This window comes from Solanum dulcamara, chromosome 4 (assembly GCF_947179165.1).
Source record: "Solanum dulcamara chromosome 4, daSolDulc1.2, whole genome shotgun sequence".
NCBI classification, from domain to species: domain Eukaryota; kingdom Viridiplantae; phylum Streptophyta; class Magnoliopsida; order Solanales; family Solanaceae; genus Solanum; species Solanum dulcamara.
Genome location: NC_077240.1, coordinates 24360082 through 24421029, shown reverse-complemented (window position 1 = coordinate 24421029; position 60948 = coordinate 24360082). Strand labels below are relative to the sequence as shown.

Sequence of the window (60948 nt, the reverse complement as noted above, 5' to 3'; positions counted from 1 at the left end):
ATTTAAGCCATTATGGTGGTCCAACAAAGTTGATCTTTAACTAAAATTATTGCTCCTATAATTGTCATTTTTTTAAAAAAATATAATATTTCTATTGGGATCTTTACAAACAGAAAAAAATTACAATCAATTTGATAATAATCGAATGGCATTACTTCTTCACCTCAAATCTTTCAATCTTTTTTTCCTAAAATTCCCCTTTCCTTCACTTAATATTATACTTCGTCTCAATGAATATTTTTGGAACATGTTAAGGCTTTACGCTCTAACTCACCTTCACAACTCTAGGTGTCGTCGCGCCTAAGACTCTACAATCATTATGAGCTTTTGTACAAATTTTAAATTTTAAATATTTAATATAGATTGATAGAACTAACAAATCTCATACCAATACCAAGTTGTTTTACTAAAAAACTGTCATCTCTTGGTACATAAAGTTGAGATTAAATTTGTTAAGTATTCCATTATATATGATTATATATAAGCTAAATCAGATAAAATTCATATCCATAATCTTATGATTATCTGTCACATATAGAAGATGAAACTATAGCTCCAGAATAATAACAACAACAACAATATATCCGTTGTAATTTTATAAGTAGAGTCAAAAATGATAGAATATACGTAAATCTTATTCTTATCTACACAGAATCTTCGGCTCAAGAAAAATATTTTAAAAAATAGGTTAGACAAATAGAAAAGTAAAAACTATGATAAAAATACTGTGAAAATGGAATCATAATTAGGATAACTTTGTAATTGGACCAAATAATCCAACAGTTATTAAAATGAGACAGTGCCATATGTTGATTTGTCACATATATCACAATAATGCAAACCAAAATGAGCATAAAAGAATCCAAAAGAGCTACAGGGCCCTATGACCTCCCAATTAGTGCATCTAATTCTTATCTTAATCTTATCATTAAAAAATTTCTTTCTAATTGACATGTTTTGTCCACTATCGTATTCCCTCTTTTCATAAATACTTTAATTAATCAAGGTCTTTCAAAAACTGTTTTTCTATTCCTCGAAATATGAATAAATTCTGTGTATTCAGATTCTATTTATAAAATCATACTGAGTGTTATTATTATTGTTATAATATTAAAAATTTGCCACATGACAAATCAAACACCAGAAAGCAAGAAGACACCCCCCCACCCCCAACCCCCACCTACACACACACAGAAAAGAAAGCAAGACAAGAACATTAAAAAAAAGAAGGCTGCTGCAAACCAAAGGAAAAAAGCCTTTGGAATCTCTGGTAGTTGAGATTTCAAAAACTGCCTTTCTTCATGAAATGAAAACTTTCTTATCTCAAGAAGAAGAAACACCACCTGAAATCCAAAAATCCTTTGTGGTTTTCCTTTGTAAAGAATATAACTTTCTTTTCCCAAACCAATTAAGATGGTGCAAAAAAAAGTTATCAACAAGCTTGGTATCAAAGCTGATCATATTAAAGCCAACAAGCAAATAATGAACCACAAACCATCTTTGCCTATATCACAAAGCCATGATATCAAGAATAGAGGAGCTGAACTCAAGAAAAAAATGATGAAGAAATCAGGCAAAACCAAACACTCAGAATATGAAATCTGTCACTCACCCAATTTCAGAAAATATGTACCTCAACCAGGAAAGCCACCCCCCAATACTGATTCATCAACACCAAAGAAGCATCAGCATCAGCAACAGCAACAGCAACAGCAGTCAACATCCACTCCAAATTATATGAAGTCCACCAGCAGTTCTGTTGCAAGGAAAGAACAGTCTCAGGTTAGTTCAAGGAGCCTTCAAACTTATTCTCAAAGTTGTAGTAGAAAGAATTCAAATAACTCAAAGTTAGGCTCAGCTAGTTCTGTTAATAAACCAACAAGGAGTTTATTAGCTAGAACTCCTAGTTTTAAACCAACAAGAGTTTCATCATGTTCCCCTATTGTTCTGTATAATAACTTCCAAGTAGAGAGGAGGGCTACATGTTCATCAACTTTGAAAGAAGTTAAGTTTCCTTCATACCTTGAACTTAGTCCTGGAGGAACAGAATCAGATGGAACTTCTGTCTTCAAGGTTTGCCCTTACACATATTGCTCTCTTAATGGTCATCATCACCCTCCTTTGCCTCCATTGAAGTGTTTCTTGTCAGCAAGAAGGCGTACGTTAAAGAATCAGAAGAATTTTAAGTTGGGATGCCTCTCTCCCCGTGGATTAGGCTTGAATGATAATGTGCCAAAACAAATAGAGAGTACTACAGAGAAGGTAGCTCCTCTGACAAATGAAGATGAAGGAGAGTTCTTTGTTGAAATTTATAGCAGAAAAAACAATTCGGTAGATGATCATGATACCGATGATTCTTCTTCCGCTGATCTTGTACCTTTGGGTGAAAGCAGTGAAGTGGCAGCAGATGATACTGAGGACAATCTTGATCAAAAGAGAGAAGCTATTTTAGCAGAAATCAACACCCCTGGCTTCTGTCCTGCAGAGAATCCGAACGAAGGTGCTAGTGACATGGTTCAAGGAGAAGTGGATTATGAATCATTGAGTATGCATACTGAATTAGAGATGGAAGCAACAACAGAAGAGCTGGAATCTGAAGCTTCTGATATGGACTGGGATGTAGAGAAGTACGATGCATATAGCGAAGACGAAACTGGTTCAATCTCAAATGATATTGATCTCATCACATTGGTTGATGACTCTGTTATCAGCGAGGAGTTAACGGAAAAATCATCTAATCCTGAGCTGCTATTGGACAACAATTTGGAAGAGACCTTTGATAAAGAAAGTATCATCTCTGGAACAAGTTATGATTATGATGACTCCGAATCTCTCTGTTCGCATACAGAATTTGACATTGATGAGTGTGTTGAAGTGTCTGAGGACTCTTCATTTATCTCTCTAGGTGTCAATTTGATTGTGGATGGTACAGATAGTGAGACAGCAACAATGGATTATCAGGCTGCTGTTAAGGCAGAAGAAACCTTCTGTCTAGACGATGAAATTTCAATTTGTCACGAGGAATGCCTAACTCTTCAAGATGATGATGCAACTGCATCTACAGGCTATCAAGAGCTCAGTGAAGTGCAAGATGAAACATGTAAGGACAATGAAAAGTGTTCTGATGAAAACATTGTTGTCAAGATGGAAGACGCGGAAATAAAAACAGATTGCTGTGAACAAGGAAATGAAAATGGACATGGCAATAATGCTAAACAGGTGGTAGTAGAGGCAGATCTCAAGGACGAGAGTGATGAAGACGTTACAAGCCATCAAGCTGAAGATGGAAGTGAAAACACCTCTGGTGTTGAAGTGGATCAAACAGCTGAGGCATGTGTGGAAAATGAGAAACAAATCAAAGATAAGAAGACACATGCAAAATATGATTTGAGTGATGAAGTGTCTGAGAGGTACATAAACCTGAGAGGCATAGCCAGGCGCAATGACACTAAGGAGCCAGAGGAATCAAGAGAATTCAATCCACGACCACCAAATTTCCTGCCACTGGAGCCAGATCCAGATGCTGAGAAAGTTGATCTCAAGCATCAGATGATGGATGATAGGAAAAATGCAGAGGACTGGATGCTCGATTTTGCACTCCGACGAGCAGTGGACAAACTTGCACCAGCTCGTAAGAGAAAGGTTGCATTGCTCGTGGAGGCTTTTGAAACAGTATTGCCAACATCTAAATGGGAACCTCACCTCAGGCGCAGCGCATCAGGATTTGCACATCCTAGACCAATTCAGGCTTGTAACTGATGCCAGTTCAAGGTCAGTACAAAACTCATACCATTTAATACAATTCTTTCCTTGTATGTCGCAATAAAACTAATGTGATCAGAATGCTAGATGAAATCTTGAAATACACAGAATTGTTTTCATAGATGAGTTACGATGAACACATTCTTTCATTGTGGCACAGGTAGACATCAGCACGGAGCTAGTAAGACAGTCTTTCGTCCTGGAACATCTGGATTGTTGCTCACAATTCTCCACTCTCCAACATGTGCACAGGTTTCATCTTAATGGCATCAAAGGAATTGATTGGGATTAGATGGTGGAAAACACATCATCATGGAATCTCAAGTAATTTATAATAGAGCTTTCTAGTGTGCTTGTTTCCTGAGGATGATGCCCACACATACTTTAGTAGTGTTGTGAAAGGTTTTATGTACTTCAATTTATGGATTTATCTACCAGTTGGCTAATATTTCTTATATGTATCCCGACATGTTATGGTACCATGTTCTTCAACAATCATCTCTGCTACTATCTGAAATATGACAATAAAATGCTTTTTAACATGCATTTAACCAGTAATCACTACTGAGCAAATTGACTTTAACAGCTCGAATGTTGGTTAGAAGAGATTGTAGTGTTCATCAAAGAGTAGGAACAAATCATAAGTTTGTTTGCAGTGCAGAAACCCATTTGATTTCTCTAATAATCAGGCCAAAGTTTGTTAAGGACTTACAGCAACACTTTCATCTTCAACTTACGATTCCAAACAAGCTGGAATTAACAAAAATAAACTATTGAGAAAATGAAACCTTTGGAGTTTACCACTCTTAACAGCATAAAAATGGAAGTCAACCAAACTCTCACCTGAGAAGGCAAACAACAACGTAAAATACAAATTTAGACCTGTATTCCTACTAATAATAACCAAAAACTTACGATAAAAGAAAGGCAAAAGACAGTAGAAGGCGTTAAAAGTAATTTCTCTTCAGAATACAATACATGTTTAACTAAAACCACGCATACAATGTTGGAAAACAGAAATATTCTATGTACAAACTATGCATTCAAGTGTGCTATTTTTTTTTCTTCTTTTTGAATGCAATTTTCATGGATTGTGACAAAACTCTCACTTCTCAAGAAAGTGACAAGTGACTTCAATGAGTAAAGCAAGAAAAGATAAAGCTACTCCTTTGTATCTAACTGCAATTTGAGCCCTGATTCATCAATAAGTGATTGTAGCTCTTTCTGGTAATTCTCAAGAACACTGTCATTGGAGCTGAGGTCGTTGGAATCCGCCAAGCAGGTGCTAGAGTTGTCATTTTTAGCACTCTCTTCTGATTTCTTTGACAGATAATCATGGAACACCTTAAGCATATCCACTGTTGAATGAGATTGCACAGACTCATGTAAGTGCTGGAACTTATTCTGGATTTCCTTTGTATCAACCATTCTTTCTTTTAAGCCGTCAGGAAGAGAGGCCAAAGCACTTCAAAGAGGGGGAAAAAAGGAGAGAACATCAAATTTAAATCCAAAGCATCACGAAGAAAATTTCTAGTTGGCACACAAACTCCAATCTCTACAAATTCTATGTACGCAATGCATAAACTCACCTAGTGATACCTCTGACAAGACCCCAGTTGTATCCAACATATACAGAGTCCCTAAAACCAACATTAAACCCCTCTTGAGCTGAAGCTTCTTTCCCTGCCATAAGACCATCACGGTATCCGATCTAATAATTCATCAGGAATTCCAAATACAAATTGAAATTGCAACCAAAAGGGACACATCTAGTCTTGTTTTTGGATGCTATAAATCAGATTAAACTTGTGTAAGGATACAGTGTGGAATTCGTCATGCCGCCTCTGCCATTCCCTGTCCATTTCAGATGTTTTCTCCAATTTATCAGTAGAATCATGACCCAAATCTCCATCATCACTCCACAAGTCGCACCACTCGCTGTCTGGCATTAAATGTTAATTGCAGTCAGCACTATTAACAGAACTATGTGCAGGAGAGAGCTCAACCAAGAAAACTATACATAGATATGGGAACATCTCCACTTAGCAGCATTCAACTAACATATTTGTCCACAAATCACAATTAGAGGTTTAGAAATATTTGAAACGAGAAAATAGAGAAGGATAGGAGAGATAATATAGTTTCTTTAAGTTTTGATTAATCTTTAGCAAACAAAGGAAGGCAAAGGAGAGGGAAAAAAACATTAGTTAATCAACAAAAGCTCAAGTTTGCTTTCATCCAGATCTGCTGAGAGTAGTCAGTAAAGAAGACCTGTTAGAATAAAACTTTTAAACTGGCAATAAAGACCTTCAATCTTCCACTTCGATGGTCATTTCAACAAATGTGCAATCCAGGAATACGAGCACCACATCATAGCTTCTATTAATGGTAAGCAATTTGATATTCAAATCTTAATAAGAAAATGCATTTCTAACAAGCAATCAGCTGAAGTTCATACCATGTGAATCATTGTTTCCAGAATTGGTAGTCGGCCTAAGACTTGATTGAAGATTTGACATATCGAAAATGTCAGAGTAGAGTTCATCCTTTATACTGCTTTCCATCTTCAAGCCTAGGACAATCAACTGAAATAAATACAAATAACAAAAGTGACATTCTTTACAGAAAAGCTCAAGATATGTCTAAGAGAAAAGATGGTCGTATGTATTGAAGTTAGAGGAGTTCATAAATGGACCATACTACATAACCTTGAGATGTGAAAGTGCTTTCAGAAGCAAAATATGTTTTCATCTCTATACAAGCAAAGGTGATGTTATATTCATTTTGGTTTGCATTCTATGCAAAGAATGCACTGTAATTGCATATTAAGAGGACAAATATTAGATATACCAGAACCTAAGAGGAACCAAATTGGTTCCAACAACTCTCCTAGGATTCTTTTTCTATTCGATTTAACTATTACTTATCAAAATCCAATAAAGAGCTTCCTGTCAATGATAGATCTAGCTAGCTTAAGGTCTTGGGAGTGAATTTTTTCCCAGGCGGAGAGGACGAATAATGAGCAAGATCCCTAGAACAGAAGCCTCAATCAGCCTATGCATCCCAATTTTTATTTTTTTTGGCTTTGACAATCAGAATTCATTTGTCATCATTAAGACTCAACATTACTGTCAATACGAGCAAAAAGTAATGCAATAATCAATAACCAAAAGCTTAAATCTTAGACAGGACAGAGGGCAAGACATTGCAAAAAACACAAAGATATGAATTCCTTTTAAATTCTCCATTGCCTCGTAACTCTATGAAAAGCATAAATCCTTCTTCAAAGATCTTGCACGCTCAAACCTGGAGGAAGTGATTACTTCAACTTGTCAGCCTTCTCAAAGTCGGACACACACAGTGAGTTAAGATACTTGGAGCAGCGAACCTAGAACTTGACCATATCCTTGTTCTTCTTGATCTTGACAGTTCAGGCATCCTTCCTTCTGGCTGTCAGAAGGAAATCCTTGATCTCCTGGATTTACTTTGGCATTTCTAGTGAGGGAAAGTGGTGCTAACTGCTAAGGAGGAGAAGGCGGCAAGCTCAAAGAGAGGGAGTTTGTTGGGATACACTTTATTAATTAAATTAGCTGAAGATCAATATTTGTATCAGTAAAATCTTCACAAATCATGTTAACATAACATAATTTGTAGGTGTTTGCGTTATTATTGAGTCGTTATTATACTGTTCATATGTATTTGATGTTGATCATATCACGTAAATATAGTTAGTACTATACCAATGCTACCAAAAAAAGTGTCGTTGTAATCTGATGACCTGTTTCAAACTGAATCTTAGATGATGATGCATTGGGCGGACCAATCAAACCATATCATATCAAACTATAGCGGAAGCGAGGAGCACATATTCTTTATTACCGACTTTTCATATGTAACATATTAGCAACATATATCAACGCATTATAGAAATATAATTTTGATAAGAAAAAAATTACCTGCTAACTGAAATATTAAACCAGTACAGGAAAAGAACAAACTATCAGCAATAAACGTGTGTTTATTAGTTTAAAAAAATCTCGTAACAGTAAATTAATTTTGTGTTGTTTTCTTCTTTCGGTTAATAAGTTCAAATCTGCGAATCGAACCTAAAACAAAGAAATTTCTTATAGTCCTAAAGAAAACCCTAAAATTCTTGTAATCTCCTTCTACTCTAACATTTTAAAAGATTTCACAAATCATGGATGATTATAAAAACAAAGCAGAATTCCAGAAACGAAAAGATTATAATCAATTATTCTTTTTTCTGAAACATACCTGTTAGAAGAGGAGGCGAGACACAAGAGTTCCCTTATGCTTGCTCTGTCTTTTGCTTTTTGCAATTTTCTCCTAATATATTAGCCCATGCCATTTGGTGAGTATTTTAAATATCGAAAAAAGTTTTAAAAATCTTGATTTGTAGTTTGATTTAAAAATATTCTAGCTATCAACATTTTAATCTAAAAATGTCTTTATCATTGATAATATTACTAAATGGGCCAAAATATCCCTTTTCAAAAAATATATATTATTTCTTGTCTTTCAAAATATATTTTGTTTCGAAAAATATATATTATGTAATTTTCAAAGATACAAAAAACTAAAGAAAATAAGATAAATAAATTAAAATAAAAAAAAATTTAGAAATTACATAAATACCGTTAACAGAAGCAAGTATGTCGATGAAGAGGTGCCTGCTTCTAGAGTCTCCTATATAGTAGTAATTTCTCTTATCTTTCAAAGAAAATGGAGAGGAACTTATGGTGAATCAAAAAATTGATCAATTTGCTCTTTTGCTTCAATTTTCTCTTTATTTTTTTCATTTCAATTTATTTGTTTACTTTCCTTTTTTAGTATGTTATGTCTTTAAAAGTTACGAAAAAATAATATTTTTAATCACAATAATTAACAATTTAAAATATATAGAAGAGAATGTGAGCAGTTTAGGATCAGTTGATAAATTGATCGATTTCTCCTTTTGCTTCAATTTCTTTTATTTATATTTAATATTTTTCCATTTCAATTTATTTTCTTACTTTCCTTTTTAGTATGTTATGTATTTTAAAATAACGAAAAAGAAAGTACTATAAATCACAATAATTAACAATTTAAAATATTTAAAAAAATATCTTAAAAATTTGGTTGACTCTCAAAATTTTACATGCGCCACATAAATTGGGATAGAGAGTAACTTATATTATTTGAAAATTAAATCACAATAATTAACAACTTAATTTATGTTTTTTTGAAAATCATATAAAATTTTGGTTGATTCTCACCATTTCATCCATGCCACATAAATTGAGACCGATGGAGTAACATATATTGGGCATGTGCTTGCACAGGTTCTTGTATCTAGTTATTAATATATAGTAGCCACAAAGTAAGGAGCTTGGGGTCAACACATTTGCTTAAAGTCATTAATTTAGGGGTCGTTTGGTAGTTGGATAAAAAATAAGTTATTCATGTATTAATTTCTGTATAACTTATACGATGTTTAATAGGTAGATAGAAAATACGTTATTCATGTATAAAATCAATACGATGTTTCATTGATAATTTAGAAACACATATAATTAATAAATGCATGACCTATAAGAGAATCTATGTATTATTTTATGTGAGATAGAAGATGAAATAACTAAGGGGTATTCAAGGAAGAATATACAGTAAAACTTCGATAAAGTAATGATCTCGCTAAGTGAATATTTTTCTCCGCTCCCAACTTGGGCCAGTTATATTAAAGTAATATTCTCGCAAAATGCATTAGATAATAATTAAAAATAAAGTATTAAAGGCCCAAAAAAATATAAAGTAATAATTACCAGAATACATCGAGAATTTATATATATTTAATCAGTCAATAATACTAGACCAATAATGTAACATCCCTAAAAAATGCTCACAAATGTCTTAAGAATGCCTTGGGATTAGGCCACTCATGTAACGCCTTATTCTTAATCTTTTTGAAAAATCTGAGTTTGGAATATCGATTAGGGAAGCAAAACTTACAAGAAAATAGTTTCGATGGATTTTTAGGACCCATAGATCGAAAGATAGATTTCTCAAGAAACTGCACAAAACAGAAAGGTGCGCGACAAGTCCGCGTCGCGGACCTGGCAAGGGTTTTTTGGACGAGTTGTATTTTTAGTAAGAGAATTTTAGACTTTTACCAAATTATTAGCTAATGAACCTAGACGTTTTTAGGATCTAATTCAACTCTATAAATTAACCTATTCCTCAAATTCTATTCATTCTTCTACAATTCACCTATTCAAATATTTCTCTCTCTACAAAAGACTCTCAAGGACTCCATTAAAGACTTCAAGTAAATTTACTCAAACTATCCATCAAAACTCTCAAGTTCTTCCAAATTATTTGGCGTTCTCGCTTAAGGTATGTGGTATTGATTCATGGATCCTTTCATCCATGAAGATAAATCAATTTTTCAAGATTTTTAAAGTATGGTATTTTATGAGTTTTATGATCTCTATTCCTATTGCATGAATTATAATTCAAAGTATGACCATGAGTCTATTTTGATATAAATTAATGGTTATTACATTAAATTGAAGAGTTTTCCCATAAATTCTTCTATTTTGATCTCTAGGGTTCATGATGAAAATTATGAGTATTTTCAATTATACTTCCTAATGATATTATCTATATGAATTATGTATAGGATGATATAAAGTTTATGATCATGCATGTTTTCAAGTCAATTACATGATTTTCAAATCAATTGATCATGCATTCATGCCTTACCTAAATTTCAAGTATAAGTTATGATCATGAATTTCCAAATATGAATTATGATTATGTATTTCAATTATGATCATGGACTATAAGTATGTTTCGAAGGATGATTTTCATGCAAGTTATGAAGTAAGGTCACTTAGGGCCCTATGTGGTGACCTAAGGCCAAACGATATGAATTATGCAAATATGATTGTAATGATGAAAGGACAATTCTCACCTTACAAGTATGTTATGAAAATGAGCTACTCCATGATTTCAAATCTATGATAATGACTATGATATATGAAATTATGATTTCTATGCTATATATGTATTTCGTGGGATTTGACTTAACATCGAATGTGGACTTGAGGTGGGGACTCAAAATACGGGGTCCTTATATAAAGTCTCTTGTCTCATAACTACGTGCCACCGTAGGATTGCCTTCATGGCCTAGCTAGTGGATCCACATATAGCATATGCATGACCCACTTAGCGGGGTAGAGTTTACCTTGGCAAGTAGATTCCTCTTTTTCTTCGTTGTATGGGGAGACAACGGGATTGCATATTATAGCTCGCATGGTCTTATTATCGATTATGGTTCCTATCCCATATATGTATGATCTCTTAGGTATGCTATAATTTTAAATTTTGCTTTTTAAATGCTTTGGTCAATATGATTTTCTCATGTCTTTACTTACCTCAGCTTACCATGTGATTTGCTTGACCATTGCATTCCATGATTTATGTTACATGTCACGCCCACATACTTAGTACATTCCAACATACTAATGCATATTTTTTGCCTACATTGTCTCATAATGTAGGGGTTGAGATTGAAGATCATACTCATCTACGTGGCTAGTTAAGCTTTCCTATCCAGCGGTTGTGGTGAGTCCTTATTTATCGGGGACTACTTATCGAGTTAGTTATTATTTTTAAAGACTTTTGCTATGTTTCATATTGAGGATGATCTAGGGACATGTCTTAGCCCCCGCCCATATTCATGAGTAGAGGCATCTAGTTGGACAAATATTTTGAGTCTATGTTGTCATGTGACATTCTTCGTTTACTATTCATGATTTAGACTCTTTTATGATGTTTCTACTTTTGCTTTACCTTATGAATGCTTATGATATGTACAAGAGGCTTGGTTGGAGCCCTTCAGGGTTTCAATCGTTGTGTTACGACTAGGCCTTAGGTCGGATCATGACAAATAACTATTTCTTTTTAAAATATTATTTTATAATTGATTGTTTTTTCTTCCCACCAAAACCAAAATTAATAGCATCTTTAATTTTTTGAAGAGCGAACACAATTTTTGGAATATTTTGTTCGTATTGTACCAAATAATTTTACAAGCTTCTTGGTAGCAAGTGAATGATCAGCTTCCAATCGGTAAAATAGTCCAATTTCATTCATATTATAAATATCCTTCAATTCAAACTGATCTAGATTTGACCGTATGCTAGGCAATTCATTTTCAATGTTCTCCATGATAACTGAACCATTTTCACCAAAATGTTTATAAGATTTGATTCTGTATCTTGACTTGAAACGTTCTAACCAACCAGAAGAGAAGCTGAATTCTAGATTAGTTTCACCATACATTTTCAGAAAAAGATCATTTGCTTTTCCTTGGATAATTTTCCCTGACATGTTCACTTTCTTTTGCATTTGAAAAAACCACTTGTACAAAACTTTCTCTAAATCAAGGTATTTTACTGGTTTATGCCTCTTGGCATTGCTATTTTTCATCTCATTTGACAAATACTCTGCCGACCTTTTGAGAGTGTGCGATATTGTTGATTGACTAATAGTCAAATCAAACTTTTGTTTCACCCATGCTTGAGAAACTTTAAAACTTGCTTTTCTTGATCACTTTTTCTCTCTTGAGTTAAGTGAGGCTAAAGTATTGGAGTTCATAAATCTTTGATAAGGCTACATGGTGATGAGGGACTATGCCCTCAAGTTTACTAAGCTGTCCAAGTATGCTCCTTCAATGATTGTCAATCCATGTGCCCGAATGAGTAAATTCATATAGGGGGTATCCAACTTGGTTGCTAAGGAATGTCGCACCGCTATGCTTGTTAAGAAGATGGACATATCTCGGCTCATGACTTTTGCCGAACAAATTGAAGGAGAAAAACTCAAGGAAATGAGGATGAGGGATTCTAAGAGGGCCCGGTATGAATGTGGGTTCTCCAATGCTAGGAACGTTGATAGTAGTGGACGTTCTCACTAATGACAAAGATCAGGGAAGAAGTTTGCTAAGGATAGGGTACCATACCCTAAAGCTCAAGAAGAAGGAGGTGTAAATACTAGTAACCCTTCTTTTCCTAAGTATGCAAAGTGTGGAAAGCATCATAGAGGTAAGTGCTTGATGGGAACGGGTGCTTGCTATGGATGTGCAAGATGGGTCATAAGCTATCCGAGTTCCCTCTTGTTGTCAATAAGGATGGATAAGGTCGTCCTCTAGGAGGCCAAGTGCAACAAGGCGCCCAAGCTCAACCTAAGAGCGGTTAACGCAACAACCGATTCTATGCTCTTCATGCTAGACAAGAAGTTGATGAGGCTCTCGATGTGGTCACGGGTATATTACGAGTGTTTAACTTTGATGTTTATGCATTGCTTGATCCGAATATAAAATTATCTTTTGTTACTCCCTACATTGCTATGAGATTTGATGTGTGCCCCGAGGTGTTAATAGAACTCTTTTCGGTTTATACTCCCGTTGGTGATTCGGTATTAGCCAAGAGAGCTTGTTTTAATTATCCCGTATGGGTTTTGCACAAAGTTATTCCATGTGACCTTGTTGAGCTTGATATGACTGATTTTGACATTATATTTAGTATGGATTGGTTACCTGCCGCTTACACATCCATATGCTGTAAGACTCGTGTGGTTAAGTTTCATTTTCCTAATGAGCCTATTCTTGAATGGAAGAGTAATGATTCAGTTGTTAAGGGTCGATTCATCTCATGCATTAAGGCCCAAAAAATAATTTCCAAAGGGTGCATTTATCATATTGTGCGAGTTAGGGACATTGATTCCAAAACTCCTACTCTTGAGTCGGTCCCTATAGTTGATGAGTTCTTCGATTTGTTTCCCGATGATTTACCTGGTATTTTTCCCAAAAGGGAAATTGACTTTGGCATAGATCTTCTTTCTGATACCCAACCTATTTCTATTCCTTCTTACCTCATGGCTCCGGTGGAACTTAAGGAGTTGAAGGAACAATTGAAGAATTTGTTGGATAAGGGTTTTATAAGATCGAGTATTTCACTATGGGGTGCTCTCGTGTTATTTGTTAGGAAGAAGGATGAGTCACTCTGAATGTGTATACACTACCAGCAATTGAATAAGGTCACCATAAAGAACAAATATCCAATTTCAAGAATAGATGACTTGTTTGATAAATTACAAGGAGCAAGCTACTTTTCTAAGATTAACCTCCATTCCGATTATCATCAATTGAGGGTAAGGGAGTGTGATATTCCCAAAATGGCTTTTCGGATAAGGTATGATCATTAGAAATTTGTAGTAATGTCATTTGGTTTGACTAATGCTCCTGCTATATTCTTGGATTTGATGAATCATATTTTCAAGCCATATTTGGACATGTTTGTAGTGGTGTTCATTGATGATATCTTTATTTATTCTCGAAATGAGGAAGATCATATGGGTCACTTGAGGATTGTGTTGTAAACATTGAGAGGCAAGCAATTATTCGCTAAATGTAGTAAGTGCAAATTTTGGCTAAGGGAGGTTGCATTTCTTGGCCATGTGGTATCCAGTGTTGGGATTAAAGTAGATCCAAAGAAAATGGAGGCGATTAAGAATTAGCCTAGACCATTATCTTCTTCGGACATTAGAAGCTTTTTGGGCTTAGCCAAATACTATAAAAGGTTTGTTGAAAGGTTCTTAACTATTGCTTCGCCTTTAACTAAGTTGAAACAAAAGAAGGCAAAATTCTAATGATCGGAAGAATGGGAAAAAAGTTTCCAAATATTGAAGGATCGTCTTACGTCGGCTCCTGTTTTGACATTGCCTGAAGGTTCGAATGGGTTTGTTGTTTATTATGATGCTTTGTGAGTTGGTTTGGGTTGTGTCTTGATGCAACATGGTAAGGTTATAGCCTATGTGTCACGACCCAACCCCGTAGGCCGCGACTGGTGCCCGAGTTGGGCACCCAAACATACCCTAATCCCAAATTAACCTTTTTAATCGAATAAACATATGTAGTGATTAGAAGAAATTACTAAATATATCATAAAAGTAGATATAGGCACGAGGGTTGATAGACCGTCACAAAATACATAAAACCCAAACCATATATACAAAAACCACAACATAACTCTGTCTACAGACCTCTACAAATGATAGCATAGCCATATGACGGGACAGGACCCCGTCGTACCCCTGACCAACATATTCAAATATACAGAGATAAAGTCAGTACCAAAATACAAGCTCCGAACAAGGGAGCACTGTCAATAACACAACAGATGTCCTAAACCGGCGGATCAGCAAATCAAACTTTGGTACCTGCGGGCATGTAACGCAGCCCCCGAAGAAAGGGGGTCAGTACGAAAAATGTATCGAATATGTAAAACATGAACTGTAATAAGTAAAACCATAATCTGAATAGTAGGTGCAGAAAACGAAATAAATGTTCAAAATTTCAAAATGCTTATCATAATCACAAATCATATATGCAAAGACATACGCCATATCCGGCCCCATGTCATGGGACTCGGTGAACAAAACGTGGTCGCCCTCCTGTCATTGGCGCCACAGCACATCATAACACCAGAGTAAGGAATATCTCCGTAACAGATCATATCATATCAGATGGTCATATCAAATCATATCAAATCATATGTGTACATGGCACAGCATAACTCCGTGGCATAACATACACCACAACCCATGTACATGTCATACCTGCCCCCTCACGTCGGGGCAGGGCGAAAAATACAGAGAAGTACGCTTGATAACATATCCTGGCCCAGGCTCAGTGAAGGAATGGTTACAGTATGCACGAGTAGAGTAGTGAGAAACTAAATGCAATTTAAAATATAAAAACATTTATAGAGACTCAATAGCGTAATCCTGATGACAAGTCATATAAAAGAAACTAAGCTATAATCATAGTGTACTTCTTTCCTATGTCACGATGGTCTATGTCAAAATAGTTTTTCAGAAATCATTTTCCATATTTCGAAACATAATATGGGGATCAATTGAATAATTGAAATAACTATCATTTAAAAATCCAGATAATAGTTATTTCAAGTAACCTTCGATTGTCATTATGAATTATACTAAAGCATGAATTATTTCAAAAGATGAATTATACCAAAATAGGATGGCTGGAATCAAACTCATGTATCAAAATATAAAGATATAATTTTTAGGAATTTACGAACATTAGCCATCCTAGTGTTTCTAAGAATAGGAGTTTCTTTGGAATTTATACCTTCGTCCGTTTGTTTCATATAAATCATGCCAAAAGAAAGAAGGTTAGCTTTACATACCTTTAGTGTTTATCCACACACAACATGTATATGCTGCCTCATACCTATATTAATAGGTTAAGCGTTATGGTTAATATATGGAAAGGCATAAAACGTTTTTATCGTTAGTAGATTATTTCAAACAAAAACAAAAAAAACTGGACAGCACCTTCCCTTAACTTCATCACCCTTTTTCGAGTATATAAAAGTAAAACTGGGTTTTAGAGTCTAAATGAAAGTTTTAGCTCTATCAAATAGCTTTCCAAAACATCTTTAATCAACCAAAACGAAGCTTTACACAAGGAGTTATGCTAAATTTACTAACAGCAGTCCCATCCAAAAACGGGTTTGCAAAACACAAAATTCTGGGCAGCAACTCCCTTATATTGCTCACTTTTTTTCCACTTTCAAATTAGTCATAAAATCCCCAAGCAACATCAATAATCACACCTTCAAATTCCATGTCAAGACAAGCCAAGACGATATTCAAAAATACTCCAAATCTGTCCATTTTAATACCAACACTAATCATGGGATTTTCTTGCTTCCAAGTCCATTTAATACAAGTTAATATCTTCATTATAACCTTAATTATCATTAATATTCCAATCTCAACAAGAACAATAACAACCTATCAAAATAGCCCTTAACTAACAACATAAAGATGTTCAAAAACCTCATGAACACCTACCACAAGCCAAGCAAAACACCTATAATTTTTACACCTTATTTCATACTATTTTCCAACAATTTTTGTGACCTATTGCAGCAGCCCCTCAACATAAACATCACTCATTTAAATTCAAGAAAGCCATGTTAATATCACCACAAGTCCTACCATAGCCCACAAACGAATTTCAACCTCAACTTTAACCATTTAATCCCTTCATTCTCATCCCAAAATCCATAACAATAACAATCAAATACTAAGCAAAATTAATTCATTATTTTCCACACCAAAACAGCCCCAAACGTCTCCTACCATGCCTCAACATCAACACCCATAATTTCATACATTCATCAACTCACACAAGCTTCAATTACCTTCAAGATGAGGGAAAAACGAAAAAGGAGATGAAATCTTACCTTAGGCTTTTATGAAACAATTTGCTTGAAAATTTGAGGGCTTGGTCAAAAACGTTTTTTTGCTTCTCTAATGGATCCATGCTTGCTTCCATAACCTTGAATAATCACCACACTTAATCCCTCAATTTCTCCCTCACTCTCAAGCTTGTCCGCCTCTCTATCTCGTTACTTCTCTCTATTCTTTCTTTCTCAAAAGTTTAGGAAATTTGGAGAAGATGAGGAATTCTCTCTCTTTCTTGAACATTCTAGAGTTGGGACACGTTTTTGGCTGCTATTTTGGTCAAAATAAAGACCATGTGTGCTGCCTAAGGTGACTAGATGTCCCCTACTAAAGCATGGGCCAATTAGAATTGGCCATGTGGCAGTGGGGATCACTTTTCATCCCACTATTTAATTTAATTCATCTCAATTAATCTCAAATTTCCACTTAATAATTCAACCATGGTTAATTAATCCCTAATCTCAATTAATATTTCTATATCAGTAGAAATTTGAAAACCGGTCGAGCCATTTTTAAAATTCGGAATTAAAATTCGCAGCCAGCACCTTTGTTCAGTAAAACTGTCATATCTCTTGATACCGATATCGAATAAATTACCACAACCTATGGTTGGAAAGATAATCCAATTATCTACAACTTTTATTTTATAAGGTTTCCTAAATTCCTGAGCCATGATGGCGTTATGGTCTCCCCAAGTCAGATTGCCCAAAAACATAACTTAAAAACATCTTTTTGGAGGGCTCACACTTGGATTTGGCTCAAGGGTCCTCCTTGAGTTGTGTTTAACTTCACATACATTATCCATATAAATTATCATATGTCCTTTATATAAAAATCTATTAAGTGGGCTCCACCTCAGCTCACGGTTAAGCCATCTATAGCCATAGTAAAATAATATTTTTTTTGGGGTGTAACACTATGCCTCTAGACAACTTAAAGTGCACGAAAGGAACTATCCAACCCATGATCTTGAACTTGCGGCGGTTGTGTTTGCGTTGAAAATTTGGTGCCATTATCTTTATGGGGTACATGTTGATGTGTTTGCCGACCACAGAAGCTTGCAATATGTGTTTAGTCAAAGGAACTTGAACCTTAGGCAAATGAGGTGGCTTGAACTCCTAAAAGACTATGACATAAGCGTATTGTACCATTCGAGTAAGGCAAATATTGTAGCCGATGCCCTTAGTCTGTTGTCTATAGGTAGTGTTGTACATGTTGAGAAAGGTAAAAGGGAATTGGTTAAAGAGGTCCATAGATTGGCACGTTTAGGTGTGCATTTGGTTGATTCCAATGATGCCGATGTTCTTATATATAATGGTTTGGAATTATCTCTTGCGGCAGCCGTTAAGGCTAAATAAGATAATGATTTAATTTTGATCGAATTAAAAAAGTCGATTGCCGAAAAATCCATTGAGGCTTTCTCCCTAGAAGAATATAGGGTACTACGTTACCAAGGTCATTTATGTGTTCCAAATGTTGATGGATTAAGAGAGTTGATATTGAATAAGGCCCATAGTTTGCGGTATTCAATTCATTCGGGATCTACCAAAATGTATCGTGACTTGAGGGAAGTGTATTGGTTGAATGGCATGAAGAATGACATAGCGGAGTTTGTGGCTAACTTTCCAAATTGTTAACAAGTGAAAGTTGAACATCAATGGACAGGAGGTCTAGCTCAAGAAATTGAAATTCCTACATGGAAGTGGAAAGATGTGAATATGGACTTTGTCACGGGTTTGCCTCGTACTAGAAGACAACATGATTCTATTTGGGTCATTGTGGACCGAATGACCGAATTGGCATATTTTTTATCGATCAAGACTTCTTATGGTACCGAAGACTATGCTAAGTTGTATATTCATGAACTTGTGAAACTTCATGGTATTCCTTTGTCGATTATATCAGATAGAGGTACTAAAGTCAAGCTAAGTACCGCCTTCCATCCTCAAACCAATGGACAAGCCGAAAGAATAATTCAAACCTTGGAGGATATGTTAAGAGCATATGTGATTGATCTTAGAGGAAGTTGGGATGACCATTTACGCTTGATTGACTTTGCCTACAATAATAGTTATTACTCTAGCATCCAAATGGCTTCTTTTAAAGCCTTATATGGGAGAAGATGTAGGTCTACGATGGGGTGGTTTGAGGTAGGTGAGATGGCATTGATTGGTCTAGATTTGGTAATTGATACACTAGAGAAAGTAAGGCTCATAAGAGAAAGATTGAAAACAGCTCAAAGTCGTCAAAAGTCCTATTCGAACACTAGGAAGAGAGACCTTGAATTTGATGTGGATGATATGGTGTATTTGAAGATCTTACCTATGAAAGGGGTAATGGTGTTTGGTAAGAAAGTAAAGTTGAGCCCTATATTTATAGGACTCTATAGGATATTGAAGCGCATTGGCAAAGTAGCATATGAGTTAGACTTGCCACTAGAGTTGGCTTTAGTTCATCCGGTATTTCACGTGTCAATATTGAGAAAGTTTGTGGGTGATCCAAATTCTATTGTGCCAATGGAAAATGTAAGTATTGAAGAGAATTTGACTTATAAGGATGTCCCGATTGAGATTTTAGAACGACAAGTGAAGAGGTTAAGAAATAAAGACGTTGCATCCGTCAAAGTGTTATGGAGGAATCAACAAGTGGATAGTGCTACGTGGGAAGTTGAATCAGACATGATGAAGCGATATCCGTATCTATTTTCTTTCACTCGAGCTTAAAAGTACTAAGTTGTTCATGATCAAATCGATTAAACTCCTACATTTCAGTTCCATATGTCATTCATATGCATGCATGATTAATGAAAATAATTTTTTCTCAAGGACTATGTCTTATGTTAAGTATGAAGCTTACATGTTCTACGCATCTTTCAAAATGTCCTCATAATCATGTTGGGTTGTTAGTCCTTTTTCCATGTCCTTCCTATATTAGGTGAATCTCATTCGAGGAGAATGTTCCTAAGGGGGAGATGTTGTCCTATATTAGGTGAATCTCATTCGAGGAGAATGTTCCTAAGGGAGAGATATTGCAACATCCCTAAAAAATGCTCACAAGTGCCTTAAGAATATCTTGGGATTAGGCCTCTCATGTAACGCCTTATCCTTAATCTTTTTAGAAAATCTAAGTTCGAAATATTAATCACGGGGTCAAAACCTACAGGAAAATAGTTTTGGTGGATTTTTAGGACCCGTAGATCGAAAGATAGATTTCTCAATAAACTAACCAATGCACCTGCAATCTTCATGAGTTTGATGAATGGGATATTCAAGTTGTTCCTGGATTCATTCGTAATAGTATTTATAAATGATATATTGATATATTCAAAAAGTAAACAGGAACATGCAAATCATCTTTGCATCGTTTTAGGTGTGTTAGAAAGACAAAAGTTGTTTGCAAAATTGTCTAAGTGTGAATTTTAGCTGCTTTCCATTTTCTTTTTCGGCCATGTTGTTTTCAAAGAAGGAGTAATGGTGGACTACAAAAAATTGAGGCAGTTAAGAACTGAGCTAGGCCTAGTTCCGTGACCGAGGTTAGAAGATTTGTGGGACTGGCTAGTTATTATCGCCGATTCGTGAAAAACTTTGTTTTTAGATCTACTCACTTGACCAGACTGATTAAAAAGGAGGTTCCATTCGAGTGGACTGATGAATATGAAGAGAGATTTCAAAAGCTCAAGACTCTTCTGACCACAACATGAATTTTGATCCTGTCGGTCGAAGGTAAAGACTTCATTATTTATTGTGATGCTTCACATTTCAGTTTGGGTGCTGTGTTGATGCAGGATAAGAATATTGTACCATATGCTTTGCATCAATTGAAGATGCATGAGATGAACTACCCAACTCATGACTTAGAGTTGGTTGCGGTAGTATTTGCACTGGAAATATGGAGACATTATCTGTATGGCATCAAGTGTGAGGTATTTACTGATCACCGCAGCTTGAAACACGTGTTCACCCAGAAGGACTTAAATTTGAGACAGCGAAGGTGCATGGAGTTGCTTAAAGACTATGACGTCACTATCCATTACTATCCAGGTAAGGCTAATGTGGTAGTAGACGTATTAAGCCAGAAATCGGTAAGCATGGCCAGTTTAGTCTATTTGGAGACTCTTAAGCGGCCCCTGACTAAATAAATTCAAGCCTTGGAGGATATTTTATGAGGCTAGGCATCTTAGAGAAATGTGGGATAATGGCCGGAGTTGATCTAAGGTCCTCTTTCATAGAAGATATCAAGACCAAGCAGTTTGAGGATGTGAGCTTAAATGAAATTAAAGGAAAAGTGTTGTTGGGCAAGACCGAAGAATCAACACTTGATGTAGGTGGGGTGCTTCACTTTAGGGGAGGGATTTGTGTTCCCCGGGTAGATGGACTAATTCAGAAGATTCTATCTGAATCTCATGGTTCACGATACTCTATTCACCCGGGAGTGACTAAGATGTATCAAGACTTAAAATGGTTGTATTGGTGGTCGGGTATAAAGACATAGGTGAATATGTAGCCAAGTGTCAGAACTACAAACAGGTTAAATACGAGCACCAAAGACCTACAGGTTTGCTTCAAAAAATGCCCATTCCTGAATAGAAATAGGAGAGAATAACCATGAATTCGTGGTGGGACTTCCCAAGACCTTGGGAGAATATGACTCCATCTGGGTAGTGGTTGACAGGTTAACAAATTCAACGCACTTTATTCCGATTAGAGTAGACTACAATGCACAACAGATGGCCAGAATTTATGTAAAAGAGATAGTAAGGATGCATGGGGTGCCCCTTTCTATCATTTAAGACTGTGATACATATTTTACTTCCAAATTTTGGGGAAAGTTGCTTGAAGAGTTGGGTACTCAACTTACTTTTAGCACGGCTTTCCATATACAAATAGACAGGCAGTCAGAAAGGACTATCCAGGTGCTGGAAGATATGTTGAGGGCGTGTGTTATAGATTTTGGGGAGACATTGGGACAAGTTCTTTCCCTTGTGTGAGTCCTCCTACACTAGTAGATACCACTCCAGTATTGATATGGTACCATGTGAAGTCTTATATGTGAGAGGATGCAGGTCTCCCATATGATGGTTTGAAGGTGGGGAAGTGGAGCCATTGGGGGTTGACTTAGTGAGGGATACTTAGGATAAGGTAAGAAACATCCAAGCTAAGTTGCTAGCAGCTCAAAGTCGTCAGAAAGAGTACGTTGACCAAAAGGTAAGGAATATGACATTTGAGGCTGGTGAACAAGTACTTCTAAAAGTTTCACCTATTAAAGAGGTGATGAGATTTGGCAAGAAGGGCAAACTCAGCCCTCGCTATAGTGAACCTTTCAAAATTCTTGACTGTGTAGGGCCAATGGCGTACAGATTGGCCTTACCACCTAGCTTGTATAGGTTACAACCATTAATCCATGTATCTATGCTGAAAAAGTACCATGGATATGGGGACTACATCATTAAATGAGATTCGGTGTTATTAAACAAGGAACTCCAGTATGAGGAGGAGCAGTTGCAATTCTTGATCATGATGTCCGGAAGTTGAGGACTAAAGATATCAGCTACTTAGGAGACTGAGAAAGACATGCGAGACAAGTATCCCCGAATGTTCGACGAAACAGGTACTACTCTATCTCTTCTTTAGCCCTATTTTTCTTAGTTAGTCACTCGAGGACGAGTGATGGATAAATTGGTATCTATTGTAATGACTTATCTCCGTCATTAGGAATAGGCCAATGGAGAACAATTTCAGGCCAGAAAACTTCGGGTAGTAACTTCAATTTTTTTTAGCTTAGGCTAGACTTGGACGAATTCTGAGTCAGGTGAAGTCTAGGGTGAGCATGAGAATTATGGGAGGTTAAATCTCTAATTTGATTGGACAGACTAATAGCCAAGAAGATATGGAGCATTTACGGCTTCGTGGAATCATATTCAGGCGAGTAAACTCCCGGAATCAAAATTGGTGTGAAGGGTATATTTCAATACATTCTTGGAAGGGGGTGTGTTGTGAAATGGGGGCTTAGATAACAAACTCTGAGCTCACTATTTTTGCATATCCCGCTAGAGTGAGATTATTCCCACCAAAACAATGCTGCCAGAGCGGGATGGGTCTCGCCAGAACGGGGCAGTTGCGACTTAAGTCGTGACAAAGTCCAAAAATTGTTTTTTTCTGTAAAATCAATTTCTAAGACTTTAAGAGGTGACTAGGGTGAATTCTATCAAGTTCCGATGGATTTTCAGGCTTATGGTGAAGATTTTACTCCCTAAATTCATCATTTGATTTTTAGAACCTAGAATTTATGGTTGGTAATCATTGGGGAGGGTTTGAACTGAAAACTAATGGTGAGAAATAGCCCTTGGATGGGGTTAGGATTATGGGTTTGGCCTAGGGTATGAATTGTGTTATATTTCATGATAGTTAGGCCATGGTGTTGATCCTTTATATGTGTTTACTATTTCTAGACCAAGAACGAGAAGAAAGAATCCGAAAAGGAAAAACTCTTGCATTTTAAGGTTGTTGAAGCATGAATTTAAAGTAGGTGATGGTCTAGTTTGCCGTATATGTTTCATATACTTGTTAAATTGTTTCATGATATACATGTGTGTATATAGGTAAACCTTCTAGATTATGTGTGAAATAATCACTTGCTGGCCTATTTTGTGATGAACATGTTCTTGGCGATATAATATTGTAAATACTGAATGTATTTGTGATTGTGGTATGTTTGAATCGGATGTCAAGTTTCGACACATAATTGGATTGGGTATCACATTCTGATACATAATTAGATCGGATGTCATATTCCAATACATATTTGGACCAGGTGTCACATTCCGACACAAAGTTGATTATTTATCGGTCCCTTGAGATGATTCTTGTGTGAAGTTATAGCATGTGGAAAATATGGAGTTGTGATATTGCTGAATATGGTTGAGCTTGAGATTAGTTGACTTATTTTATATATGTATATGCCTATTGTGTATAATTTACTTTTCTATAATCCGTTTACTGGCTAATCGTGTGATCTTACTAGTATAATATTATTTTTGTGTACTGGTACTACTCTTACTCTGCCATTTTTTTGAGTACAGGTCATATTCACCCGGCTACGGAAAGATGTCGGTTAGAAGAATAAAGCTTGTTCGAGTTCAAGGGTGAACTGTTTGTTTCAAGCTATCGTGGACTCTTCTCTGTTCTAGTCCTTTTTTCAGGACTCAGTTTTTCAAACACTGTTTAGTTTTATGACTTCTTTTGGGAGTGTTCTCCTTTTTCTTTATATTGACATTTGGTTAGAGTTTTGGTACGAACGATTTTCAGTTCCTAGGATGTTTCCGCATTTCGTTGTTATTAAAATTGTTAGCTGAGTTTATGAGAACTCAGTATTATTTCTAGTTTTATTCCTACTTCCACAAGTCTTTAATTGTTATCTCTTAAGGTTGACAAGTTGAGCTATAAAAATAGTTCTCCCATTGGAGGGTTATTATGGGTGCCAGTCACGGCGGGTTGAGATCGTGACAGTTGGTTGATAAGGAGGATCATAGAAGCAAGAGCCTATGCAGAACAAGTGCAAGTATCTGAACAAGCTAAAGCTACTATAAGGAAGGTGTATTATCAATTACTTGGTGATCAACCGAAGGTAGCATGGAAAGGATTAATGTATTTGAACCAATTAGTAAGACCAAAGGCAAGATTTACTACATGACTGCAACTACAAGGGAAACTGATGACTGTTGAAAGGCTATTGAAATGGGAGGTGGTGGTATATGCGAAGTGCAGTTTATGTCAAATGCATGATGAGACTAGAGAACATCTATTTGTACAATGTTCTTTCTCTAAAGCTTTGTGGGATATAGTGCTAAAATGGATGCAAAGGCCACAGTATGACCTGATCAGTTGGGACCAACACTTGCAATAGGTAATTCAAATGACTAAGAGCAAGACAATTCAAGCTCAATTGTTTATCATGGTATACTCTGAAGTTACACATGTTGTGTGGAAGGAAAGGAATAACAGAATATTCGAGAAAAAGAGTCGCACAAGAGAGGCAATAGCAAAGGAGATTATGTATGTTATATGTGTTAAAGCTCCGATCCAAATGCAGAATGTAGTCCATAGCTAGGTTTTTAAAAAATCTTTTATATATAGGTAGCTCATGGTTTATGATTGAGATACAACTTGTTGAGTTGTAACAAGCTATTGCTATGTAAATCAATACTTTGGTGATTAATACAAGATACTTAGTCAACAAAAAAAAAGATGGAATAACTAATACATGAATAACTAATTTCTGCATAACTAATACCTGCATAAAATAAAACATAAATTCACTTATAACTAATCCCTACATTACTAATAACTGCATAACTCTAACTAGCTGCCAAATGACCCCTTAATTCTGATGGTTTTAATGGTTATTGCATGTAATATTTGAGCATTATTTGCTTGAACTGTATGACCAAAAGTTTCGTCTTCAGCTTTTATTGACAAAAGAATCAATCATATTTACTAAAATATCTATTAGAGATGGAATTACATGATGGAGTCCACTATGTAAATAACTAGACTTAAAGGATTAATGTGTATTTAACTAATGGAGTGAGTTAGTTAGTTTGTTAAAGATCTGGTAGATGGACAACTATGTTAGTAGTGGGACAGAAGTCACCTTCTAATCAATGAAAATGATTCTTCCAAATTCTCAACTGTTTCTTTCAATTCGTTCTCTCTCTCTTCGATCTTCATCACCATCAATGGTGAAATCGTAACACTAAGAAATCGTTTAGTGGAACTTCAAGAAGAGGTAAAATAAAATCGATGGATCTAGAGTTTAGAAACTTCATACTGAAATTGTTTTCCTATATCAAGGAACGAGTTCAATTTCCGTGTATTTCTTTAAACTTCAAACTCTGTGGGTATAATTTGACAGTATTACTCCTACACGTAGATGTAATTGTGAAAACTCTAAGAACTTTATCGAGTCCATGCATAGATTTAAGCTGTATTAATTTTTGATGGAATTAAATGATTCATATGATCATCTAGAGGCAAATTAAAATCCTTATGATGATATCATTACCATATGTGAACAAAACATATTATATGTAAGTTGAAAGAGAGAATGTTTTTGCTCATCATACTTCTACTAATGCATCTCAGATTTTTCTTTGGCACAAGAGACTTGGTCACACCTCTTTCAAGAGTCTTACTTACATAGTATCATCTTCTACTTCCACTTGTAATGTTGAAGTGCACGAATGTATTGTTTGTCCTCTAGCTAAACAAACTAGACCATCATTTTCTCATAGTGACTCTATCACTACTTCTTTATTTCAACTGTTAGGGGTTCGTTTGGTTTGAAAACAAGTTATGATGAGATAAGTTATGTTGGGATTAATTATGGTGAGATCAATTATATTGAGATTATTTCTTATTGAGTGTTTGGTTTATTATATTCAAAATAATATGCATTGCATAAATTTTAAGAATATGTTGTTTGTTTACAAAAATACCCTTCACTTTATTTAATTTTTTTTATATTTTCTTTGCAAACTTTAGTTATTCAATATTTATTCTTAAAATAAAACTTTCAGCTTCTTTACCTTAAATATTTTTATGTGAGCATTTCCATGATGTCCGTATGTATTTAAAAATAAATTTTTCTTCTTATTTAATTTAAAAATAGAATTTTTATTTTAAGAATAAAAACTTGTGGTCGGGCCCTTCCCCAGACCCTGCGCATAGCGGAAGCTTAAGTGCACCGGACTGCCCTTTATTTAATTTAAAAATAGAATTTTTATTTTAAGTTTGTTAAAGTAAAAAGAGATTTATGAAAAATAAAAATATAAATAAACATAAGAATTAGTCAAATAAATTTATAAATAAAAATTATATTATATGGTGTAATTTTTTAATAAAAAAATATGAAGAGTTATCATAAAAATAAGGATTGAATGTTGTTATATATGATCTTAAAAATAATGTAAATATATATGAATGTGAAAAGTAAGGTATAAAAAATATTTAAAGGGATATATTTATCATTTATCTATTTTATCTCGGAATGAGTTATCCTGGAATTAATATACCACTCAAGAGGAGGAATAACTTATCCCGGTAATATTTATAAATCCCGAGATAAATTATTCCGGACTTGCCAACCAAACACCAATTTAAGTACCACTATAATTTAATACCAAATTATTTGGTATTATCCTTCACACTAAACGACCCCTTACATATTGATATTTAGGGACTTTATAAGGTTCCCACATTTGATGGTCATAGACTCTTTGTTACAATTGTAGGGTCTACTATGTAAATAACTAGACTTAAATGACTAGTGTGTATTTAACTAACAGAGTGAGTCCGTTAGTTAGAAGTCTGTTAGATGGACAACTATATAAGCAGTGGAACAGAAATCACTTTATAATCAATGAAAATAATTTTTCCAAATTCTCGACTGCTTCTCTCAATTCTCTCTCTTCGATCTTCATCACTATCAATGGTGAAATGATAATAATACCAATTGTAGCCCTTTGTTTATCTGGGCCCAATAAGGTAATTATGTAATTATTACATAATTGAGAAATTCTATAGATTGAGAAAAAGATTTACTATGCCGTCAATATAAATTTATGAGTGATTTTGACGAATTTATCCTTTTGCTAATGTGAATCCCCTAGGTGGGCTCTGATTTCCTACTCAACCCCTTCACTTTTTTCTCCATTATATATATACACACTATTGGTAATGGGGTGACGGCCCGTCAACATGGGTGTCGCTTGGATGGCTTGTGGTAGCACATTGTCTCAGAGTGATAGAGGCAGCGACGTTTCATCAAGTGAGTGACGACTCATCATCATGGTGTCACTTGGAAGGTTGTTGGCAGCACACTGCCTAGGAGCGATGGAGGTATCAATGCCTTGTCAAGGGGGTGACGGCCCATCACTTTGGGCATCATTTGAGCATCGGTCAGATTGACCATTTTTGTAAAAGCCTTTGTGGTCACTTTTGGGCCATTTTTGTAATAACTAGTCAAACATTATAAATAGCTGGCTTAGTCTTCATTAATTCTCAGGGAGATTGTTAGTTTTGAAGATTGATATTATGAACCTCTTGAAAGAGTTTTGTGAGCATGATACAAGCTTGGGTTGAAACTTGCTTAGAAACGTGGGTTGCGAGGTGAATTCAATTCCCTCAAGATCTTCGTAAGAGTTAGGTGCTTTTTAGGATTAATACGATTGAGGTTTTAGGATTTAATATATCCTTTAGTTACTTTCGATTTCCTATTTTGTATCTATCTATCTATCTATCTTTACTGTCTTATCTTTCGATTTCGTGTTTTGTTCTTGCCTTCCTAGGCCGGTTTGTATCAGGTAACAACTCAACTTTATTTTACGCTTGTATTTATTAAGCAAAGAAATATAAAGGCCTCAAGCTTCAATAAATACACACAAAATGGAAATGTTTGATTAAAATAAAGAAGCATAAAAGAGTTGGTTCCAAGTATCAGGAACTCCAGAAAGGCAAAAATGTGTACAATCAATGCCTCCATAACCATTGTAATTGGCTGGATGTCCATCTTTTCTTAAATGTGAAAGGATTGTAATATCCAACAAAAAGACATTTGACTCTTTTGTCATGTTCTTCAAGACTTGTTTCACAATTTGGGCAGGTAAAGGCAAACCACCTGGATAAATTGATCCAACAACTGGGCTTGTTTCATTTGAACAACCCTTCACTCCAGGCTCACCCCAATCTTCTCCACTGAAAGAAATAAGGAATAGTTAAAGTTTTAATATAAACTAACATACTATATTACTCGAAATTTCTCAATTATTTTTTACTCTCTGAGACCGTTTCGTAATATGCCACTTTTTATAAATGATTTTAATATTTAAATCAGCTTACATGCATCTCGACTATTATATCGATTACCTGCTGCCTACCACTAATAATACATGTATTAGGTAACTTTACCTGCCAAAATTCGAATATACAAAACTAAATTTAGAGTTTTTTTTCCGAAGAATTATATAATCTTACTGGTGATGAGAAGCAGCTTCCCCTTGGTAGAAAACTTTGGTTTTAGTTAAATCCACTTGTGTCTCAACCCATTTGGCCCATGTATTTAATCCTCTTCGAAATGCAGCCATACGATTCATATCCTTCAATAATCTCCCACCATCCTCAATATAATCCCACCTATAAAAAATAATATAAAGAAATTAAATTAATTTATCCATTTTCTTATTTCATAACAATTGTTAAATAATTGCACAAAGTTATTTTGTGTGTGTATCTTGCTCTACTAATTAATTCTTGAGTTTGTTTATATACTGATAGTTAAAGATTTTATATAGTTAGACCCTGTCCACCTATCGTGCTCGTGTGTCTTACTCTAATAGTTAATTAATACTAATTGGAATTTAAGTTTACATTGATAATTTTTTTTTATTATCAGTATATATAACTTAAATCCCTTATTTAATTATTTTAGCGGAAACAGAAGAAGTGGAAGTATACATACGGTTGCTTCGGCTTTCCCCTGGTCCACCAAAGCCAAGTATTGAAGATCAAAACATCAGCTTGTTTCCAAATTTCTCCATTTTTAATGGAATTTAATTTTAATATTCTTCCAATATTGGGTTCCACTTCAACATCTACTAGGAATAATGAGTTAAATAATGTGACTGAAACCCCATAGTCCTGCAAAAATTCAGAAAAAATAATTAATTTTTAAAATGTCAAAAGTGTCCTTCAATTATGATAAGTTTTTTTTTTCAAAAATAAAAAACAAGTTTACCTAGCGTCAACCTATGAATAGACAGAAAGATGCAAGAAAGAAAAATGAAAGAAGAAATCCAAATTTGCTTTGGGAGTGTGAGATATGCAAACGAGGAGTATGCAACCCCCATCCTTCCACGGTCCGCTTACTGAGGAATAGAAAGGAATGACCCAGAACCAAAGCAAGTTGAGTTGGGGCATAGAGCCGTAAGCGCGGTGGGGGTAATAGAGGACGTGCTCATACGGTTTATAGAAGGATATGAAAAAGTACTTATTTGTTGGGAGCTTTCACTCCTCTATATTCAAAAATATGCCTCTCTAGAAGCATACGATCTGCATCTCAAATGGGAGCCCCTATAACATAGTATTTTTTTTATCTTTAAATTGAGTGAAAAAGAGAATTTAGTTGATAGAAACGTTAGATCTGAAGGAAGCCTGTGTCGCAATGCTGCTTGTGTTACTATTTATTTATTTTTAGGGAAATGTCCAATAAAATAAATGAAAAGTTTACTTACCTCAAATATTACAGTAACACTTTGGTTGGTTAATTTGGTTTTATAGTTCATTCCAGGCACTGAAACATAAAGCAAGCATAAGAATGAATCATAATTATTTAAACTTAGTGAATCCCCAATAAACATTATCTGTTTCCTCTTGTGTTTTCTCAAAAATATTCTGCCATCAAACCTACAAAAACAAAAACAAAAACAAACAAAAACTCAAATGTGTATAACATATGTATAATATATTTATAATCGTGTATAAAAAATAAACAGTGAATTCGGACGACTATTTGAATAAAGATCCATATGTAATATGACTTCATAATCGTGTTATATATCGACTATCATGATATATATTTGGAGAATTAAACGAATTAAAACTCATTACCAATATGTATTAAATAGAGGTAAATATAAATAATATCGTTTGACTATAGGTAAATTAGACGAGAACAAGCAAGGGTGACGGAAAGTTATATTATGTATATAGTAAATTCTGAACATTCTTAGTGAAGCATAAGAAAACATACCTTGGTAAATCACAAGCACTAGGTTGCCATTTATACTTAAGATATTGACGATCAGGCCGATTGGTACAATCAAATTCCTTTCGAATAAATGGACAAGTAGTTGTGTTATATAAAGGATCAATAATATCATCGTCAATCACCCAACTCCCTTCGAACAAATTGCAATTACTTGTAATTATTTCTGCTTCTTTATCTTCTTGTTTTGATATTATTCTTGTTGTATTTCTTTCTATATGAACTAATTTCTTGGCAATTGCATCTGAATAAAGCCTTGAGAATACTGTCAACATGGCTTCAAAAACAAACACAAAACTCAACATAAACATTGTACCAAGAATATACACAAAGGTACTATTCACACCCTTAGCCATCTTTTTAATTATTAGTATCTCCTTCTAAGCAAAACCAAAATTGAAAAAAGAGAGGCACAATATTAATATAACAATTGGGATGATGAGATATTTTCAGGTTGATAAATAAAAGATAGAATTAATTAAAAAAAATTCCATTTTATCGTTACAATTAATTCTTTTTTGAAAAGGTAAACAAGTTTGTAAAGTTTCAAAAGAAGTTTTTTAAGAAGTAAATTAGTAAAACTGTCGTTCTTATTATAATTTCTTAAGAAACTTGTAAAGAGGAAAATTGACAATTAATATGAGATGAAGGGAGTAATAAAATCCTATTTTGGTTGCTTATATGGACAAGTTTGTTTTACCATTTGCAGATGATTAAATGTAAATATATAAGAAAGAAACATTGAACTTTATGATAATTGAAAAAATGAGATGAAAGATTAATGTGGATAGAAATGGAAAGGTTGGTTAAATATACATGCATGAGCCAATTAATTTGTCATGGTATATTTTTTGACATGTAAAGCACATGATGTTAAATAGTGTTACTTGTACATTAAAATCCAATAGGAAATTAGTACATGAATGAGGGGCACAAATTAAATATGAATGAACATGATCATTCCTTTACATTTAATAGATTCTTGGATATACATTTTTTTAACAGTTGACCATATTTAAAGTGATATATGTTTTCACTTTAATTTGCTGAGTAATAAGTATTTATGTTGGAGCATCTCACATTGTCGGTTTTTAATCTGAATAAAAGAGAAGACTTGCAGTAGTTTATGATAATATTTTTATATTATTTTTAGTCCGTCTCAAAAAAAATGTCATCTTACTATTATTAGAAATAATTTAACTTTAAAATTCTTTCTTTAGACGGAGAGAGCAATATAGAGCAGGAAAAAAGGGTAAGAAAATAGAGATGTGATCTTGACACAAATCATGAATAAGTATAACTTATACCAACTCATCATCATACTTAAGTTTAAGAAAAATTGCATATATTTTTATTCCTCTATATGCTAACAAAATCTATTTGTTTTAATTAATTAAAGGAGAGAAGCATAAAGAATTTGATTCCAAGTATCAGGAACTCCAGCAAGGCACCAATGAGTACAATCCATGCCTTTTAAGCCATTGTATTGGCTAGGATGTCCATCTTTTCTTAGTTGTGACAACTTTGTTATGTCAAGTAACTTTACTAATCCTGGCTTTGTCATATTCTTTAATACTTGGTTCACTATGTCCACAGCAATTGGTAATCCACTTGGGTATGTTGATCCATTCACTGGTCTTGTTTCATTCAAGCAATTATTCACAGAAGGTTCACCCCAATCTGATCCACTGTTCATAGACATTACAAAAATAAAAATATAATATAAGGATGAGTTTAAGTTCTATGAATTGACGATGTTGTCAGAAATAGTCATACAATCAAATTATAACTTATCACAAATAAACATAGTCATGATAAGAATTATTGGTAAATATTATAAAAACTGTCAGTGCATATAACTTAAATTACTTAAAGATATACGAATTAGACGTACGTACTACACGTCACTTCACAAGTATTAGGGTTATTGCATTTTTAATCCATGAACCGTCAATAAATTCAAATTTTTGGTCCTTGTGATATTTTGATAAATTCACACAAGCCGAAGAACCAAAAATGAAATTTTCAATTAACTGAAGATTAAATGTGCTTCCCTAAATGTCACAAAGAATCAAAATCAGAATATATTGATAAAGGGCAGCCCGGTGCAGTAAGGCTCCCGCTATGCGCAGGGTCCGGGGAAGGGCCTGACCACAAGGGTCCATTGTACGCAGCCTTACCTGTCACCACAGCCATTCAACGGGATTCAAAATGCCAAGGCTCGAAGACCTCTGGGACATGGAACAGTAGATCCCGATCTTCCTAGTGATATGCGGGACAAACATCGTTCCTAGTGAACAGCCTTAAAGTACTGTTCCATGTCCCAGAGGTCTTCGAGCCTTGGCATTTCGAATCCCGTTGAATGGCTGTGGTGACAGGTAAGGCTGCGTACAATAGACCCTTGTGGTCAGGCCCTTCCCCGGACCCTGCGCATAGCGGGAGCCTTACTGCACCGGGCTGCCCTTTATCAATATATTCTGATTTTGATTCTTTGTGACATTTAGGGAAGCACATTTAATCTTCAGTTAATTGAAAATTTCATTTTTGGTTCTTCGGCTTGTGTGAATTTATCAAAATATCACAAGGACCAAAAATTTGAATTTATTGACGGTTCATGGATTAAAAATGCAATAACCCTAATACTTGTGAAGTGACGTGTAGTACGTACGTCTAATTCGTATATCTTTAAGTAATTTAAGTTATATGCACTGACAGTTTTTATAATATTTACCAAAATCAGAATATATTGATATTTCAGATTTTAAAATTGGCCTGCCATTTTTTTTATTCTTGAACTAGTAAAGAAATTGATCAATTTTTATTTTCAAAAGAGATTTTTTTATAACATAAAATGGAAAGAAGAAATAGTATATCTCAAAAAAATAAAAAAAGTTGTTAGAAATGAAAAAGTGATTCTTACTGGTAATGGGCTGGAGATGTTCCTTGAAAGAAAACTTCGGTTTTTGTTGTATCCACATCTGTTTCAACCCATTTGGCCCATGTTGTTAGCCCAGCCCGGAAAGCTTCGACCCGGTCCATATCTTTCGATATTTTCCCATCAAGTTCAACAAAATCCCACCTACAAGTAATACAATATTCACACATTGTAAGCTCATTTTTTTCAAAAAAAAATAATAGTAATAGTAACAAATAGCAATAATTAGTTCCTAGTCACGAGGCTTCGGAATCGGTCGGACCAAGCTAGGTCTAGTATATATAGTCTTATTTTGCGTTTTTACAAGAGACTACGGTCATAACGTAAAACTTTAACCTTTTGATCGATCATACATAGAAAATATAAAAGAAGTTAATAAACATACTGTTGTCCAGGTGATCTTCTTGTATACCAAAGCCAAGTATTGAATATCAAAAGGTCAAATTTCTTCCAAATCTGTCCATTTTTAATTGAATTGAGTTTCAACACACGTCCCACCTTTTCAACTTCAATATCTACTAAAAGGTTCGAATGGAATAGTACTATTTCAACTCCATAATCCTGCAAATTTAAGAAGAAAAAAAACACACTTTAGGTTTTTCTTTAAATAAAACACACACAAAAATCTAGAGCTAATAGCCTAATAATGTAAAACACAATTCTTTGTTTCAATTTATTTGATTTGATTTGAAATACGAGATGTCAAACTAATTATTTTATTATTTTTTATATATTTAGAAACTACATAAAAAAAAAAAAAGTATAGTCAGAGAAAATACCAGAAATGTGACAGTGACATTTTCTTTAAGTATTACTTGTTTGAATTTTGCTTGTGGGACAGCAGCATGAACCAAACACAAAAGGGATTCAAAATTGTTAAGACTCAATGAATCCCCAATATACATTATTTTCTTTCCTTTGAATTTTTCCAAAAAATCTTTGCCATCAAATCTGCAAATTAGTCCAAAAACAACAAAATTAATTTAATTGTTAAAATAGTAAAGTAGCATCAAATTCCTCCCCCCACCATTTTGATATTTATTCTCTCTGAAGAAATATATTATTAAAATGTCTTGATCGGAGTTTACTTTAATTTTAGTCAAACTTTATTTTTAATTAGGAAAACGTTTTATATATCTCTATCAATAAAATAGATTGTTGTATTTTTCCTATGTAGATTTTAGATCCAATCTATTAGATTTAGATATGTTTAATTTTTTTTTCCACTCGATGTCAAATATCTTAACAATTCCGTATTCGCGCCTCGTAGGCCTCATTCAGACATGTTTATTTCAGTTGTTGAACTTAAATAGGTAATGCTCCATTATTCTGTATCCTTCGACATATTCATTGATCAATTGAACACAAATTTTAAGGACAACCACATACAATAAATTCCCAAACCCTTTGATTTTTAAGTTCAGTACTATTTCAATGTTTTTTTTTTCAATTTTTTAAATCCATAATATTATTTCGATATCTTACATTTATCAACAAATACAGATGAAGTATATATATTTTCTTTATATATTTATATAAAAGAAAATACTTTTGGCACACATAAGCATGTTTAATTCGAATACTATTCATTAAGGGTAAAATAAAAGGTTGTTAATTAATTTCCAATGTATTTATTGTGTAAATAATACTATACAACCAGGTTATTTATAAAGTAATTTCAAGAAAATCTCTATCATAGAGTAGTAGAAAATTTAGTTATGTAACTTTAGTTCGGAAAAAAACTTTTCAGTGAATATTTTGATTTGCGTATAATTTACCCTTCTCATACCTCACTTGTGGGATTACAGTGAATATGTTGATGTTGTTGACTTTAAGTAAAAATAAAATCATAGTTATTTGACCTAAAATTTACCCCATAAAAAATCTCTATGCTCATATATCATTCAAAAAAAATGTCATATAAAATGAAACAGATGAAATATATAGTTTATTGGGGGGAGGGGGCAAGAGAGATGAACCTGGGCAAGACACATCCATTATTGGGCTGCCATCTATATTTGAGGTAATCAAGATTTGTTCTTCCAAATTTGATGCAATCAAATTCCTTCCTTATGAATGGACAAGCTGTTGAATTATACAATGGATATGAATTATCAATAATCCAATTCCCTTCAAATAAATCACAATCATTTGCTTCTAATGACCCAATTAACACTGCTAAAACAACAACAACAATAAATACTTTCACCATTTTTATTTTCAGAGGAGAAAATAAAAGAAAAGAAAAAGAAAACAGAGAGAATTATGGTGTAAAGGGGTTAAACTAATATATATATATATATATATATATATATATATATATATATATATATATATATATATATATATATATATATATATATATATATATACGTATGAATGGAGGGCTTAAAAATAAGGAAATTTATTTATTTAAGGAGTACTTTTTTGGTAAAGAAGAAAAAAAAATAAAATCTTTTTCAAATCTTGAAAAGTTCATGTATAGTAGAGATATTAGATTCCCGCAATTTTCCAATTAAGAGAATTTGTAAATAGTTGACTAATACCAAAAGAGTTGTTAATTATTTGGGTTTATGTTATGGATAGTACATCATTTACCATTTATTGTTGCTTTCAATCAATAAGCCTATTTTTACTTGTTTATATTTGATTTGATACAATTTTTAAACGATAAATAGTAAAATAATAAGTTTACTATATTACACTTTCAATATAAATAATTTAATATTATTGGAAAAAATTATAGTTAATAATAGAGATAATTAAATTAGGAACTAAATGGTAAATTATTTGACACATCCTAATTTAGAATCAAGTAATTGACGAATGCAGGCAACTTTCTTGTTCCAAAATAAGGTAAAAAGAAGTTATATTTGATAATTATGTGTATGACACCAACATGAGTTGTTGTGAAGTGGTGGGACTACCTCATCCTTAATCAAATGTTTCGGGTTCGATCCTTGAGTATGGAAAAAATCCTTTTGGGGGCGCCACTCTTGAATGGGCCATGCAGTGTGTCATCCAAATTTAATCGAGGTTCAACGGGCTTTAGACACCGAATGAAAAATTAAAAAGAAAAATGTATATGATAATTTTTGTAAACATCACAGGACTTTATAATGTAATTCTTTCGACCTTTCTTTTTGTTTTGATTAATACTTACTCACAATAAACTAAACATGAACTTATTAACCCTTAGCAATTATATATATATATATATATATATATATATATATATATATGTATGTTTATGAAAGACACGAAACTTTTGGTAAATTGATACTTGATAGTTGTGTTAACCTATTTTTGCGTGTGAATGAGATGGTGCTGAAAAAGCAAAACAAAAAAAAATGTCTTTTTTTATTAATTGGTATGGAAATATATATTGACGAAAAGAGTTTGTTAGAGGAAAAGAGTTTATTAAAGGTAAAGGACTTAGGAGCCAAGGCAAAAAAAAGGGCTGGATCTGTGATGAGCATTTGCAATTTTCACATGGCAAACACCTCACAAGTACTCACATATACCTACACCTCCCTATTATTTATTGTTTCTTGCTCTACCATATGTCTCTCTTAACATTAACACTTCTAATGTATGTGTTTGGTATATGAAAAATATTATATCAGAAAATACATTTTAAAAAAATGATGGTTTGGGTTTCTGAATTTTTTGTTTGTTGATTGATTTTTGGTTTGGATAAAAATATGGCTAAAATGTGTTAGAAAATTATATGTATTTACTATGCAATATTACAGTTTGAAAGAATTACAATTCAAGCTATGATTTAGAATTTTATAGCTATTTTCTCTCTTCTCTCTTCCTCTCTCCTCTTTCTCTACACTCTCACTCACCTCTCTCTTCTCTCTTTACTCTCGTTCATCTCTTTCCTCTCTCTACACTTTTGCTCGCCTCTCTCCTCTCCTTGCACTCTCTCGCCTCTTTCTACACTTCTCTCTCTCTCTCCTCCTACTTTCTATCTTAATACAAATACAAATAATAATAATCAATTAAATGAATACAATGTAAATGGACAATGACACAAACACAAATGATACAAATAAATAGATCTGTTTTAGTGATACAAAATACAAATACATATGACAACATATGAATACAAAAGTCAACAAATACAAATACAAATACAAAATACACATGACAACAAATGAATGCTCTCTTTCAAAGATATAAATACTCATACACATGAATACAAATGCAATTGTTATGAAATACAATATTGATACAGTTGTATTCGTTGATACAAATTGTATTTCGTTAATATACTTTAACTTGATACAACATTGATACAAGTCTGTTCGCTGATACAATTTATTCATTGATACAAATTGTATTCAGATACTAGTTATATTCGTTAATACAATTATATTCATTGATACATATACATACTAGTTACATGTATACAATTGAGGAAATTATCCAGCAGATATACAAATTATATTTGTTAATACAAGGAAAAAGACATAAATTCCTCCCTGAAGTTGTATCGAAAAATCAATTACACACTTAAACTATCATGGCGACCTATTACACACCTAAACTACCTAAAAGTGAAACTATTACCCCCCTACAACTGCTGTGGCAAAAAAAAGAAGAACAAACGTCAGATTTTCTGTAAAGTAAAAAAAATTAAAAAAAAAACAAAATCACCCCACCCTCCTACCCTCTTCTTCTTCACACTCACCTACATTTACTCCCATTTTGAATCTTGCCTTTTTTTCTTTCAAAACTCATTAAAGTAAAAAAAATTAAAAAATAAAATTACCCCACCCTCACATCCTTTCTTCTTCACACCCACCTACCCTCTTCTTCTTCACACCCACCTCTATTTACTCCCCATTTTGAATCTTGATTTTTTTCTTTCAAAATCCATTAAGAAGAAGAAGATTTCTTCTCTCCATTTTGGTGGAGAAGACGATTGGGGTTTGGGGGGAGGGGAGGATGGGTGGTTAATAATTAATTAGAAGTTAATTAGTATAAAATATAGTTAATAAAAGAAAAGTTAATTAATAAAAAAAAAGAAAAGAAATATAAAAAATCGGATGGGTGGTTAATAATTGATGGGTAGTTAATAATTAATTAGAATTTAATTAGTATAAAATATAGTTAATAAAAGAAAAGTTAATTAATAAAGAAAAGAAAATAATAGAAATATAAAAAATCGGATGGGTGGTTAATAATTAATTAGGAACTAATTAGTATAAAATATAGTTAATAAAAGAAAAGTTAATTAATAAAGAAAATAAAAGAAAAGAAAAGTTATATACATATTTTTTTTTATAATTATAATTATAATTATATATATATATATATTATTTTTTATAAACACTTTTTTATGCAAAAAATACATCACACTAATTTAAACTAGTAAGGTATGATACATTCTTTATTTGTACAACCATATCATTAGTTTATGCATTATTATTCAGTAAGTTTATGTTGTTTAGTACATTGAATTAGTTAACAATATAAACAGAAGTTAAGCATAATTAAAGTTCTGATATAAGAATTATAAAATTCAAAATGACACGAAGACAATTTATTTTTTAAAAATGAATTATTATCTTTTCTTCTTTTTTGAATGAATTGTTTCTTTTATTTTTGTGTATGGTTAATAACCGAATCAAACCAAATCGAAACCGATAACAACCAAACCGATGAGTGTATATTTTAATTGATTTGATTTGGTTTTAATAATTTTAAAACCGATTAAATTGATTTAATTTTAATTTTGATTAATAACCGACCCAAACCGACGCGTGAACACCCCTAAATCTAATTGTGGAAAACTATATATATATATATATATATATATATATATACTAGTTAGTTAGAGAGGTAACCTGACAAGAAAAGGACTCTCAACATGCATTGGTGGTTAGTAATTCAAGAAAAAAAATGTAGTTACTTCGCAAACATTTAGTTTTAATTTTATGTAAATTAACACTTCGATGACTATTCTTTGCTAACAGAAAATAAGGGATTTTCTGCAAACACGCAAAAAGTTGTTAGTTCTGCAAAATTCGAAATTCAAGCAGGATTGGCCATTTCTGCAAATCTGTTGTGAATTTTTTTGTTTTAAAAAGTTTATTATTTCTTCAAAAAGCAAATCTGACCACTTCCGCCAAAAAATAATCGAAAACTGATCATTTGTGCAAAGCTGGAATTTTCCTAATAAAGGGGGCCAGTTCAAAGAAGAAGAGCAACTAGTTAATTCTTGAAGTGGTTATTTTCACAATGCTATAAAATGGTTTTTTTTTCTTTGCAACTTTTTTTTTCTTTTATAGAATAATTATCTTTTTTGCAGATTAGCGAAAAATGTTTAGTTTTTTTATTCATATTTTTTCACAAGAAAATTAGTTGTAACTCACCATTTTTTCTTATATATGTAAAAAAAAAACACTTATGATGCTTAATGTGTATTTAGATAATTTTTAAAGGATTTGTGTAACGATCTGTTCCCCTCTTTATGGATAAGCCAATGGGGAATAAAATCGGGCCAGAAAACTTTCGATAGTGACTTGAAAATATGGAGCTTCAGATTTGGATGAAATCTAAGTCAGGTGAAGTCCAGGGTAATCTAGTAATGGGTAGAGAATTGAATTGTTAGTTTGATTGTTTAAGTTGATAGCCAAGACGATACGAAGTCTGTACGGCTTTACGAAATCGTATTCGGGCAATCCCGAAATTGAACTTGGCGTGAAGTGTAGATGTTAGAACGTCATGGGATGAGGTTGTGTTGCAAAATGGAAAGCTCGAGACTCAACACGTATATTTTGTCTCCGTGCATCCCGCCAGGGCGGGGCAATTTGCCACGACCTAAACTAGGGCCAAGCCATGACACGACGATTGAGATGCGAGGGACCCCAACCAAGTCATCTTAATATACATCACACACATAAGGCAAAGAAATATAGTGAAACAAGCGGAAGTAACAACTCATGGGAATGGGACTAAGGGATAGAATCAATCAACCAATGTCCAAATGGTCTACATCATAATACCGTCTAAACATGCCTCTATTTTAATCTTTGATAAGGGCTTAGGAAAATCTCCTAGATCAGTCGAACTATAAGAAGAATGTCAATGAAACAACGTGGAAAGAAAGTCATGTCCTCGATAGAGTGAGGACTCACCAACTTTTTTATATCTAAACACTCTAGCCATGAATCGAATGATTGAGGTCCGCCCCTACATTATGAGACAATGTAGGCAAAATATGTGTTAGTACATAGAAGGTACTAAGTATGTGAGATATACATGAACAAGTAAGGGAACATGAACAATATGCCATAGGATGCATGGCCAATCATAATAAACATGAACAAAGCTTAAAAGCATTTGAGAACATATAAAAACTTGTTGGCTAATACATATCATAAAACTTCATCATAAACTCATAACTTAACTTCAATTTGTGTGGGATAGGACCTTTAACCAACATCTTAAACCATACGAGCTATAACTGAATTCGATGGAACTCTCATCGAGAAGGGAGAGGCTACCTTGCCAAGGTATACTCCATCATGGTACTCAACTCATATCAACTCAACTGTGCTATATATGGATCCATTAACTAGGCCATGAAGGCAATCCTACGCGGGTAACGTAGTTTAGGACTTTAGGTTGCTACTAGAATTCTCTTGGGTAACTAACTGCGTTACTAGACCGAACTCCACCTAAAATTCCTCGGTGCTTAGTCAATATCCTATTGAAAACTCATAAAAACGTGATCATAATATAATAGGGAAAGATAGTAACTACCTAACAATCCATCTTTATAAAACATATTACGATAATTGGACTTATCATACCATATTACGAGAATTGGACTTATCACACCATTAACTTGGGTGAGAATTGTACTTATCACCATCTTTAGCATGATTGTGTGAGAATTGGACTTATCACACCATAATAACTTTCTTTGATCATAACTTGATCATCATCATAACTTCATTATTAAAATCGTAATCTCAACTTAAAAATCATGAAAACTTTCCTTGAAAACCATTAAACTCATAATTAACTCATGAAAATCATCTTTGAACCTTAAAATCATAATTGAGATAGCTTCATGCATGAACATCTATAATTCAACTTAAAACCATGCAATTCGTGTAGAAACATGCTTAGAATTATCATTGATGATAATTCAAAATGAAATTGAATCATCCCAATGCAATTCATCAAAACTAGGATAATCGATTGAAAATTGAAAGAAATTTTGAGAAAACTTTGGGACTCTATGGGTGAAAGGGACTCATGGATCAATCTCCACATACCTTGATTGAAATTACTCAAAATTGAAGGAGAAACCTTGGTGAAATCTGAAACCCTAGATTGAAACTTGAGGAAGAATTATTGAGAGAATTGAGTTCCTTGCCTTAGAAATTTTTAGAAGAAGGATTTAGAATGAGGGAAATTTCAAAGGATTGGGTAGATATGGGATTGAAATTAACCATAATTGTGTCTAGGTTCATTGAACGGAACTTGAAAAATGATACAAATACCCTTAATTTAAAACTTCAAAACTAACCCTACGGATTGACTCTACGAGTCGTAGAGAAGATAACGTGTCATGAAGATGACTCGTCCTGTAGGCTTTGGAAAAGAGATTAAAATTGACTCACACTTATCAGTCCACTTGAATGACACTTCCTTTTTAATCAACCGGGTCAAGTGAGTTGAAATAGAAGTAAAGTTCTTCATGAACTGACGATAATAACTAGCCAGTCCCAAAAAACTTCTAACCGCGATCACAAAATTAGGTATAGCCTAGTTCTCAACAGCCTCAATATTTTGTGGGTCCATCATTACCCTCTTTTTTGAAACAACATAGCCTAAAAAGGCAATTGAAGGCAACCAAAATTCACATTTAGACAATTTTGTATACAACTTTTGTCTCCCCAAAACAACTAAAATAATTCGAAGATGATCTACATGTTCATGTTCACTCTTTGAATATACCAATATATCATCTATAAACACTATCATGAATGAATCCAAAAACGACTTGAACACTCTATTCATCAAACTCAGGAAGGTTGCAGGTGCATTGGTCAACCCAAAAGATATCACTAAAAATTTATAGTGCCCGTATCTGGTTTTAAAAGCCTTTTTGGGCACATCCTCAGGCCTGATTTTCAACTGATGATACCGGACCTGAGATCAATCCTTGAAAAGATTGAAGCAACTTGCAACTGATCAAAAAGGTCATCAATACGAGGTAAATAATATTTATTTCTGATGGTAACCTTATTCAGTTGTCGGTAGTTAATGCACATTCTCATACTACCATCTATTTTTTTGACGAATAACACAGGAGCACCCCAAGGGGAAGTACTAGGATGAATGAACCCTTTGTCAAAAAGCTCCAGAATTTGAGCCTTAAGCTCTCTCAACTCTGCCGGAGCCATATGGTAGGGAGGGATGGAAATTAGTCGAGTACCCGACTCTAAGTCAATGCAGAAATCTATATCTCGGTCAGGAGGTATACTAGACAAGTCTGAAGAAAAAACTTCCAAAAATTCACACATTATTGGAATAGACTCAATAGTAGGAGACTCTACATCCATATTCAGGATATGGGTAAAATAAGCCAAACAACCCTACCTCACCATTTTTCTAGCCTGGAAAAAGGATATGACCTTAGTTGGCTTAGGTTTGTACACCTCTTCCCACTCTAACCTTTCCCTCTCCGGGATCTCTAGAGCTACAATTTTTACATTATAATTAAGTACAACAAAGTAAGGGGACAACTATGTCATGCCTAAGATCACATCAAAATCTGTCATGTCTAAGATCACTAAGTCAACCCATGTCTGGTGTCCCATAAACATAACAGAACAAGCACGATACACATAGATGACTATGACTGACTCTCCAACAGGGGTAGAAATATGAACACGGGCATCTAATATATCACAAGTGTATCAAAACCCAAGGCATATTTCACAAACACATAAGAATAAGTGGAACCTGGATCAAACAAAATAGTAGTCATCCGGTCACAAACAAAAATAGTACCTGCAATAACTGATTCAGACGCCTCTGCCTCGGTCTTGCTGGGAAAAGCATAAAAATGCGCCCGATCATCCTTACGGGCCACCTTTCTGCCTGGCTGGGATGGTCCTCGACCTGCACTACCATTACCTCAGCCTCACGGTCTCTTAAATTTCCTTTTCTCCTACCCTATGGACGTCCTCTGTCATTGCTCCCCCAATTGCTGGGACTACTGCTCTAGCCTGTTGAGGTGCTGAAACTTTCTCACGGGGGTGAGGGCACTCCCTCCGTATATGTCCCTGCTCTTCATAATTTAAAAAGTCGCGATTAAAACATGGACGGCTACTTGGGATGATGCTTTCTTGCCCTCATGGCTGGATGGGGTTATGGATTACCTAAAAAACCATCAGTGGAAGCAGGCAGTGCTGACTGAATTGGACGGGTTGCAATCATCTTTTTGCCTGGCCCTCTGGAATAGGATCCCTAGATATTTCCATTGCTACTGGCTTCTTAGACAAAGCTTTGTCTTACGCATCTCTTTTCACACCTTCAACCTTCTTAACAAAGTCTCTGTCTTCATTGAAACTCCAACTAGACCAAGTCATATGGACCGACAATACATGCAACTCGGGGTTTAACCCTTTCATAAACAACCTGATCCTCTCATCTTCTGTAGTGACCAGCTTAGTAGCATACTTGGACAATGCATGAAACTTTGCCTCATAAGCAGCCACTGATAGCCCTCTCTGCTCAAGGGGCATAAACTCATCCTTCTTTCTGTCCCTCAAATTATGGGCCACATACTTTTCTAGGAACAGAACATGAAATTAAAACCAAGTGAGTTAGGGAAACACATGTGAACGACACTACATGTAAGCCCTCCACAACTATTTGGCCTCACCCTACCGCTGAAAAGTCACAAACTCTACTCCATTGTGGTGTAATATACCCAGCTTGTGCAGTCTCTCATAATAATCAAGAATGAACTCATAAGCATCTTCATTTTCGGTACCATAAAAGACTGGAGATTTGAGTTTGAGGAACTTGGTGAGCATGTCATGCTTAGTACCGGTGATTACTAGACCCATGAATGGTCTGAAAAATAAATCTGTGCCTACCACCTCATCTGCTAGTTGAGCTGCAGTAGCAACAGGATGAGCAACAGGAACTGGTGCTGGAGACATGGTAGGAATGGCTCTAATGCCGGCCAACCCACTCAAGAATGCCATGATCTTCTTGGCTAGTATGGGGTCTAGAGAAGGAATACCCGCAGCCCCAATCTGGGTGTCCTCCTCCTGTTCAGCATGCTCTTCTTCCTCTCCAACCTCTACCTCTCCCTCTAACTCATTCTAGGAGCAGGAGGGGCCTCACATATTGGCACCTCCTCAATATTAACTTTCACCCTGGCGGGTAATGCTCTCCCTCTGCCCCTACCTCATCTTCCTCATCTGTCTCTTCCTCTGCCACGCCCTCGAATGGATGGCTCTTCTTCTGGCTCCACTGGAGCTACGGGGCCTTACACTATTATAGAGAGTGTTAAACATCTATGAATAGAAGAGTGAAAGAGGTTAGACACCACTTTGGATCACCAAATACCAATTGGAATTAAGTTATAGCATGAAGGAAAGAGGATAATTAAAATTTTCCCAAAAATCCTGTAGCTTCTCAAAAAAAAGTACAAACGTCTCTGTACCATTTCGCAAGACTCTCCTAGACTCATTTTGATACGATGAGATTAACGAACCTAGTCTCTGATACCAACTTTTGTCACGATCCCGACCCACCGTGACTGGCACCCACTCTAACCCTCTAATGAGAGAACCATTTTTATAGCTCAAATTATCAACTTATGAGATAAAATAGTAGAAGGTTTGCGGAAGCAGGAATAAAACCAAAATAAGACTGAGTTCTCATAAACTAGGCCAAATAATTTAAGTATCAAACAAAATGCGGAAACATCCTAGGAACTGAAAGTCATCCGTACTAAAACTCTAACCAAATGTCAATATAAGAAAAGTAAAACACTCCCAAAAGAAGTCATAATATTAAACGATTTTCTGACATCCGAGTCTCGAATGAAGGACTTAGACAATAAGAAAGTCCACAGTAGCATGATAGAGTAGCTCACCCTTAGACTTTGAACAAGCTTCTACTTTTCTAATCGAGGTCTCTCCGCAGCCGATTGAATATGTTCTGTACTCAACAAAAGGCAGAGCAAGAGTATTATCAGTACACAAAATAATGATGTACTGGTAGGATCACGCGGTTAGCCAATATGTGGATTATAGACAAGTAAATTCAATAAAATAGGCATATACATATATAAAATAAGTCAACTAATCCCAAGTTCAACCATATTCAGCAATATCACAACTCAATATCTTCTACATGCTATAACTTCACACAAGGGTTCTCTCAAGGGATCTACAAACAATCAACTTTGTGTCGGAGGTCCAAATATATGTTGAAACGTGACATCCGATCAAATTATGTATTGGAATGTGATACCCAATCCAATTATGTATCGAAATATGATACCAGATCCAAACATACCACAATCACAAATACATTCAATATTTACAACATCATACCACAAAAAACAGATTCATCACAAAAACAAGTCAGCAAATGATCATTTCACACATAATTTAGCATGTTTTCCTATTCATATACACATACATATTATGAAGCAATTCAACAAGCATATGAAACACATACGGGAAACTAGACCATCACGTACGTCAAATTCAAGCTCTAACAACTTTACAATGGAAGAACCTTCCTTTTTTGGGTTCGTTTCTCTCGTTCTTTGTCTAGAAAACAGTAAATACATATAAAGGATCAACACAATGGCCTAACTATCATGAAAAATAACACAATTATCATCCTAGTCCAAACCCATGATCCTAACCACACCCTAGGGCTATTTGCAACCATTAGTTTTCAGTTCAAACCCTCCCCCAATGATTACCAACCTAAAATTATGAAACTCGAGGGTGCATCATAATTTCTCTTCGGTCAAGAAAATTTCTTAATCAGTCATTTATTTTTGCAGACTAAAAAATAAAGAGTCGTTTTCTTTTGATTAGGAATTCATAAGGTGACTTGAGCAACAAAACCAATTCCAATTGGCGGCACTGAATAATAAATATTAATCTATTTTCAAAGCCGACATTTCAAATGAAAAAAACCCTTGAAGTTAGGGATGTTCAAAATCGAACTGAAAAAAAGTTATTGATTTATCAGTGACGGATTATTGATTTAGTGATTTCAGTAATTGTTTTAATTTTTATTATTATTGGGTGATCGATTGTTAACGGTTTAAGGTTTTTTATTAATGGGTTAACCGATAACCCGATAGTAACTTAATAATTTATATTTATTACTATTCGGTACATAAATACCTTCACTAACTATTTAGTTTTCATACTTTTATTTTTTATTGTCTCAAATTCTTGGTTATTATACAATATTTTACATTTGCTTTTGAACAAGATGCAATTTATCTACTCATGGGCATGGTTCATTGGTTTGTCACCTTGTTTTGTAAGTGATTTTCAATGATTTTTTGTATCAAATCTTAACGGTTAAACTAATAATCGAATTGATAATGATTAATAATCGATAAACCAATAATACAATATATTAATGATTTTATAACGGTTTGACATGTCTATAAATCGATAATCAACAAGTCAAATCGATAAACTTTAAAACCAAACCGGATCGACCAATATGCAACCCTACTTCAAGCTTTAATGTGTGAAAAAGGGGTGTGACAGTAAGAACGCTATATTACCTAGTAGAAAAGATCCAAAATTATCACAAACCTCCCTTATTCCTTTTCTACTGCAATTTCTGAATTATTATTTTTGAGCCTGTTTGGAGTAGATCTAGGTGTTGAAATTTGAAAAATAAAATTAATTTTGGTAGAGGAATGCTTTTACTTTCCAAAAGAGCAAACAACAACATCCAAATACGAAATCCTCATACTTTGGGCTTTCAATAAAAAATGAAGGCGTATAAAGAAGGGAAAATTTAAGAAATGACAAACATATTAAGTTTAATAATTCTCTATGGATATAGTTTATGTGATTACTCTCTATAGCTATATTTATGTTTGCTATGGTCATTAACATTTGTATATCTCGCTGCACTATACAAATTGAACTTTCAATGAGATTGTATATATTCGCTTACAGAATTGTATATTCGCTTTCAGATTTGTATATTCGCTTTCAGATTTGTTTTAGAGATTTGTATTTTCGCTATATATTTGCTTCTAGATTTGTATATTTTCTTCCAGATTTGATTTAGAGATTTGTATATTTGCTTTTAGATTTGTAAATGAGCCCCCCGATTTATATAATAGGAAATTTCATTAAAATATAGTCAATTCGTGTAATTAATTGAAACTATACCCTTATCACATAATTGTAGTAGTAATGTTTGTCAATCCACGCAATTTTCCTTATAACGAATGTGCTTACAATTAATTAAATGGAAGGTTTGGAAGAATTAGTTGAAAAGAGAGATGCATATAAAATATTATTCCAAGTATCAGAAACTCCACCAATGCACCAATGTACACAATCCAATCCATGATAGCAATTGTATATGCTTGGATGTCCATCTTTTCTTAGTTGTCATAGCTTTGTTATGTCAAGTAAAGATACTGTTGGCTTTGACATGTTCTTTAATACTTATTTTACTATGTTTACTGGGATTGGTAAGCCCTTGGGTATGTTGATCCTTTTACTGGTGTTGTTTCATTGAAATAATTTTTTACTTCTGGCTTACCCCATTCAAATCCACTGCAAAAAAAATTGTTGTAAAAGATTAGGCAAATAGAAGGATATCTATGAGATTAGACATCACTTGAAAGTTTTACTCAGATTCACATTACACTAAAACACCAATAAAGTAATATTTGATAAAGTAATAATCTCGCTAAATAAATATTTTTCTCCGGTCTCGACTTGGGCTGGTTATATTAAAGTAATATTCTCACTAAATGCATTATATAATAATTTAAAATAAAGTATTAAAGACCAGAAAAAATATAAAGTAATAATTACTAGAATACATCAAGAATTTATATATATTTAATCAGTCAATAATACTAGACCAACAACTATTTAAAAAAAAATGATTCTATAGTTGATTATTTTTACTTTTCGCCAAAACCAAAATTAATCTCATCCTTAACTTTTTGAAGAGCGAACACAATTTTTAGAATATTTTATTCGTATTGTACCAAATAGTTTGACAATGTAGTCATTGCTTGAAATGTCTCCTTTGACAATACATGTGGGACAATGCTACTATCATCTTGTTTAGGATCATTCTCATCATTATTATTCATTACAGATTGAATAATCTCTTCCTCTGTAGGTGATTCCATAGCTGTATCATTCTCGCTAGGGTAGTTCAAAAGATGTTCAACATCCATCACATTTCTGTAGGCTAAATTTGAAATGACATCATTTAATTTTTGGATTCCTTCATCTAATTCACCAACTTCTTGGAAACCTTCATCTAATTCACCAACTTGTGGCTCGGCAACATTGTTTTCTTCCGACCGGATCTTGCAATGCCGAAAATAATTTGCAATTGTTCTTTCTTTCACATCAAAATTCCAAGCCAAGTTAGCAAAATTAATAGCATTCAAAATATTAATTTTTTCAGTATTTGGTGCTTCAACCTCAAGGTCTTGTAGGATGCTGAAATAAAGACGACGACGATAATGAGCTTTGAATACGCAAATAATCCCAGCATCACATGGTTGAATCTTAGACGTTGTGTTAGGAGGTAAGAAAAACAACCGTACATTTCTTAGGCCTTCAACTATCTTTGGATGAGTTGGGCAATTGTCTACTATTAACAAAACCTTTCTGCCATTCATTCTCTTATCAAACCAGTCAACATATTCTTGGAAAAGCAAGCCAGTCATCCAAGCTTTCTTGTTGGATCTATACATGCAATTAAGATTATTCATGTTCACATTTTTAAAGCATCTAAGATTTGCAAATTTACCAATAATCCACAATGGTACTTTGTCAGATCCATCACTATTGCAACAGAGAGCAAGAGTAATTCTCTCTGTCTTTTTTGCGACCTTCAAGCTGCTTGGTAGAAAGTGAATGATTAGCTTTCAATCGGTAAAATAGTCCAGTTTCATACATATTATAAATATCCTTCAATTCAAACTGATCTAGTTTTGACCATATGCTAGACAATTCATTTTCAATGTTCTCCATGATAACTGAACCACTTTCACCAAAACGTCTGTAAGATTTGATTCCGTATCTTGACTTAAAACGTCCTAACCAACCAGAAGAAAAGCTGAATTCTGTATTAGTTTCAATACATTTTCAGGAAAAGATCTATTGCTTTTTTTTGGATAATTTTCCCTGACATGTTCACTTTCTCTTTCATTTGAAGAAACACTCGTACAAAACTTTCTCTAAATCAGGGTATTTTACCGATTTATGCCTCTTGGCATCGCTATTTTTCATCTCATTTGACAAATACTCTGCCGTCCTTTTGAGAGTGTGCGATATTGTTGATTGACTAATAGTCAAATCAAACTTTTGTTTCACCCATGATTGCAAATCTTTTTGGCTAATAGTTGGATTCTCTTTCTTATGCTCACATATTGCGTTTCTTATTTTATTGGTTAAAGATGATTTGTGTACGCCTTTCAAATGATAAGAAGACATTATAAATGGATTATGATTTTTAAACATCTAGTTTTTTCCTTTTATAGTTAACATAAAATCTCTTCGTATTCTATATATACATGAATATAGTTAGAAATATTAAACTTCACTAAATTCGTTTAACTTCCCTAGATTTAAATAATAAATATGCAAAGACTACACTTTTTAGTTTCCAAAATTTAAACTTTTGAAATTCTTAATTCAAATATTTTTTTTCTTTCCTATGGCACATACTGCAAAATACTCTCTAAAATAATAAATATTTATTTATCGATAAACTAATAATCTCGATAAATAAATATTTTTTTTATTCCAAAAATATGCATTTATAGAGGTTTTACTGTAGGGTTCATCTAATGGAAAGCGCTCCCTATCAGAAATGTTTTTCAAGTTTGAAAGGACTAGGGTTATGAACTATTTGTTAACTTGACCGGTTGACCCATTGTTGAACCCCAAATGAGGGTCATTGGCACTTATGCCCTTATTTTGTGCTGGTATTTAGTTTATGTCCCTTATAACAAAAAAATATTGGTGCAGGATATAAGTACATATTTTCGCATTTTTTAATATTTCTCTAAGTTATGCCTCATGAATTTAATTTTAAAGAATTAATGTGTCACTGGACATAAGTTCAGTTACTGCACAAACCATTTTAAGGAAATTTATGGCATTTCAATCCCAAATGACCCTTCAAACCGGTAAGCATGTCAATTAGTGTAATCCGGGGTCAATATCGAACCCAAACCGAAATAGCACAAATTCAAATTTGAAGATTGGAATTTTATAAATTTGAAAGATATTAGATTAATAATAAAAGAAAAAAAATACGTTGTATAATTTTTACATTATTTTTCGAAAGACAATTAAAAAGGAGGAAAGTTGGGTCATATTCATGTTAGACGAGTTGGTTTGACAATGTTATTTGAACTAATTCATTTTAATTTGAGCAAATTTTAGACTGATTGAATGTGACCCATTTATTGATTTGATCAGTTTTGATCTACCTTAATTTGACCAAATTAAACCTGACCTTTTGCTACTTGACTGATATTTTATAAAATCGAGGAAGTGATAATTGAGTTATTTATGAATAATTAAAACATTTTTTGAACTGACCACAACTCCTATAAAAGCAATATGTAACTAATGCTTTCAATTTTTATTTTTTTTGGTCATAAGATACAATAATTATATGACGCATCCGAAGAATCTTGAAAAAGAAGTAAAATAAGTCATATCATTATGCTAAAATTTAGAGTCACCAATAATAAAGATAATGAAAATCCATAAAACAAGTACTATTAATAAGAAATACTAATGAAAATGAACGTGATTTTAATTTGGGGAGTATTTGAGTTACTAGATGCTTACGAGCTATAATTTTGTAAAGACTTATTATACCATAAAAAAATTATCAGTTCAAACTTGAAATAATATATAAGAAACAGGTTAATAAATACTTACAAAATGACATTATAATAAATATTTTAAAATATATTTATAAACTTGTATAATGTCAATTTGACCTTTTTGAATTAAAATCAAATCAAATCAAATCAAATAAATTATAAATTATGAACTTTTTTTTTCAACACTTTTTTTATCGATTTACCGTTTCCTTTGAATACACCTAATATTAATTATAGTTTCTTTTAGGATATGCTTGATACGGTAGAAATCATTTTCTAAAAAAAAATATTTTTCATAAGTCATTTTCTAGTATTTGATTAACGGAGTAGCAACAAAAGGAAATTAATTAGAAGGATGAAAGTTCTTACTGGTAATGCATGGGTGATGCTCCTTGGAAAAATACTTTGGTTTTCTTTGTATTAATATCCCTTTCAACCCATTTAGCCCATGTATTTAGTCCTATACGAAAAGCTTCAATACGGTTCATGTCCTTGGATATCGTGCCATTATTTTCAACAAAATCCCATCTACACATATATATACAAAAATATACTCCAATTAGACTAATCATAAAGAAAACTCTATCTATGCATATAAGTAAGATAGCGTTTGATCGTAGATATTGTTGAAACTTGAAAGAAAACAAGTTATCAAAATTTAGTGTTTGTATTTAGACATGCATTTTACTAGAATTTTTTATTTGAAGTTTTGTAAGTGAGTGAAATTTGAATTTGAAGACAGATTTTCAAAAACTGACCAAATTTCAACAACAATAACATACTCAGTAAAATCTCACTAAGTGAGATCTGAAAAAGATAGAGTGTACGCAAACCTTACCGCTATCTCGTAGAGATAGATTGTTTTCGAAAGACTCTCGATAAACAGACCAAATTTTATGAACAAATAATATATTATTTTTTGAAAACCTACTTTCAAAATCTATATATGATCAAACGGATGCAAATATTTAAGTACATACGGTTGCTGAGAATCGGTTCGTAGATACCAAAGCTAAGTATTGAAGATCAAAACATCAGCTTGCTTCCAAATTTCTCCATTTTTAATGGAATTTAGTTTTAATACTCTTCCAACATTGGGTTCCACTTCAATGTCTACCAAGTAATTTGAATCAAATAGTATCACTTCAACTTCATAATCCTGCAAATTAATTAAAATTTTAAACGAAAAGTCGGAAGCATATTCAATATTTGAACTTTATAAGTTTAAATCTAAAATTATACCACATTCCATTCAATTTACTCGATTCAAAATTTATTATTCTTGTTTAGTAAATTTGTAACACATATATAAGGTTTGAGCTTAAGCTACGTATGGAGATGGTAAGAAGAAAGACGGAATTGACCTCAAATGTGACAGAAACAGATTGTATATTTATTTGTTGGTTGAATTTGGTATTGGGGAGAGCAGCATGAAGCAAACACAGAAGGTATTCAAAGTTGTTTAGACTTAAATCTGTAAAATTATAATAATTAATATGAATTTGATATATAGTATTATACAATTTCATTGGCAATATATATAGCAATATTGCTCATACATATCAATTTTATGTATAATATTTCGTTCATTATGATATATCTGACCTATAATTGATTCGATTTTATCAAGAATTACTATGAATTCACACAGAGAATGTGTTCGCTAGAACTTGAAATCCACCGACTATATATAAATGTCACAAGTTGATCAATTGTTAAGCCGTTAATAAAGGTTTTATCTTGTAATTTAGATATATTGATTGTCGCAATGGTAGTTAATTAGTGTCATAACAACTGATGATAGAGGTGGTTGGTGGTCTGGTTGTGGCGGTTAACATGAATTTTGGTCATATGATGAAGGATGGTGATAAAGGTAGTTAATTGTAATGACAAGTTGTGAAGGATTGTAGGTTATGATGGTTAGTAATAAATTAAGTAGTGGTAAAATATCATATTCATAAGGATTTTTCAAGTGATTGTCTTAAGGATAATATGACTTTGTACAAAATCTACATGATTCATAACAATTAACAGCTAATAACTGATGGTGGTGGAATTTTTTTTATAAAATGAAATTTATATTCAAAAATTTAGACTTGTATTAATCAGCAATACAAAAAACGAAAAAAATACGAACCTTGGCAAGAAACAACCCTTGGGTAGCCATCTATATTTGAGGTAATCAAGATTTGTTCTTCCAAATTTGATGCAATCAAAATCCTTCCTTATGAATGGACAAGCTGTTGAATTATACAATGGATATGAATTATCAAAAACCCAACTCCCTTCAAATAAATCACAACTCTTGATATTTTTTGTATTGTTTCCACTAATATTAGTGACTACCTCATGAGCATTTGCTTCTAATAAGCAAAAACTTACTATTATAGAAATAGGACCAATATTTAGAAAAAGGCCAAATCTCTCAATTACTTTACCCATTTGAAATTAACAGATAATGGAGATATAAGATATATTTGAAAGCTATTTGTGGCTCTATATATAAAGAAATTTAAAAATTAATTATCTTCTAAGACGTGATATAACATGTATTACTATTTACTAGTTTAAAATTAGGATTATACTCACTAAGTCCCTTTTTAGTTGTCATGTATATTAAAAATATTTATTTCAAAATAATTGTCAATATAAACAATCGAGAGAAAATTAATTATCTTTTTTTATTATTTTGCCCTTAGTCTTAATTATTCTAGGACTAAGAGGTACATATATAGTAAAAATTAAATAACTAATAAGGGATATATTAATTAAACAAAACTTTTAATTAATTTTTTCTTAAGAATTGTATGAAACTTTATTATGAAAACTAAAAAGAAACGGAAGTAGTACCATTTTTTAATATTTTTATGCAGGACTTGGCAATATCACATGTTGCACACTTGGAAACACTTCAAATAGAGGAATCACACACCTCCTTATTCTCGAATATGTATATTATTCTCTCCGTCTTGAATTATGTGATATTTTTAAAATTTTGAGATTTAAATAAATTTTTATTTAATCATAATTTTTTTTATATTTTTTAAATATTTTGAATGATTAATTATTGTAAGTTATAAATTATATTTAATTTTTAAATATACAAATTTTATTTTAAAAAATACTATATCAACATAAACTGAATTTGTGGTGAAATTAATAAGATGTCATGTTAGACTCAGAACCTAAATATAGAAATAGTATTATTAATCTGTCAAGTTGTTGAAACAAACTTCCTTTTCCTTGCAATTATAATCCAAACAGAATCCACCCGGATATGACCGTAGATTCTACGGGTTCAGTCGAATTCAATATTTTCAATATAAATATATATGAAAAGTTACTAAAATATCAATGAATATTAACTTTTAAACCCCTAAGTCAATTGTCAATTGTATGATGAATTTAATGTTCATTAACCTTACAACTAGTTTGGATGGTTGTTATTTATTGCATTATATAATATTTATTTTGATTGTTAATTAAATTTATTATATCATTATTTTAAGTACGCAAAATTTTATTTTATGTAACAATTAATTTCATGTGAGAATGTCTTTATCTTATTTTCCTCCTTATTTTACCTTTGCTTATTATTTAATACTAATTTATTTTATCTTTTACATATTTTATAATATCTCTACTTCGTATTCTACAATGTCTTTATGTTTATCCTTTAAATCACTGACGTATGACAATATATATATAATGACGGAGAATAATATAATTTATTCAAATAATATATATTTAAAATAATATAATACGTTACAATACAATATGATATGGTATATTGTGTAACGATGTAACAACCATCCAAACAATCAACACAGATTTAACGCCCACAACTACTTTTTTTTGTTAAAGTTTATTCTGTTAGTATTACATAATAGAACTTTTTATTAATAATATATGCAGTAAAGAATAACGAATACCATTCTCTGTTTCTTTCTTGTTGTCTTTATTTTTACTTAATTTTTCTTGTTTCTATTAAGTATATTTGAGTCTTAATTATCATATTTAATTTTTTTGGACAAGTTACATATTTCTTCGGTCGATCAAAATAATTATATTCTCTAGTTATCATTGAAATTTAAAATTTAAGTTTTATAGAGTGGTGGTTCATCCAATTGTTGTATGAGACAGAATGTTGGCTAGGCAAGAACTCCCATGTACAAAAGATGCATGTTGCGGAGATGAGAATATTGAGGTGGATGTGTGATCATACAAGGAGCGATAATATTAGAAATGAGGATATCCGGGATAAGATGGGAGTGGCCTCCGTGATGGACAAGATGCATGAAAAAAGCGAGACTGAGATGATTTAGATATGTGAATAGTGATGGATCCAGAATTTTATATAAGTGGGTTCAATCGAAAAATAAAGATATATCGATGATAATAGCCAATAGTGTAACACCAAGTAATTTGCTCGATGCTCTTTTTTTTTTTTTGTTAATAATGTAATCTCAAAAAATGATTTTTTTTTTAAAAAAAAGAACTCGACTTTTATTATTAACAAGGTTGAGGAAAAAATTAAAATTTTACAAAGAACCTATTTACATTTATTTTAACTAAATTAAAATAAACTAACAAATTATATATGATTTCAATGGCAATAGTTGCATGTTTTAGCATAAAACTCTGAAAGCGTACCATATAATTTTCCTTATACAAACAGTAATTTTTCCGACGAAGCCGGTTCATGTGAACCCACCTGAAGCCACGTGGGTCTTCCCTATCCGACGAGAGGTTGGTTATAGATATAGGCCGTAGAAATATTTGGGAGAAGCGATAAAACATGATATGACGCAATTTCAGGTTACTGAGGATATGAATACCCTAGACAGAAGAGGGTGGAGGGTACGTATTAGGGTAGAAGATTATTAGGTAGTGTAGTTTTGTCTTGCTTATGGTGGCTGGTGTTTGTGATGATATTAGTTGTATTATTGTTGTTCTTGTTTTTTTATTTTTATCATTGTTTTTTTTAATAATCTATCCTAGTATGTTGTTTATGGTGTTTCGGCTATCACATGATATACTGTTGTTTTGGCTCCTCTCTGTAGACTTTTGCACTGTTTCATTGTTACTGTAATATTCTCTTCATTATCTCCTTCTTCTTTATACCAGAATTTATTGTACTTGAGCAGAGTGTCTTTCGAAAATAACCTCTCTACCTCCAGAAGGTAATGATAAGATCTGCATATATTCTACTCTCTGCATACTTCAATTGTGAAATTTTACTAAATATATTGTTGTAGTTTCTAGTTAAATATACAATCCAATTTTTTACCCATTTTGTTCTGAACAAAAAAAGTAACTTTAGCCATAGTCAACTTAATTGATAACCATCTGAAGTGCTCTTGCTAATAAATTAAGAAGTTGAGGTTTCATGAGATACTAATATTTTGTGTTTACTTTTGACTCAGGTAATGAAAGCACTATATATAATTAAACTGATTGATTTATTAATTGGTACCAAAAAAATAATGAGAGAGTTAATTATTTATTTTCAATTTTATCTTTATCATTAAGTAATCATTTTCCAAGCCTATTGAAGTATAAATAACTAAATTTAAATTTTTAAGTACAGTTACAAATGATAACTTAGTAAAATATTTTTTTTAGGAGAGCGCAAAAATAATTTGGACAAATAAAAGGAAACAGAGGGATGAAGCCGGCACAAGGGCAAGCAACTAAAGCAAAGGAAAATTTATATAAATGTACTACATTAAGAAAATATTTATCATTTATAGCAGTAGTATTTTTTTTCACTGAACACTTATAATACAGTTATAATATAATTTTAATATATATTAGCGAAAATAATTTATAAAACTCATATAATACAAGTTTTATTCATAGATAATATATTTATCACATACTTTAATAACTTATAATATATTGTGTCAATTTTTTACCAAAAAGTGTAATATATTTTAAAACACTTATAATATATTTATATTGCATTCATAATTCACTTTTAATACATAGTAGATATATCATAATATTGCTATAAATGATAATAATAAAGAGTATCGTTAAAATCAGTAATTATTTATTAAAAAAATGTTTTTCCTAGTATTTTTTCCTAAAGCAAATCCTTTCGGCCCTAGAATGTTTGGGCCCCATTTTATTTTTTAGTTTTTCGTTTGTTTGATTAGTGGTGGTAAATGGACGGATTGGCTTAAATTTGAGCGGATTGAAAAATGCTCAACATAAAATGGAAAATAATTCAACTCGTCTATATTTTATATGGATACCAAATGGGTCGGGTAAAAAATATGTTGGGTGATATACTAGTTTACTCATTTTGTCAGGAATAAATAGTACTTTACTTTAAAATTTAATATGGAGAAAATATTATAGTCTTTCTTTGAAAAAAAAATGTTGAAAATATTTTATTTACTTTTATTGTATCATAAAATTAAACCTGACACCCGATGTCGAACTCGACTTCTAAATCGAAATCCGACTCCGAAGCCAACTTCCAAATCAGGATCTGACCTCCGGCTTCCAACTCGGGACCTGACCACGACCCCCAACTCAGCACCCGACATTCAAACTGGACCTAACTTTTGAATCAAGATCCGACTCCAACACCTGACACGGGACCCAATTTTTGACCTGATACCTGACTCCGACATTCGATTCAAGACACGATTTTTAAATTGGGACCCGACCTCAACTCTCGACTCCTGAATGAGACCATACTTTCGGATTGAGATTCGATCCTGACATCCAATTCGGTACCCGACTTTCAAATTAGAATTTGACCCCGACACTCGGCCTCGACGATGGATTCAGGACCCAATCTCGATACCTATTTGGGACCCAACCCGACTCTCGATCTGAAACCCAACTTTCGAACAGAGACCTGACTCTGAGGGTCAAAGACTTCACTTTTTCAATTTATTTTATTAACTTTTTTATTTTTATTTTATTTTTTAAAGTATAGAGGAAAATAATTAGTTTTAATGAAGAACATAAAAAGGAAGGAAAGTTGCAACATTTTTGGTGATATCATGAATTTTGAGTGAATAAAAATTGGAAGCAAATCCATTTTGCTAGCTCATAGGATACCCATATTTTACCCATGAATACTCATATTTTTTTTTAAATATGGATTTAAACCCATATTTTACCCATCTAAAAAATCACTCACCCAACTCATTAAAATATAAACAACTTATCAAATATGAGCTCACTTTACTATCACTATGTTTGATATATGTATTATGGCCTATGATTTATAGGCTCAGCTAACAATTATTAAAAAGAGAAGTGCTTCCTTAAAAGAAAAAAATGGAGCTCCAACACGAGACTTTTGTTTAAGAAAACATGAATGCGCTCAATTGTTTTTTCTATTTTGTAACGACCTGAACCGTTGTTAATTATGATTAAAAAAAATCACAAGAAATTTACTTAACTGGGTCCTAGCATCCCGTCAGAGCGGGATGGTCCCGCCTTCGCGGAGCCGCTGGAGCGGGAGGACGTGGGCCAGAACTTAAGTCGCGATTTTTTTATTTTCCCCACTTCTTCCAAAGAGAGGTTAGAGGCGAGGGTTATTGAAAAAATCCGCCAAAGGGGTGCTCTTGACTTGAGAGGAAGAGGGGAGGGAATCTCAACAGTTAGAAGGCTTCAACCAGTGGAATTCAATCCGATTTTGCCCATAGGACATCTAGAATCAATGATTTCAGCAACATTATCTCTCCACGGTTGCTTGACGCTCAGGTAGGCTAGGCTTCTCTTTTCTGAGTAGTAAATATATACCTATCGTGTAGTATATGAGGAATTTTAATGAGAAATCATATAATTAAGCTGTGGGTCATGGGTCACGGACAGAAATTCGATTGGGTTAGGGTCTAATTTGAATGTGACCTGGGTAAAAAGGTGTTGTAAGGATTGGAGAAGTGTAATTATGGTGATATTATTGCGTACAGACGCTTATCCTATAACGGACTTAGTATTATATACAGAAATATATAAACACGTAGATTTTTGAAGATAAACCCTAAGGGTTTGGTAGTGTGGGTGTTAGTTTCGTCCCTGGAATTGTCTTAATGATGTAATTGTGTAACTTATGATATGCTTAAATGTGTACCGATAAGGGAAACATGTTAGTTTTTATATAAATGATTACTTATGATATGCTTAAATGTGTACCGATGGACCTGTTCTGTTGATATAATGTGATCTATCGTTGGTATTTTATGAGTGGTTTGTATAACTGGATCGGGTGTCACGTTCTGATACATTCTTGGATTGGGTGTCACGTTCTGACACAAATGTGATTGAATTGGGTCCCCTGAGAGGGCAAAGTATGTGTATGTGTGGATGGTTCCATGAGAGGACCTGATGATATCTGTAATTCCATACAATAGAAGGTTAGTGGCAAGTGCGTCATGGATTAAGAACCTATAAACAAACTCTTATGTTGAGGTGTGTTAGTTATAAAGAATTGTGAGCTGAAAAACTTATTGATGGGTAAGAGGATGGGCTGTATTAGGCCATGATGCGACATATGTGTTATAAACATATTTCACATTTATAGGCTTAGAAGTGGAGGCTCTTGTTGACAGGGAGTTTTGTTATTGAGATTTCCACGGTTAACTGTGGTATTTGTAGTGGTTACCTAAAATTGGGTGGAGTGAGAAAGTGTGGTTGTGGGAGGACTATGCCTTAGGTTGTAAGACAGTTGGACTAAGACCCGTGATGGTTGGGGGAATTCATTGAGTGGTTAAGGTTATTAGTCGGAGACTATTAGATGAAGCAGCGGAAGTGAGGTGAGCCTCTAAACCACAGGGCTTAAGTTGTAACTAGAGAGGGTAGTGGAACTCTAAAGTGCAGAGTGGTGAGTACCTCAAGGGTAAGAGTAAGAAGTGTAATTATTGGGTTGGGATGGATAAAGTGATAAAGTTTAATTATTATGATGTCTCTTATT

General features: G+C 33.3%; 4 protein-coding genes, 1 long non-coding RNA gene and 2 pseudogenes across 6 annotated transcripts; 1 reads left to right on the top strand and 6 right to left on the bottom strand.

Moving 5' to 3' along the window:
• Positions 1-1161: 1161 nt before the first annotated feature.
• Positions 1162-4223, top strand: LOC129887046 (calmodulin binding protein PICBP-like). Its single transcript, XM_055961993.1, has 2 exons — positions 1162-3771; positions 3923-4223. The coding sequence occupies exon 1, from the start codon at positions 1414-1416 to the stop codon at positions 3757-3759; it is 2346 nt and encodes a 781-aa protein (XP_055817968.1). The 5' UTR covers positions 1162-1413; the 3' UTR covers positions 3760-3771; positions 3923-4223.
• A 477-nt stretch (positions 4224-4700) lies between these two features.
• On the bottom strand, positions 4701-8109 carry LOC129887050 (protein YAE1-like). Of its 2 annotated transcripts, none has more exons than XM_055961997.1 (5): positions 8038-8109; positions 6221-6347; positions 5583-5704; positions 5352-5473; positions 4701-5227 (listed from the first exon to the last, which is right to left on the bottom strand). In XM_055961997.1, the coding sequence occupies exons 2-5, from the start codon at positions 6324-6326 to the stop codon at positions 4924-4926; spliced, it is 654 nt and encodes a 217-aa protein (XP_055817972.1). In that variant the 5' UTR covers positions 6327-6347; positions 8038-8109; the 3' UTR covers positions 4701-4923. The 2 variants fall into 2 exon arrangements, with proteins under 2 accessions (XP_055817972.1, XP_055817973.1); XM_055961998.1 differs by having other exon boundaries at positions 6221-6334.
• On the bottom strand, positions 6354-8027 carry LOC129887051 (60S ribosomal protein L38-like; annotated as a pseudogene).
• A 6724-nt stretch (positions 8110-14833) lies between the features above and the next one.
• Positions 14834-17340, bottom strand: LOC129884885 (uncharacterized). Its single transcript, XR_008765995.1, has 3 exons — positions 17103-17340; positions 16038-16081; positions 14834-15045 (listed from the first exon to the last, which is right to left on the bottom strand). It is a non-coding gene; the product is annotated as an uncharacterized LOC129884885 (long non-coding RNA).
• An 11218-nt stretch (positions 17341-28558) lies between these two features.
• LOC129884884 (protein trichome birefringence-like 41) lies at positions 28559-31277 on the bottom strand. The gene is made up of 5 exons (XM_055959159.1): positions 30907-31277; positions 30389-30560; positions 29617-29795; positions 29133-29291; positions 28559-28853 (listed from the first exon to the last, which is right to left on the bottom strand). Exons 1-5 carry the CDS (start codon positions 31275-31277, stop codon positions 28559-28561), a joined length of 1176 nt encoding a protein of 391 aa, XP_055815134.1.
• A 991-nt stretch (positions 31278-32268) lies between these two features.
• Positions 32269-36072, bottom strand: LOC129884883 (protein trichome birefringence-like 38). The gene is made up of 5 exons (XM_055959158.1): positions 35836-36072; positions 34636-34807; positions 34242-34417; positions 33842-34000; positions 32269-32609 (listed from the first exon to the last, which is right to left on the bottom strand). The coding sequence occupies exons 1-5, from the start codon at positions 36066-36068 to the stop codon at positions 32315-32317; spliced, it is 1035 nt and encodes a 344-aa protein (XP_055815133.1). The 5' UTR covers positions 36069-36072; the 3' UTR covers positions 32269-32314.
• Positions 36073-48372: 12300 nt separating this feature from the next.
• On the bottom strand, positions 48373-54454 carry LOC129884130 (protein trichome birefringence-like 41; annotated as a pseudogene).
• Positions 54455-60948: the final 6494 nt, after the last annotated feature.

Coding starts and splice junctions, on each gene's coding strand:
- LOC129887046 (XM_055961993.1), top strand. CDS start 1,414: ATGGTGCAAAAAAAAGTTATCAACAAGCTTGGTATCAAAGCTGATCAT.
- LOC129887050 (XM_055961997.1), bottom strand. CDS start 6,326: ATGGAAAGCAGTATAAAGGATGAACTCTACTCTGACATTTTCGATATG. Junction 5,705..6,220: donor TGGAAACAATGATTCACATG/GTATGAACTTCA, acceptor ATTTAATGCCAG/ACAGCGAGTGGTGCGACTTG. Junction 5,474..5,582: donor GGCATGACGAATTCCACACT/GTATCCTTACAC, acceptor ATGAATTATTAG/ATCGGATACCGTGATGGTCT.
- LOC129884884 (XM_055959159.1), bottom strand. CDS start 31,277: ATGGCTAAGGGTGTGAATAGTACCTTTGTGTATATTCTTGGTACAATG. Junction 29,796..30,388: donor GTGTTACTGTAATATTTGAG/GTAAGTAAACTT, acceptor GAATTTTTGCAG/GACTATGGGGTTTCAGTCAC. Junction 29,292..29,616: donor AGGGGAAAGCCGAAGCAACC/GTATGTATACTT, acceptor TATTTTTTATAG/GTGGGATTATATTGAGGATG.
- LOC129884883 (XM_055959158.1), bottom strand. CDS start 36,068: ATGGTGAAAGTATTTATTGTTGTTGTTGTTTTAGCAGTGTTAATTGGG. Junction 34,808..35,835: donor AATGGATGTGTCTTGCCCAG/GTTCATCTCTCT, acceptor ACTAATTTGCAG/ATTTGATGGCAAAGATTTTT. Junction 34,001..34,241: donor AGAAGATCACCTGGACAACA/GTATGTTTATTA, acceptor TATTACTTGTAG/GTGGGATTTTGTTGAACTTG.